The following is a 72089-nucleotide window of genomic DNA, read 5'->3' as shown; positions in this document are numbered from 1 at the left end:
CGGCCTATGGTGGGGCGAGGGTTTCTTGGACTGCGCCTCTATACATTTTGGGAGCGAACTTTGCTGAGCAGATGCCCCAGGATGAAGATTGGATGCCCCTCAATGGTAATCCGCATCCAGTTCCCGGTGTTCCTTTCCCGGATTTGCCCCCGTTTAATCTTCCTGTCTACCCCGCCTTGGGGTGGAATGCAGTCCCTCCTCCGCCGCCAGAGCCTGTGATCATTGAAGTGGCCGAGGACAATTGGGGGAATGGCCAAGACAATGTTGAGCCTGAACCTGTTCAAGATCAAGAGTCAGTGGTGGTGGATCTCTCCGCCCAGCCAAGCTCCGCTACTGACCAGGATCCACCCGTCATTGTGGTGGAGGATGATCTATCTGAAACAATTATGCTGCCTGTGGTCAATGAAGATACAGCGAACAATTGGGCAATTGTGGTGTATCATCCTCCTACTGTCGCGAAGGAGATTGCTCTACCTGTGATTCCTTTTGGGCCTCCTTTGCCCCGGAGATGATTTGGAGGAGGTCTTTTGAGAACCTTTTGCAAGCTCCTGTAGCATTCTCTGCACCCAGGCCAGTGATGCTGCAACCTTTGTCACCTGTTGTTCTATCTAAGAGGAGCTGGGATTTGGCTTTCAGCGATTCGGACCTGCCACGCCTTACATGGAGGGAAGAGGAGCCAGCTCGGCCAGTTGCCAGGGCGCTTTTTTCTGATCCTATTGCTGTGCAACCTGTGCAGGTGCCCTCTTCTGCTGCGGTCAAAACTCGCAAGCCACGGAAGACTCTGGCACCAACTCCAATTGTTCACACCACAGTTCGACGCTGCACCAGAAGCTCGGCTCAGCGGGATGGTTTCAAGCCCACATTCCAAGAGCTCGCACTTCAGCCCAAGAGGAAGAAGCCCAAGGCCAAGCCTTTCACGGCCCAGATGTATGAAGAGCCTGCTTCTGATGGAATTCCTCCTGCAACCCCTGTCAGTAGACTCCAAGAAGTTGGACGTGAGCTTCAGATTGATGCTGCTCTGCTAACTGTGGATGCACTTATGGTGGACCCACCTGCTGTAGCTTCGCCTAAACATGATGATTAGTGTGTCCCTGGCATATTGGGTTTTGCAAGCCCTTAATTTTGCTTTTTCTCTATTTTTAGGCAATTTCCTGCTTCTGGAACTTTGGTGCTTGGTGATGTTGGGACAGACTAAACTGTCTTCTTTTAAAAATGTGGTATTGTGTGCCATGTGGTTTCTGGCCTTTAACTTTTGCTATAATGAGTAATAGCTGTAGAAACTGGAATGTTCTTTGTTGGAATGTAAGAGGCCTGAATTCTGAAGCTAGACAGAGAGCTGTTAGGCAGAAAATTGAGGAGAGCCAATGTTCAATAGCTTGTCTGCAAGAAACAAAATGTACTTCTTTTGACTCGCGGATAATCAAATCTTTCTGCCCTAAAAGATTTGACTCTTTTGTCTGTTCTCCTTCAATTGGAGCTTCTGGTGGAATTATTGTTGTCTGGAATTCTGCAGTTTTTAGTGGCACTATAATTGAAGTGCAGCAGTTTGCTGTGGTGGTTCAGTTTACTTCCAGGCAAAATAATGAAACTTGGACTCTTGTGGCTATTTATGGTCCTTGTCAGGGTGTAGCCAGGGACAACTTTGTTAATTGGTTACACAACCTGGCTATACCTGTTAATGAGCACTGGTTGCTACTTGGTGATTTTAATTTCCTCCGATCTGTGGATAACAGAAACTTATCGGGTGGGGACATAAATGACATGTTCATTTTTAATGAGATTATCGGTCACCTGGGCCTCCTTGAACTTCCAATCAAAGGCAGATCCTACACATGGTCCAATATGCAGGATACCCCACTTCTTGAGCAGCTAGACTAGTTTTTTACCTCTGTAGATTGGATTTCTGATTACCCCATGACTGAAGTTCTGCCCCTGGCTAGGACTGCATCGGATCATGTGCCTTGTCTAGTGTCCATCAAAACTTCCATTCCAAAATCAAACATCTTTAGGTTTGAAAACTATTGGCTTGAACTGGAAGGTTTCATGAATTGTGTTGAATCCTCTTGGAAGCAGCCCTCTCGGAAGACACACATAACTGCTAAAATTGCGGACAAATTTAGGTGTTTGAGAATGTGTCTTAAGAGATGGCAAATGAATATTTCCAAATTGAGGCTATTGATTAGAAAATGCAATCATGTCATTTTCCTTTTGGATGAATTAGAGGAGTGGAGGCCTCTTGTTATTCAAGAGAACAACTTTAGAAGAATTGTCAAAACACATTCGGAAAAGCTTCTGCACTTACAGTTTCTGTACTGGAAGAAGCGATGCTCTATCAGATACTTTAAGGTGGGGGGAGAAAACACTAAATTTTTCCATGCTATGGCCACTGAGAGGCATAGGAGAAACTCCATAGCTAGTCTAAGACTACCTAATGGAACTGTAGTCTCTGATCACTCCCAAAAGGCTGGACTTATCTGGAACTGTTATAAGAATAGAATGGGCACCTCTAGAGGGATTGTGATGGATTTTGACTTATCTTCGCTTATCTCACCAGTGTCTGGCCTTGAGGTGCTCACTAGGCCTTTTGAAAAGGAGGAAATGGATAATGTGGTCAAGCATATGCGTGTGGATAAGGCACCTGGTCCGGATGGATTTAATGGCTTGTTTTTTAAGAAATGCTGGCACCTTATCTCTGGGGATTTTTATGAGTTAGCCCAGGCCTTTCATGAGGGAAAGGCTGTCTTAGATAACATCAATAGTTCTTTTATTACTCTTGTGCCCAAAAAACTTTCTCCTGAGGAAGTGGGAGACTTCAGACCTATCTCTCTCACTAGTATGGGGCTTAAATTTTTGTCCAAAATGGCTGCAAATAGACTTCAAGCAATGATCATGCAGTGCATCCATAAGAACCAATATGGTTTCATCAAAACCAGAACAATACAGGACTGCCTGGGTTGGACTTTCGAGTACTTGCATCAATGCCACCAGTCCAAGAGGCCAATAGTAATCCTTAAATTGGATTTTGAAAAGGCATTTGACTCCATTGAGCATGAAGCTATCTTTCAAATTCTCAGGTATAAGGGCTTTAATGATAAGTGGATTCTTTGGATGAAACAGCTCCTTACCACTGGTACTTCTTTTGTTCTGCTCAACGGAGTCCCTGGGAAGAAGTTTGTTTGTAAGAAAGGAGTTAGACAGGGTGACCCTATATCTCCCCTGCTATTTGTCATAGCTGCTGACCTGCTACAAACAGTAATTAATGATATGTACAAGAGGGGAATTCTGCATTTAGCTATTCCCTGCCATGATACAGACTACCCTGTGATCCAGTATGCTGATGATACTTTGATCATCCTCCCTGCAGACAGGGTCCAACTCCTGGCTCTGAAGGATATGCTACAGGTGTTCTCTCAGTCCACTGGTCTGGATGTCAACTATCAAAAGTCTTTCATTATTCCAATCAATGTTGACTCTGTTGTAATGAGGGATTTAGCAACTGCTTTTGATTGCAAAATTGGTACAATGCCATTTACTTATCTGGGATTACCTGTGGGGACCACCAGACCCAAAATGTTAGATTTCATGCCACTGGTTGACTGTATGGAGAGAAGAATGACTGCCAGTTCTTCTTTCCTTAACCAAGGAGAAAGGCTACAGTTCCTAAACTCGGCGCTATCCTCTTTACCAATTTTCTTTATGGGTAGTCTTGCTCTCCCAGCTGGTATTCTGAAGCAGTTGGAAAGAATTCAAAGGCAGTGCTTGTGGAGAAAGCATAGAGATGAGCCAGCTCCATCTCTGGCGGCTTGGGAACTCATATGTAGGCCAAAAAGCAAAGGAGGTCTTGGTATTCTTAATCTGGGGGTTCAGAATGTGGCTCTCCTTCTCAAGCATGCCAGCAATTTCCTGAACAAACGACAAATTCCTTGGGTATCTCTAGTTTGGGACTCATATTATTTTGAGAGAATGCCCCAGGGAACAAATGACTGTGGCTCCTTCTGGTGGAGAGATATTTGCAAAGTCATGCAGCATTTTAGGGACTGCTCCTGGGTATAGATCAATGAAGGGGACACTGCTCTCTTTTGGTCTGATAATTGGAACCTTGGCTCTAAGACATCTAGTTTGCAGGCACGATTCCCAAGGCTTTTCTCTTTTGCCAAGGACCCCTGGGTCTCAATTAAAGAAATTTTCAACACCCAGGATCTGCACCAATTTTTTCACCTTCCCTTATCGGCTCAAGCCTTTGATGAGTTAAATCTGATAAAGGTTTTAATGAACTCACACAGAAGGGACCCCAGCTTGAAGGATTGTTGGTTCTGGCAGGGCTCCTCCAAGTTTTACAAACCCAAGATGTTTTACTCACACTCCTTTCAGTTTGAGTCCTTCAATCCTTTGCTCTGCTGGATATGGAAATCCTCCTGTACTCTCAAGATCAAGGTCTTTGCTTGGTTGCTTATTATTGACAGGTTAAACACCAAGGATATAGTTGAAAGGAGGCACTGGCACATGGAGGATGGAGTCCACTGTAGGCTATGCCCTTTGCAGGCTAGGGAAACAAGAGATCACTTATTCTTCAATTGCAATTTTAGTGTAAGGGTCTGGAATTATCTGAAGATTGATTGGTCTGCTGGCACATCCATGATTGAGCTGGTTACTCAGGCAAGGAGAGGTTTTGCTAGGCCTTTCTTTTCTGAAGTGGTATTCATTGCTTGCTGGCATATTTGGCTCATCAGAAATGCCAAAGTGTTCAGAAATGAGAGGGCCAGTTTCAATAAATGGAGGTTTGCTTTTCGGCAGGATATTAGCCTCATGCAGCACAGGATCAGAGCTGCTTACAAGGATGACCTGCTCAAATGGATCTCTTACCTCCCACCCTAAGCTAGTTTGGTAGGTCTTTCTCTTTTCTTTTTGTTCCTTGTAACCTGGTTACTCCTTGTAATCAACTCCTTGTATCTGTTATTTTCTCAATAAAGTTTTGATCTGCTGTGGGGGTTTTGCCCCACAGTTCATAGTCAAAAAAAAATTCATGAAACATCGCAAAAAAAGGAGAGGCAGTGGTGAGCCTATACAGTGTGCTATGGTACGTCACTCCTCCATTGCAATCATTGTGACATGTTATTTGTATGCCGGTTCTATTAGCCAATTTCTTAGGGACAGTTATTACGAGTTATCCTAAGAAAATAAGCACCTGTGAATATAAGCTCCATGTAATAAGCCAACCAGTTCTTTTCATTGCGTTTTTAGCTTATCTTTGGTATGATCAGTGGAAAGTCTAGATTGCATTATATTTTTTCATCTTGCTGCCCATATGGAAATTAATTTGACTTGCAAACATCACAAATTGAACCCAGTGCAGTAATTAATATGATAGGAAAAGAGACCATCACTATTTGCTCAAAATGCAAATACAAAGATACCATCTACTTGGCACAATCTACTTTGGTCAATGTTTTCCATAGATATCCCATTGCCTAATTTAAACGAAGAACGCATGACCCACATTTAAATGAAGAGCCATTATTTATTGAAATTCGATGGTCCAAGTGGCTGGTTATTATCGTATAGCAGCACCACCTGAAAGCATCATATAGCAGCAGCAACAACTCATAGCAACTCATCATACAGCAGCAGCAGTCTGTAATTCATCATATACCAGCAGCAGCTCATAGCAATTCATCATATAGCAGCAGCAGCAGCTCATAGCAATTCATCATATAGCAGCAGCAGGAGCAGCTCATAGCAATTCATCATATAGCAGCAGGAGGAGCAGCTTGTAGCAACTCATCATATATCAGCAGCAACTCATAGCAATTCATCATATAGCAGCAGCAGCTCATAGCAACTCATCATACAGCAGCAGCAGCTCATAGCAATTCATCATATAGCAGCAGCAGGCTCATAGCAATGCATCATATAGCAGCAGCAGAAGCAGCTCATAGCAATTTATCGTATAGTGGATCAGAATGAAAATTTGGCAAAAAATCAGAGGAGATTCTCACCTTGTTGGATGAGCTCATCCTTCAACAGCACCTCAAGGCCATGGCCTGGGAGGAGGGGTGTGGCATCAGCCGTAGTTGTGCAGCACCCGCCGGAGTAGTGCGTTGGACGAACCACATTGGAGCAGCTGCTGAAGACCATGAGAATGAGGGGCGGCGCCAGAGGAAGGAGCAGCCAAGGAGATTTGCCCCTACCCGCCGGCCATGTAGCCTAGCTGGACATAGCATCGTCGAGGACCAGGCCAGATGGGACCAGTGGTGACGGCTCGCTGGAGGAACCCTAGTGCTGCAGGCTGGGGATCAAGGTAGAGGGAAAGGGGAGAGGAGATGCAAGCGGGCAGGGAAATGAATGCTTGCATGTTTGTTTTTACTTGAGGGTCAGGTGTGACACGGGCGTCAGCAGTTGCATTTTGAGTGTAATATAGGCAGACAACAGAGTCATTTCACTATTCCCCTTCCCTTCAATTTTTAGTTAGGTTCTACCCGAAACACCCCCCTCCAAAGCGAAATTAGTTAAGCCCAAGCCCATAACTTAAAAATGACTTCTTTACATCTTTTATGGCTTATTTTGACAATATGCTCTAAAAAGGCGGAATCGAACTATCTCTTAACCTGCAATTCAATTGTGCGTGCAATGATGAATCACTCCTGCCTGCTATCTGTACATTTAGGCATCATCATACATGGCATAACCTAATACATGTGCATTCCATTGTAGAATCTGGAATATGCAATGTTTATGTTAGTTCATACGTTGCACATGATGTTTAAATGCCCCTTAAATCTGATCAGTCAAGTGATGGTCTTTAAGCCTCCTTCTTTGCTTCTTTTCTTGATATGTAAGATTTGCTCACACATCTGTTCAATTGCTTGTTTGCATCAGCCAGCCATACTAGGACTGTTTGCTTTGATTACTTGTTGTTCTTGACCTAAGACTCTAATAGAGCTTGTCAACGATTTAAACACTAAGGGCTGCTGTAGTGGGGCCTTGTCTAAATCATAGGTGACATAAAGGTTTGGCTGTACACTACAGTATGCTCTCCAAGAGTACCTGGAGATCCAGTTCAAAGGTATGCCTAGTTTTTACATAGTGCAGACATAGTAAATGCTCATTTCATTGTGTGCAAGTGCAAGAGATGCGGCATGTTTCATTATGTGGTGTTGTTTTGTTATAATCTCATCCTTTTGTGTTCACAGACTAGAAAGTATGCATATTTATCTTTCAAGGAGACGAGTAACTAGTTTGTGTCACCTTGTAGAGGGGGTGCAACGAAGATAAGATTGAGGATTTCCAAGTACAAGATGTTAGGAAGGAGCCTTGCAAGAGAAGTAGGAGTTGCGTTGAGCCTCTTCAACCTGCTAAGGTAAGTCACTGTATGCAACTCAACAGTTCAATTCCTTGTTTGTTTCAGGCATAGTTAATTTTCTCTTTTCAATTGCTTTATTTGTCCTCAGTTAATGAGATGCCCAAATAATCATACCCAATGTTCGGTACTTGTATCACTATTAGTTGACATAATTAAAGGCCTTACCATTTAATTACTCTGTCAATGTGTGCCTGGAGCTTTGAAGTCTATTAACCAACTATTATTGCATGAGGCTCACAATCTAGTTTATACTACGCTAATGATTGCATAATTTTTCCTGCTGTAGTATGTTTGTATGAAACCCTCTGCTCTTCATTATGCTCCCTAAGACTTTAATTGAGGCACAGAATGGCCAACTGCTTGCTTACTTATACGCAACGTGTTGTCTAAATTTGTAACTTGTCTGTGTTTTCGATTGGGCCCCAACATCATGCTCCTCTGGTGAGCTATGTAGGCTGCACAGACTATCTTTTTTATAATTTTTAAAATATCACCTGCTTATGCTTCATGATGTGTAACATTTTTTTGAAAGTGACGTGTAACATTATTGTTAGTCCTGTTTTGCCATGTAGTACAAAATAGTGTCTTGTTCGCTTCACTGTTGTAACTATATTTTTGCCCTAGTCATGTGTACTTACAGAAACATTTCAGGATGAAGTGACATCAACACAAAGATCTGCGAGGAGAGCGGCATGGCCGTTACCGAATGATTATGGATTGGAATTGGAATGTGCTGATGTTCTCGAGCATCAACTAGAGGTGGCAAGACAACGTGTACATGATTGTCAACGTATGATCAACAAGTTGAGACTGGACATGCAGGTATTAGATGCAGGAGTCAAAAAAATGACACAAGACATTGAGGTAACCATGAAGGAATTGGAGATTTTGCAGACTGAAATTTTTGCTATCTGAATCCGGCCAATCCTATTTTCTGAAGAGATTATAGTTCAAATGGAGTTAAGTTGATGCGTGTCCATGATGTATGAGCTGTATGTGCCCAGTGTATGTAATTTGTTGTTTGTGTATGCTTTATTATCACCTGTGCCGAACCATAATGCCCAGTGGGTATAACCGGCTGTAATTTCTTTATTGTATAGTGTAGGATTATTCTACCTTTCTATGCCTCGATCTCTTTGTTGTAATAGTGTATGCTTTTTAGAGGTGATAGTATTGAGTAGGATAATTCTTTGAATATGCTATATCGTTCAAACGGAGGCCAACTCGCCCGACCATGGCCCTTCACGGGCCGTCGGATCCATGGGCCTTCTACGTCTTGTAGGATCCATGGGCCTTCTACGTCACGTAGGATCCATGGGCCTTCTACGTCTCGTAGGATCCATGGGCCTTCTACGTCTCATAGGATCCATGGGCCTTCTACGTCTCGTAGGATCCATGGGCCTTGTACATCTCGTAGGATCCATGGGCCCCGACTCATTTATGGGTCTTGTACGGGCCTTTAATGGGCCGTAGACGGGCCTTTAATGGAAATCGTACATTTTATGGGCTGACCATAACAGGCCGATAATAGGCCGTATTTGGTGATGCTATGAAAATGGCCCAACAGACTAACGGTCCACAAATGGGCCGACTGTAACGACGGGCTGAATTTGGCCCATGATACGTCTCCAACGTATCTATAATTTTTGATTGCTCCATGCTATATTATCTACTGTTTTGCCTATTTCAGTGTTTCGGAGAAACCGAATATCAAACGGAGTCCAAACGGAATGAAACCTTTGGGAACGTGATTTTCTCACCGAACATGATCCAGGAGACTTGGACCCTACTCCAAGAAATAAAAGAGGCTGTCACAAGGGTGGGGGGCGCGCCCCCCTGCCTCGTGGGCCCCTCGGAGCTCCACCGACATACTCCTTCCTCCTATATATACCTACGTACCCCCAAACGATTAGAACAGGAGCCAAAAACCTAATTCCACCGCCGCAACTTTCTGTATCCACGAGATGCCATCTTGGGGCCTGTTCCGGAGCTTCACCGGAGAGGGCCGTCATCACGGAGGGCTTCTACATCATCATAGCCCCTCCGATGAAGTGTGAGTAGTTTACCTCAGACCTTCGGGTCCATAGTTATTAGCTAGATGGCTTCTTCTCTCTTTTTGGATCTCAATACAATGTTCTCGATGTAATCTTCTTTTTGCGGTGTGTTTGTTGAGACCGGTGAATTGTGGGTTTACAATCAAGTCTATCTATGAATAATATTTGAATCTTCTCTAAATTCTTTTATGTATGATTGGTTCTCTTTGCAAGTCTCTTCGAATTATCAGTTTGGTTTGGCCTACTAGATTGGTTTTTCTTGCAATGGGAGAAGTGCTTAGCTTTGGGTTCAATCTTGCGGTGTCCTTTTCCAGTGAGAGAAGGGGCAGCAAGGCACGTATTGCATCGTTGCCATCGAGGATAACAAGATGGGGTTTATATCATATTGCTTGAATTTATCCCTCTACATCATGTCATCTTGCTTAAGGCGTTACTCTGTTTTTAACTTAATACTCTAGATGCATGCTGGATAGCGGTCGATGAGTGGAGTAATAGTAGTAGGTGCAGGCAGGAGTCGGTCTACTTGTCTCAGACGTGATGCCTACATCATGATCATACCTACATATTCTCATAACTATGCTCAATTCTGTCAATTGCTCAACAATAATTTGTTCACCCACCGTAGAATACTTATGCTCTTGAGAGAAGCCACTAGTGAACCCTATGGCCCCCGGGTCTATTCTCATCATATCAATCTCTATCACTTTATTATTGCTTTGCTTTTTACTTTTCCTTTTACTTTTCACTTTGCACCTCTATATCAAAAATACCAAAAATATTATCTATCATCTCTATCATATCTCACTCTCGTAAGTGACCTTGAAGGGATTGACAACCCCTAATCACGTTGGTTGCGAGGAGCTATCGTTTTGTGCAGGTACGAGGAACTTGCGTGTAGCCTCCTACTGGATTGATACCTTAGTTCTCAAAAACTGAGGGAAATACTTATGCTACTTTGCTGCATCATCCTCTCCTCTTCAGGGAAAACCAACGCAGTGCTCAAGAGGTAGCAAGAAGAATTTCTGGCGCCGTTGCTGGGGAGTCTGCACAAATGTCAACATACCAAGTACCCATCACAATCCCTATCTCTCGCATTACATTAGTTTCCATTTGCCTCTCGTTTTCCTCTCCCCCACTTCACCCTTGCCGTTTTATTTGCCCTCTCTTTCCCAATCTCCTTCTCCTTTTCCGTTTGCCTTCTTCTCGCTTGCCTTGTCGTCATGGCCAGTCTTATTTCTTCTCTGTTATCTCCCGGGAATGAAGTCCTAAATTTTAAACAAAGGGAGGGAGAAAATCTGAAAGACGCTTGGTATAGAATTTGCAATGCTCAAAATAGATCTACCAGGAAGCAATCTACTTCAGTTCTTCTTCACAATTTTTATGTAGTTGCTAGTCCTTGGTATAGATATATCCTTGGTACCATTACCGGGGGGAATTTCTTGGGTAGCCATACTTTTGATTCTTATAACGCTTTGATAGATCTATTTGGCTCACCACCTCTTTTGGTTAATGGAACTATGTTAACTTTGGAGCATGTTATGCAAAGGCTTGAAATTATTGAAAACAAAGTTGCTACCATTGAATCAATTGAAAATCTAGATAAAAAGATCCATAATCAAATTACCCAATATGGATCTAAGGTAGGAATAACTTTGAAAAATATTAAGGAGAAAGAACCCATGGTTAATGAGAAAATAAATCTAGATTCCACTAGAATCGATAAACTTGAGGGTATCATTGCCAACTTGGGAACCGCTTTTTCTTCCGTAAAAAATACTCCAAGTCCTCCTACTAGAATTGCCAAGCTTATGTATGTTCCTAAGAATAAGGGTGAATCATCTAGTAAGGAAACTGCGGATCTTAAATCTATAAGTATTCATCCCAAACTTTTTGCTCTCATTAAGGAACCATTTGCTACAACTGAATTTTTCGATCTTGTGCCTAAAAGTGTGATAATTACTAAGAAATATAGATGCCTCATTGAAGAATTGCCTACCAAAGATGGTAATACCTAGATCTATCCTCACTTTTATGCCTAGCTAGGGGTGTTAAACGATAGCGCTTGTTGGGAGGCAACCCAATTTTATTTTTAGTTTTTTCTGTTTTTCTTCTGTTTAGGAATAAATGACCCATCTAACTTCTGTTTGGATGTGGTTTTGTGTTTTAATTTGTGTTTGTGCCAAGTTAGACCTATAGGATCTTCTTGGATGATAGTTATTTGATCTTGCTGTAATTTCCAGAAACTTTGCGCTCAGTGACCGAATTGTTAAAAATCATCAGAACGTGATAAAATACTGATTCCAATTTCTTATGATCAATAAACAAATTGTCTAGGTCTTCCTATTTTAGTCGATTTTTTGGGTTCCAGATGTTTGCGTTAGTTACAGATTACTACAGACTGTTCTGTTTTTGACAGATTCTGTTTTTCGTGTGTTGCTTGCTTATTTTGATGAATCTATGGCTAGTAAAATAGTTTATAATCCATAGAGAAGGTGGAATACAGTAGGTTTAACACCAATATAAATAAATAATGAGTTCATTACAGTACCTTGAAGTGGTCTTTTGTTTTCTTTCTCTAACGGAGCTCAGGAGATTTCTATTGAGTTTTGTGTTGTGAAGTTTTCAAGTTTTGGGTGAAATCTTTTGATGGATTATGGAACAAGGAGTGGCAAAAGCCTAAGATTGGGGATGCCCATGGCACCCCCAAGATAATCCAAGGACACTAAAAAGTCAAAGCTTGGGGATGCCCCGGAAGGCATCCCCTCTTTCGTCTACTTCCATCGGTAATTTTACTTGGAGCTATATTTTTATTCACCACATGATATGTGTTTTGCTTGGAGCATCTTGTATTATTTGTGTCTTTGTTTGTTAGTGTGCCACAATCATCCTTGCTGTACACACCTTTTGAGAGAGCCATACATGAATTAGAATTTGATAGAATACTCTATGTGCTTCACTTATACCTTTTGAGTTATGTAGTTTCGCTCTATGTGCTTCACTTAGATCTTTTTAGAGCACGGTGGTGGACTTGTTTTAAAGAAACTATTGATCTCTCATGCTCCACTTAGATTATTTTGAGAGTCTTTAATAGCATGGTAATTTGCTTAATAATAACAATATGCTTGGTATTCAAGATTTGTGAAACTTTCTTTTGAGTGCGTTGAATGCTAAGAAAAGTTTGATGCTTGATAATTGTTTTGAGATATGGAGGTGATAATATCAAAGTTGTGCTTGTTGAGTAGTTGTGAATTTGATAAATGCTTGTGTTGAAGTTAGCATGTCCCGTAGCATGCACATATGGTAAATGTTATGTAACAAGTTTGAAACATGAGGTGTTATTTGATTGTCCTCCTTATGAGTGGCGGTCGGGGACGAGCGATGGTCTTTTCCTACCAATATATCCCCCTAGGAGCATGCGCGTAGTACTTTGGTTTCTGATGGCTTGTAGATTTTTGCAATAAGTATGTGAGTTCTTTATGACTAATGTTGAGTCCATGGATTATACGCACTCTCACCCTTCCATCATTGCTAGCCTCTTCGGCATCGTGCATTGCCCTTTCTCACATTGAGAGTTGGTGATATGATACGCTCTTTCACACATAAACCTCCTTATATCTTCCTCAAAACAGCCACCATACCTACCTATTATGGCATTTCCATAGCCATTCTGAGATATATTGCCATGCAACTTTCCACCATACCGCTCTTCATGACACATTCATCATTGTCATATTGCTTTAGCATGATCATGTAGTTGACATAGTATTTGTGGCAAAGCCAGCATTCATAATTCTTTCATACATGTCACTCTTGGTTCATTGCATATCCCGGTACACCGCCGGAGGCATTCATATAGAGTCATTGACGGTGTCCTGGACTAGGGGGTACTCACCACGTCATCTCCCGATCTTTTAGATTGGGCCGAGGACCCCCATGGCCGTATACTCATGGGCCAGTTCGGACAGCTGCCGCATACATGGAAGATTCTACAAGACTTGGTGATCAAGACAAGGACTCCTCCCCACCGGCGTATTCGGCTAGGACTCTTGTTATCCTAGGCCTCTGGTGCATTATATAAACTGAGGCCAGACTAGTCGATAGAGGATATACAACAATCATACCATAGGCTAGCTTCTAGGGTTTAGCCTCTCTAATCTCGTGGTAGATCTACTCTTGTACTACCCATATCATCAATATTAATCAAGCGGGATGTAGGGTTTTACCTCCATCGAGAGGGCCCGAACCTGGGTAAAACTTTGTGTCCCTTGCCTCCTGTTACCATCCGGCCTAGACGCACAGTTCGGGACCCCCTACTCGAGATCTGCCGGTTTTGACACTGACATTGGTGCTTTCATTGAGAGTTCCGCTGTGTGATCGACAAAAGGGTCGATGGCTCGCCTGCAGATCAACTGCGACTTCGGTGTCTTCATCACCAGTTCGACTGGTCACCTTGGTTCGACCAAGAATTGCGCCCCGTGTTCGGATCACTATGTTCGGACGAGCGCCTTCATCAAGCATCAACTCCGATCTCTATCAAGATCGCGGAGGAATCATCTATGGAGCTCGGGGGCTCAACGTCAACATTGCCCTTAAGCGACCGTGCTGTTTTTTTTGGATAGCGAACTCGTATCTGCCGCCACCACCTCCTCGAGTATCGCTTTGACGATCGCTTTGGTGTAATTGTGAGGAATTGAGTCTATAACAATCCTGGAAAATTTCGTCGAGTTCCAATGGAGGAATCTCTGGCAATCCACGATATACCGGAGCCCTGTCAAATCTGGATGGGAATTTGGATGAGTTTAGGGCGTGGCGTCCAGCTTCTAGCCCGGACGTCCTTTTGAAGATCCAACCGTTGATCGGCTGCAGAATTCCTATATCTACCACCTCTCAAAATTTCAGCTTGATCCGACCGTCCAAACTCTAGGAACCTTCCGATTAGTGCCTCACTTTTCGGATCTGTTTTCTGCGCGAAAACGAATCCGACCCGAGTTCATCTTTTTTATGAACAGGATTTCGGACATCCCTTTTGAAGGAAGTTTTGTATAGGGTATTGTGTTTTGTTCCCGAACACATCCCACTAACTTTAAGATCTTTTGAACATGATCTTCAACATCATGCTGGTGTCAAACCAGTCCGGCAATATTACTCCACGGTTGCCGACTTGCGCTAGACACGTCGTCGCTTTAGCCGAGCTCAACCTCTTCGGATCATCATCTCGGCAAGCCGAACAAGAGTCCGGCATCGCGAAGGATAAATCATCATCAACATCGCCGCCCCACGGATTACACGGAGCGGGCATACCGGCATTGCCGACGGTCGCTTCATCAAGCCGGCATCGACCACGTCACGACCTGCATCGACAGGGCCGCACTATTGCTTCTTCAAGCCGGTGTCCATCACGCCGACCTACTTCGACTCATCGGCTGACGTCGAGGATTCCACATCTCGGCTGGACCGGGGGCTTCACCATCTCTTCATCAACCTACTCCGGACACTTCGGCGTCACTAGACGACTAGCTCCGTCACGTTAGCTGGGCCGAGGGCTTTGCCTTGGCGAGTCAACCTTTACCAGCATTGCCATGCCGTCGTTTTATCGCCCATCAGGCAATGGGTGTGCGGAGCGAGTCCCAATTTTGGGAATCACCTTCCTTCGGATTGCTACAACAAGTAAACCAGGTGCTATTAATCCCAGTATTTTTTACTTGTTTGGGTTCATTTTTCCCAAGGAATTATTACTCTCGTTTGTCCATGATATGTACACAGGTCTATCAAATGGTGACCGCATTAACGAAGGTCGCGTGGTGGTTCGATCAGTTTCTGTACATAGTCCGGCGAACGCCGCATCCGGAGCTCGGACCGACCTATGAATTCAGGCTTTGCCACGCCTTACTACATCACGCCGACGCCCTGCATCGACATTGACTTCAGCGCCAGGCCATATTTCTTCTATTCCTCACTTTGCATAAATTATTTACTACGCAACATTTTTTTTAATTATCATTATTACTATTATCTCCGGTTTGCACTATTTTTTGTGCACAGGAAAATGATCCGGGGACTTCGGCGTCACTCTGTCGGTCTACATTGACCGTGCTATGTCACCACTTCAGCATGTCGATCCCTCCGCTCCGCCACCTCGGGACCAGCTTGGGGGATGGAACCTTGCCCCGCATCAAGCTCAGACCGCTTCATCAATACCGAACACATTAACCAGCTAAGTCGCTTTCACGCTCAAAGCTTTAATTTCTAACTGGTGTTCGGTTCGACCAAGCATTATACTTGTTTTGGAAAAAAGTTGCTTGTAAAAATTTCCTTGTCCAAACTTTGTTTGTGACGCATAAATTCAAATACCCAATTCATTTGGGGGCTTCCTTCATGAAGCTTTTCCACTTGCATATGATTATATTTGTACGGCTTCGTTCCTTGTTCCTGTATTACGCCACAATATGCACCATATTGACTTAAGCGATTTGCAAGCTGGGTTGCCTCACTCCTGTGTTTACCCCTACGTTCCCGATTGTTCGGCTAGGGAGTAAAGGGAGCACCTCTGCGATTGTCACGATCGGGTCGCCCGAGCCGGACCTCATACTGGGTGAAGCCGAAAGCTAGCGCTCTTATAGTTTTCAATGATGGTCGGCACACAACGGAACTCATGAGTACAAAAAATCTATTGCACAAGTCTCATAATAGCAATGAGCACCGAATAAAGGTATCGGTGGGGGTACTATTTTCTTCGAAGATGCTTCTTACACTTCACGGTAATATAGCATAAGTTCCCTGAGCGCGCTTTGTCTGTTACAGCCTTATGGCCTGATTGCCTGGTTATCGGAAACACCGTCGATATTCTCGACCGATGGAGTACATAACACTTTTCGGTCCTTGACCGAAGAGGGAGAAGCTGACGGTCGGTTAAGACGCGTTTAAAGTTCGATTGAACATAGATATGATATAAGTACTTCGGTACATGCAATCATTCTTCTACCCAAGTCACTTGGGGGCTCTTAAGTTTATTTGAGCCATTTTATAATAAGTGTTCTTCTTCTTAGTCATTGCAAAGTTTTATTATTATTATTATTTATCACTCCTTTTTTTCGACACGAGTGTGCGGTCACTAGCCGGGGAGCCTAATTTCTCTCTCGAAGCCGCTAGAGTTTAGTTTGCTAAACTAGCCTGATGAGAAGTACTCCGCCCTCGGGATAGGAGGTTGAAGCCGTAGGCTAACCCGCTCGAAGTCTTGAGATAGGATGTATCATGTTAAAGCACGACAGAAGCACTTCTTTTTTCTAAGACCAACTTTCGGATTGGCACCGAACACTTGATATTGTTCGGACGTCATGTTTTTCCTGACGTTTCTTGGTTTTCCAAGCTTTTTGGCACTTTTAAACTATTTGTGCTTTTCCAGCATTAGTCTCGCAGTCCAATGCCGGACACCTTTAGGGATTCGGCAAAAACATTCTCAGATATTGCTATACATGCATCGGTTTCGAATTGTGTCTTCGGTCAATAGTTGGGTTGCCCGGCTCCTGCACTTGCTTCCTACGTTCCATTTTGTTCGGCTAGGCGTGCAAAGGGAGAACCACTGCGATTGTGCTTCTAGCTCACATGGTTAAGCACCTCAGTGGAGAAAGCCGAAAAATGACTTTCACAAAAAGCGTAAACTGGTCAGCGATCCGATGACTATGATAAATGATGGGTCGTTCATAACATTGGCCGGAGTGTTTACGGCTTGACCCCGACTGTCACCGAACACTACCAGGGGCTATTAACTGGCCTCCCAAACTAAATCCTCAATATTTTGCTCTTACATTAGAGCTGAGGTTTAATGATCATGCTTAGCATGACAACCCAAAGAAAGGAACCGATAGCGGGACTATTTTCTTTGGAAGACATTTCTTCTGTTAAACAGTAATATAACTCTCTGCGCACCTTTGTTTATAAAACCGTATGGCCAGATTGCCTTGTTTGTTGTAAATCTTTGCCCTCATAAAGGCTTTATAAAGTAGGACAAACACTCCTCGGCTACTGGCCGAGGAGGTGGAAGTCGATGGTCGGTCAACAAAGTTTTGTAGAATGCAGATCCGAGCATTAATGACGTAAATTACTTGGATACATAGAGTCATTACACATAATTTCTGATTTTACGATGGATATTGATCCTTAATTCGTCCACCCATGCCCGCATTAAGGCTCGGGGGCTACTGGGCTTCGGGCTTATTATTTACAAATATTAAAGGGGCGCATTGATCCCCTGATTTGGTGTTACCACCTGACTAGTGTCTCGGGGGCTACTGCATTGCTTGTCCAATGCAGAAAATTTTATGTGCAATATAGTTTCCGAGGAGATTTTGATCCTTAGGTTGGTCGGCCGCACCCAACCTAAGTCTCAAGGACTCAGCACGCCGCTTTTAGTGTCCCGAAGTATTCTGCCAAGCATGGACTTGATCCTCAGGCCGATTTTGCAAATCAACCTGAGTCTCAGCGGCTACTGGGATCAGCGGTCTTACGTCATCCTTCAGGTGCATCTCGGGTTTTAGACCGATACACACCTTGAGGGCTACTGTCTATATATCTCGGTAGAGAATAAATTGCACCAATAAAAAATATTGACAAAAAATTGGCCCACAGTCGGGGTGGTGCATCACCTCGGAAGCAGTCCGGCATAAAGCTCGGGCGCTAGTGGCTGGCTCCATAGAGGGCATTTCCAGCATTAAGCTCGGCTAAACTCCTTCAACTCTTTTGGACCAAGATGATCTATGACATCTTGGATATAGTCCGGCGTTGGAGCTTAGACACAGTCCGGCGTTGGAGCTTGGACACAGTCCGGCGTTGGAGCTCGGATACATTTCAGCGTTAGAGCTCGGAAGCAGTCCGGCATTGGTGCTCGGCTGCAAAAGATACCTCGAATGCAGTCTGGCGCTAGAGCTCGGACGCAAGAGGACACTGCCTACCGGGAACAACTTCAAACCCGAGGTATGGCATAAAAATAACAAGGCATTGATAAAGGCTGGAAACTTAAAGGGCTTCTCGGATACCCGACGTGTAAACTCATCAGATGAATTTCGGCGATCCTCAAGATCGAAGGTGGGAAGATTTGTTGAACTAGTTTCCAAGACCGACAACCGAATATGAAGAACAGTTCGGAAGAATTGGGGAGCGTCTCTAACTTGAAGACCGTTCAGGGGGCTACTGACGGTGTCCTGGACTAGGGGGTACTCACCACGTCATCTCCCAATCTGTTAGATTGGGCCGAGGACCCCCATGGCCGTATACTCATGGGCCAGTTCGGACAGCTGCCGCATACATGGAAGATTCTACAAGACTTGGTGATCAAGACAAGGACTCCTCCCCACCGGCGTATTCGGCTAGGACTCTTGTTATCCTAGGCCCCTGGTGCATTATATAAACCGAGGCCAGGCTAGTCGATAGAGGATATACAATAATCATACCATAGGCTAGCTTCTAGGGTTTAGCCTCTCTGATCTCGTGGTAGATCTACTCTTGTACTACCCATATCATCAATATTAATCAAGCAGGACGTAGGGTTTTACCTCCATCGAGAGGTCCCGAACCTGGGTAAAACTTCATGTCCCTTGCCTCCTGTTACCATCCGGCCTGGACGCACAGTTCAGGACCCCCTACCCGAGATCCACCGGTTTTGACACCGACAGTCATACTTTGTTTTAGTATCGAGTTGTAATAATTGAGTTGTAAATAAATAGAAGTGTGATGATCATCATTCAATAGAGCATTGTCCCAAAAAAAGAAAAAGAGAAAGACCAAAGAAAAAAAAGAAGACCCAAAATATAATAATAGAAAGGGGCAATGCTACTATCCTTTTTTTCCACACTTGTGCTTCAAAGTAGCACCATAATCTTCATGATAGAGACTCTCATGTTTTGTCATTTTCATATACTAGTGGGAATCTTTCATTATAGAACTTGGCTTGTATATTCCAACAATGGGCCTCCTCAAGTGCCCTAGGTCTTCGTGAGCCAGCAAGTTGGATGCACACCCACTTAGTTTCTTATGTTGAGCTTTCATACATTTATAGCTCTAGTGCATCCGTTGCATGGCAATCCCTACTCCTTGCATTAACATCAATCGATGGGCATCTCCATAGCCTATTGATTAGCCTCGTTAATGTGAGACTTTCTCCTTTTTTGTCTTCTCCACATAACCCCCATCATCATATTCTATTCCACCCATAGTGCTATATCCATGGCTCACGCTCATATATTGTGTGAAGGTTTATGAGTTTGAGATTATTAAAGTATGAAACAATTGCTTGGCTTGTCATTGGGGTTGTGCATGATGAGAACATTCTTGTGTGACAAAAATGGAGCATGACTAAACTATATGATTTTGTAGGGATAAACTTTCTTTGGCCATGTTATTTTGAGAAGACATAATTGCTTAGTTAGTATGCTTGAAGTATTATTATTTTTATGTCAATATGAACTTTTGTCTTGAATCTTTCGAATCTGAATATTCATACCACAATTAAGAAGATTTGCATTGGAATTATGCCAAGTAGCATTCCGCTTCAAAAATTCTCTTTTTATCATTTACCTACTCAAGGACGAGCAGGAATTAAGCTTGGGGATGCCTGAAACGTCTCCAACGTATCTATAATTTTTGATTGCTCCATGCTATATTATCTACTGTTTTGGACTATATTGGGCTTTATTTTCCACTTTTATATTATTTTTGGGACTAACCTATTAACTGGAGGCCCAGCCCAGAATTGCTGTTTTTTGCCTATTTCAGTGTTTCGGAGAAACAACATATCAAACGGAGTCCAAACAGAATGAAACCTTCGGGAACGTGATTTTCTCACCGAACGTGATCCAGGAGACTTGGACCCTACTCCAAGAAGTAAAAGAGGCGGTCACAAGGGTGGGGGGCGCGCCCCCCTGCCTCGTGGGCCCCTCGGAGCTCCACCGACATACTCCTTCCTCCTATATATACCTACGTACCCCCAAACAATTAGAACAGGAGCCAAAAACCTAATTCCACCACTGCAACTTTCTGTATCCACGAGATCCCATCTTGGGGCCTGTTCCGGAGCTTCGCCGGAGAGGGCCGTCATCACTGAGGGCTTCTACATCATCATAGCCCCTCCGATGAAGTGTGAGTAGTTTACCTCAGACCTTCGGGTCCATAGTTATTAGCTAGATGGCTTCTTCTCTCTTTTTGGATCTCAATACAATGTTCTCCCCCTCTCTCGTGGAGATCTATTCGATGTAATCTTCTTTTTGCTGTGTGTTTGTTGAGACCGATGAATTGTGGGTTTATGATCAAGTCTATATATGAATAATATTTGAATCTTCTCTGAATTCTTTTATGTATGATTGGATATCTTTGCAAGTCTCTTTGAATTATCAGTTTGGTTTGGCCTACTAGATTGGTTTTTCTTGCAATGGGAGAAGTGCTTAGCTCTGGGTTCGATCTTGCGGTGTCCTTTCCCAGTGACAGAAGGGGCAGCAAGGCACGTATTGCATAGTTGCCATCAAGGATAACAAGATGGGGTTTATATCATATTGCATGAATTTATCCCTCTACATCATGTCATCTTGCTTAAGGTATTACTCTGTTTTTAACTTAATACTCTAGATGCATGCTGGATAGCGGTCGATGAGTGGAGTAATAGTAGTAGGTGCAGGCAGGAGTCGGTCTACTTGTCTCGGACGTGATGCCTACATACATGATCATACCTAGATATTCTCATAACTATGCTCAATTCTGTCAATTGCTCAACAGTAATTTGTTCACCCACCGTAGAATACTTATGCTCTTGAGAGAAGCCACTAGTGAACCCTATGGCCCCCGGGTCTATTCTCATCATATCAATCTCTATCACTTTATTATTGCTTTGCTTTTTTACTTTTCCTTTTACTTTTCACTTTGCACCTCTATATCAAAAATACCAAAAATATTATCTATCATCTCTATCAGATCTCACTCTCGTAAGTGACCGTGAAGGGATTGACAACCCCTAATCGCGTTGGTTGCGAGGAGCTATCGTTTTGTGCAGGTACGAGGGACTTGCATGTAGCCTTCTACTGGATTGATACCTTGGTTATCAAAAACTGAGGGAAACACTTACGCTACTTTGCTGCATCATCCTCTCCTCTTCGGGGAAAACCAACGCAGTGCTCAAGAGGTAGCAGCCCACAAGCAGAAAACGACAGTAACGGGCCATAACTAACTGAATGCTGCAAATGAGCCCAAGAATAAATGGGCCCTCAGAAGGCCAAAAGTTAACTTGGGCTAGAAATGGCCCAACGGAATACCGGGCCGTTAATGGGTATAAAGTGATACACTGTTCATTACGGGCTAGTTTCACCACGGGCCGTTAATGGGTTTAAAGTAATACACTGTTCATTACGGGCCAGTTTCAGCACGGGCCGCTAATGGGTCAAGAGTTACAAAGGGCCTCATATGGGCCGAAATACGTCATGGGCTATACATGGGCGAGAAGTGAAAACAGGCTGGAATCATATTGGATGGCCCAGATGACGCTACTGGGCCTAATTCGGATAGGGCGTAACATGCCTTGGGTTAGCGGGCTGTAAATGGGCTATATGCGAACAGGCCGTTAACAAGCTTTCCATGGGCCGACCCGCCAGCTTTTGACCAAGTCAAACGGGCCGGCCTTTTCACAGGAATGGGCCTCTGTTGGGCCGGGCCACGTGTCGACGTATCATAGGCGCCTATCTGACCCACTAACGAGCTGACATGTGTTTTGTCCGGCCAATAAGAATTTTACACGTGGAAATTTCCAATTGGTCGGGGCTGTTAATGGGTTATCGGATCCAAAACCCGACCCGATAGCTTAACGGCGTTCCGTTACGGTGGATGCCATGTGTCGGTCACCCTTGACGAAAGCACTACTGTGACGCGCGATTTATCGTCATGGAAGTGGACACTTCCGTGATGATAATTTTGGTAATGTCATGGAACACTTCTACGACAGCACTGATATGACTATCTTGATTCTGTCATAAATTTGTCATGGATGTACATGCATGACAAAAAACGCGACCTACTGTGACAAACATGTATCATCATGGAAGTGTATTTTTTTGTAGTGCAGGTTTGTGCGTGTCGAGCATCTTCATGATGATGGTGTCTTTGTCGTACTTGAGCTCGTAGTAGATGTTGTTCATTGGCGTCGTGCACATGATGCTTCGAGGTGACTTGCCCTTCATGACAATTTTTATCACGAATGTGATGTTCACCATGTAGATGTAGACGTGGATGAATTGCGCTTGCATCGTGTGGGTGCTCCGAAGATGATCGACTTGCTAGCCACCACTGTGAAGATGACGAAGGGGAGGTAGACTTGACCAAGGCCAGAATCTCCTCCATCCTTGCATCATTCTCCTCCTTTTGTGCGGAAAGCTTGTTGTAGAAGTAGTCTCTTGTACGTGCTTCGGAGTGTCGTATGTCGATGGTGAGGTTGTCGATGCGCTCTCGCAATCTTGATTGTGCGCCTTGTATTTGTCGTTGTAGATCGAAGATGGATGTTTTGGTGATGTAGTTGTTCGCGCCGTCATTGTTGTCGAAGACCGGAGATGAAATGCCTTGCCTATACATCACAAGACTCGAGCAAATATGAGTGGAAGAAAGCAGAGAACTATACCAAATGTACCTTGACCAATGTTGAGAATGGATCAATGATCACTCAATGATGTAACAAGGAAATAGCACAACTAGTTCCGATTCTCGTCAAGTTCTCACACCTACACAAATAATGTTGGGGAACGTAGTGTTTCAAAAAAGTTACCTACGATCACGCAAGATCTATCTAGGAGATGCATAGCAATAAGCGGGGAGAGTGTGTCCACATACCCTCATAGACCGAAAGCGGAAGCGTTTAGTAACGCGGTTGATGCAGTCGAACGTCTTCGTGATCCAACCGACCCAAGCACCGAACGTATGACACCTCCGTGTTTAGCACACGTTCAACACGATGACGTCCCTCGAGCTCTTCATCCAGTTGAGGACGAGGGAGAGTTCCATCAGCACGACGGTGTGGCGACAGTGATGATGATGTTACCGGCGTAGGGCTTCGCCTAAGCACTACGACGATATGACCGAGGTGTTAACAGTGGAGGGGCGCCAAACACGTCTAGGAACAATTGATGTGTGTTCTAGGGGTGCCCTCCCCACGTATATAAAGTAGGGAGAGGGAGGGAGGTAGACTAGGGCGCGTCCAAGTAGGAGGAATCCTACTTGGGCCCCTAGTCCAATTCGGCCCCCCTTACCATATTTGGACAAGGGGGAAAGGAAGGAGGGGGGAGGGGAAGGAAGTAGGATTCCTACTTCATACTTTCCTTTTCCTCCTCTCCTTTCCCTTTCTCCCCACGTGGCTGGCCTTGTGTTCCCTTACTTGGCCCATTAAGCCCATATCTTTGTCGGGGGTTGCCCGGAACCCCTTCTAGTGACTCGGTATCACTCGGAACACTTCCCGTGTCCAAATACCATCGTCCTATATATATGAATATTTACCTCTCGACCATTTCGAGACTCCTCGTCATGTCCGTGATCTCATCCGGGACTCCGAACAAACTTCGGTCATCAAATCACATAACTCATAATACAAATCGTCATCGAATGTTAAGCGTGCAGACCCTATGGGTTCGAGAACTATGTAGACATGACCGAGACACATCTCCGGTCAATAACCAATAGCGGAACCTGGATTCTCATATTGGCTCCTACATATTCTACGAAGATCTTTACCGTTCAAACCGCACAACAACATGCGTTGTTTCCTTTGTCATCAGTGTGCTACTTGTCCGAGATTCAATCACTGGTATCATCATACCTAGTTCAATATCATTACCGGCAAGTCTCTTTACTCGTTTCGTAGTGCATCATCAAGTGACTAACCCATTAGTCACATTGCTTGCAAGGCTTATAGTGATGTGCATTACCGAGAGGGCCCAGAGATACCTCTCCGATACACGGAGTGGCAAATCCTAATCTCGATCTATGCCAACCCAACAAACACCTTCAGAGACATCTATAGATCATATTTATAATCACCCAGTTACGTTGTGACATTTGATAGCACACAAGGTGTTCCTCTAGTATTCGGGAGTTGCATAATCTCATAGTCAGAGGAACATGTATAAGTCATGATGAAAGCAATAGCAATAAAACTAAACGATCATTATGCTAAGCTAACAGATGGGTCTTGTCCATCACATCATTCTCTAATGATGTGATCCTGTTCATCAAATGACAACACATGTCTATGGTCAGGAAACATAACCATGTTTGATTAACGAGCTAGTCAACTAGAGGCATACTTGGGACACTCTGTTTTGTCTATGTATTCACACATGTACTAAGTTTCAGGTTAATACAATTCTAGCATGAATAATAAACATTTATCATGACATAAGGAAATAGAAATAACAACTTTATTATTGCCTCTAGGGCATATTTCCTTCAGTCTCCCACTTGCACTAGAGTCAATAATCTAGTTCACATCGCCATGTGATTTAACACCAATAGTTCACATCACCATGTGATTAGTTCACATCGCCATGTGACTAATACCCAAAGGGTTTTACTAGAGTCAATAATCTAGTTCACATCTCTATGTGATTAACACCCAAAGAGTACTAAGGTGTGATCATATTTTGCTTGTGAGAGAAGATTAGTTAATGGGTCTGTCACATTCAAAGCCATATGTATTTTGCAAATTTTCTATGTCTACAATGCTCTGCATGGAGCTACTCTAGCTAATTGCTCCCACTTTCAATATGTATCCAGATTGAGACTCAGAGTCATCCGGATCGGTGTAAAAGCTTGCATCAGCGTAACTCTTTACAACGAACTCTTTATCACCTCCATAACCAAGAAATGTCTCCTTAGTCTTCTAAGGATAATTTTGACTGCTGTCAAGTGATCCACTCCTGGATCAATATCGTACCCCCTTGCCAAACTCATGGCAAGGTACACAATAGGTTTAGTACACATCATAGCATACTTTATAGAACCTACGACTGAGGCATAGGGAATGACTTTCATTCTCTTTCTATTTTCTGTCGTGGTCGTGTTTTGAGTCTTACTCAACTTTACACCTTCCAATATAGGCAAGAACTCCTTCTTTGACTGTTCCATTTTGAACTACTTCAAAATCTTGTCAAGGTATGTACTCATGGAAAAATCTTATCAAGCGTCTTGATCTATCTCTATAGATCTTGATGCCCAATATGTAAGCAGCTTCATTGAGGTCTTTCTTTGAAAAAACTCCTTTCAAACACTCCTTTATGCTTTCTAGAAAATTCTACATCATTTCCGATCAACAATATGTCATTCACATATACTTATCAGAAAGGCTGTAGTGCTCCCACTCGCTTTCTTGTAAATACAGGCTTCACCACAAGTCTATATAAAACAATATGCTTTGATCAACTTATTAAAGCGTATATTCCAACTCCGAGATGCTTGCACCAGTCCATAGATGGATCGCTAGAGCTTGCACGTTTTGTTAGCACCTTTAGGATTGACAAAACCTTCTGGTTGTATCATATACAACTCTTCTTTAATAAATCCACTAAGGAATGCAGTTTTGATATCCATTTGTCAGATTTCATAAAATGTGGCAATTGCTATCATGATTCGGACAGACTTTAGGCATCGATACGAGTGAGAAAATCTCATCGTAGTCAACATCTTGAATTTGTCAAAAACCCTTTTCGACAAGTCGAGCTTTGTAGATAGTAACACTACTATCAGGGTCCGTCTTCCTCTTGAAGATCCATTTATTCTCAATGGCTTGCCGATCATATGTCAAGTCCACCAAAGTCCAAACTTTGTTCTCGTACATGGATTCTACCTCAGATTTCATGGCCTCAAGCCATCTGTCGGAATCTGGGCTCATCATCGCTTCCTCATAGTTCGTAGGTTCATCATGATCTAGTAACACGACTTCCAAAACAGGATTACCGTACCACTCTGGTGCGGATCGTACTCTGGTTGACCTACGAGGTTCGGTAGTAACTTGACCTAAAGTTTCATGATCATCATCACTAACTTCCTCACTAATTGGTGTAGGCATCACTGGAACTGATTTCTGTGATGAGCTAATTTCCAATTTGAGAGAAATTACAATTACCTCATCAAGTTCTACTTTCCTCCCACTCACTTCTTTCAAGAGAAACTCCTTCTCTAGAAAGGATCCACTCTTAGCAACAAAGATCTTGCCTTCGAATCTGTGATAGAAGGTGTACCCAACAGTTTCTTTTGGGTATCCTATGAAGACGCACTTCTCCAATTTGGGTTTGAGCTTATCAGGTTGAAACTTTTTCATATAAGCATCGCAACCCCAAACTTTAAGAAACGACAGCTTAGGTTTCTTGCTAAACCACAGTTCATACGGTGTCGTCTCAACGGATTTAGATGGTGCCCTATTTAACGTGAATGCAGCTGTCTCTAATGCATAACCCCAAAATGATAGTGGTAAATCGATAAGAGACATCATAGATCACACCATATCTAATATAAGTGCGGTTATGACATTCGGACACACCATTACGCTGTGGTGTTCCAGGTGGCGTGAGTTGCAAAACTATTCCACATTGTTTCAAATGAAGGCAAACTGTAACTCAAATATTCGCCTTTGCGATTAGATCATAGAAACATTACTTTCTTGTTACGATGATTCTCAACTTCACTCTGAAATTCTTTGAACTTTTCAAATGTTTCAGACTTGTGTTTCGTTAAGTAGATATACCCATATCTGCTCAAATCATCTGTGAAGGTCAGAAAATAACGATACCCACCACGAGCCTCAACACTCATTGGATCGTATACATCGGTATGTATTGTTTCCAATAAGTCAGTGGTTCGCTCCATTGTTTAGGAGAACGGAGTTTCAGTCATCTTGTCCATGAGTCATGGTTCGCAAGTATCAAATGATTCATAATCAAGTTGTTGGGGAACATAGTAATTTCAAAAAATTTCCTACGCACACGCAATATCATGGTGATGCATAACAACGAGAGGGGAGAGTGTTGTCCACGTACCCTCGTAGACCGAAAGCGGAAGCATTAGCACAATGCGGTTTATGTAGTCGTACGTCTTCACATCCGACCGATCAAGTACCCAACGTACGGCACCTCCGAGTTCAGCACACGTTCAGCCCGATGACGTCCCTCGAACTCCGATCCAGCTGAGTTTTGAGGGAGAGTTTCGTCAGCACGACGGCGTGGTGACGATGTTGATGTTCTACCGGCACAGAGCTTCGCCTAAGCACCGCTACAGTATTATCGAGGTGGACTATTGAAATGCTTGGTATGTGTGGGATCTGACCCTCTAGTTGTTTATCTTTAGTAGCCTCTCTTACCGGGAAATGTCTCCTAGTGTTACCGCTGAGCCATGGTAGCTTGCTACTGCTCTGGAACACTTAGGCTGGCCGGCATGTGTCCTTCTTCGTTCCTGTGTCTGTCCCTTCGGGGAAATGTCACGCTTTGAGTACCGGAGTCCTGTTAGCCCGCTACAGCCCGGTTTACCGGAGTCCTGCTAGCCCAGTGCTACAGCCCGGACCCACTTGCTGATGACCGACACGTTCGAAGCTGGGTCATGGATGCCTGTCCCTGTAGGTCTGTGCCACTTTGGGTTTACGACTAGTCATGTCAGCCCGGGCTCTTTATCATATGGATGCTAGCGACACTATCATATACGTGAGCCAAAAGGCGCAAACGGTCCCGGGAAAAGGTAAGACGACACCCGTGGGAATACCGTGCGTGAGGCCGCAAAGTGATATGAGGTGTTACCAGCTAGATCGATGTGACATCGAGTCGGGGTCCTGACAGCGTTGGCATCAGAGCCGGACTGCCTGTAGGTTCTCCAAGCCAAACTGGTCGATGTTGAGTCTAGAAATTCTTAGTTATATGTAGGGGAATTGTTTGTGGGTTGGAACGTAAGGCTCTTTTTACTCCTTATACCTTATGACTTTCTGATCTGAGTCAGTCCATTCTTCCACCGGGGGTTAAGGAATTAGGATCTGTTCTCTCTATCAGGATCACGAGTTACTAATCAGTAGTACCTTATAAGTTTGATGGTTACCAGCCTAGTTCAGTTCTACTACCACATTATGTTGTTAGAATGGTTTCAGAACTTTGATATGATGATGTTGAGTATGTACGAAATCCTTTGTCAAATGTCTCAAAATCCTTTTGGAGCATTTACAGCTGTTATGCTGCCGAAATTTTGCTAGAAGTTCTAATGCCTTTGCATTATGAATGTGCTTTCAGATGGCCACTCGCGACCTCAATCAAGTGGTTCGCCTGACTCGATGCCTAGATGTACCCGGCCATACTGCTAAGTTGGTCAGGGTAATGACTGAGGCTGGATACCGCTGGTATCCTGAGTACACGGTCGAAGAGCAATTCCGGGACTTCAATCAAAGCCAGTATCTCTGCACTGTCAGGATATTTCCATCTTATCCTGGATCCACCGAGCCTCTTCACTGTTCCTATGGACTCGGGGTTACTATTGAGATGGCTGTGCAGGACGCCGCCTACTCTATGATGACCATTATGCGAGTCAGATCTGGTTTATTTCGGGACTCTGATTTCCGGTATATGCCAGGATCACTTCCGGGAGCACAAGGGTATCTTCAGGCTATCTATGCTGACTCCACTCAGGAGGATTCACGGACTCGCACCACTGCTGAGATGCTCGAGGATAAGGACCGTGAAAATCGGGCCTTAAGGTTAGAGCTCTTCAATACCCGTGCTGACCACTGGGCTACTTTGACTCGGTTCGCACCGGCGGTGCAAGCTGGATATTCAGATATGCGCGATCTCTATCCTGTGAGATCTGCTCTGCCGGACGTGATGGTTTGGCATGATGTAGGAGGCATCACCCCACCTCGCGGTCCCCGTAGGCCACCGTTTGTTGGTCCAAGGCCTCATCCTAGCCCCTATGGTCCACAAGCTCCGCGAGACCGTCTGTTTCCGGATGATCATGTTGAACTTCCAGGCTATGGAGGCGACTTCTACGAGGACTACTATGGATCGGTCTGAGTTAGTGGTAGTATCACTAGTTCGCACTAGCTGTGTCTTCTATCGTCCCGCGTGACTCGTGGGATATGACCTAGTTTGTACTCTTTCCGGAGGTGTAGAAAAATAATGTATAGGAGCTTGGGATGCCTCCGATGAGATGTAATCCTCTTTTCACCATAATAGTACGTTGTTTGGTCTTGTACTAAACCCTGTATGGTGTGTATGACGATGGAATAAAAGAAACAGTTTCTGTATCTACCATGTCATACGGATGATCATCTTGCATTCCGACTTATTCCTTACATTTCGTATCCTATGTTGGAATTTTATCATCCTGACTAAATCATTGTCTTGTTTACCTAGGATGGTCAACACGCGCGCTAACCCTGCTTCTCAAGAGCAGGCCGAAGGCAGTGAAGCCAGGGATGCAAATCTGCCTCATCCTCCTTCACTAGCCGAGGTTATGATGGAAGCTGAGAGAAACAAGCGGGAGACCAATCGTTTGTTGGAGCGTATTGAACAGAATACAACACACCATCAGAGGACTAACGTGGTGTCACTCAGTGATTTTATCAAATTACATCCACCCACGTTCCACCACTCCGTCGAGCCTCTCGACGCTGATGACTGGCTTCGCAGTATCTCTCACAAACTGCGTTCCGCGCTGGTAGCGGAGGCTGACAAGGTCACCTTTGCTGCATATCATCTTGAAGGCCCCGCCAGTCTATGGTGGGAGAATTATGGAGCTATGCGCCCAGCGGGCCATGTCACTACTTGGGCTGAGTTCAGCGAGGCTTTCCGTGAACATCACATTCCGGAGGGTCTCATGGACCGCAAACGTGAAGAATTTTGCAGTTTCACCCAAGGCCGACTTTCTGTGGATGTTTATAGCAGGGAGTTTGGTAATCTCGCCCGATATGCAACTGAGGAAGTTTCTACTGACGCCAAGAAGCAAGCAAGGTTCCGTAAGGGCCTTAGTCCTGAGCTTCGCCGCGACCTCCGTCTGCATGAGTGCACATCCTTTTCGAAACTTGTCAACAAAGCCATCAGTGCTGAAACTGGTCAGACTGACTATGACGCAACACGCAAGCATGGACGTGACATGGGTTCCTCATCCGGTGCTGGTCCTCAGAAGCGCCGCGTGTGGGTACCCAACACCGCCCTGCCACCCAGGTTCACACCGAGGCCATCTTTCCAGGCGCCTCGCCCTGTACAACAGTCTGCTCCAGCCAAGCCCTATGGGGGTCCAACCAACAATGCTCCTCCACGTACCAGTTCCGTGACTTGTTTCAAATGTGGGGAATCTGGTCACTATATGCGTGAGTGTCCCCAGACCAACCCCAACCAGTCTGCTAAAGCTGTTGGCCGTGGCAAGCCGACAGGGAAAGTGTTCCACGCCAAGCCGGTCACCGCTTCACGTGGCCATGTCAACTGTATCTCTGCCGAAGAAGCTCAAGAGGATCCCAACGTCGTTCTCGGTACGCTTCTTGTTAATTGCCACCCGGCATCTGTTCTTTTCGATACAGGAGCCTCTCATTCTTTTATATCTGAAAATTATGCTCGTTTGCATAACGTTGCATTCTGTGACTTGCCATCCACTATGGAAATTTCTACTCCCGGGTCTAGATGGCAGACCTCTAGGGTAAGTTATGGAAATGAGATCCACGTCGACAGACTTGTTTTCCTTGCGTCTTTGATAGCCCTTAAATCTTCAGATATTAATATCATTCTGGGTATGGACTGGATGTCAGCTCATCATGCCCAAATTGATTGCTTCTCTAGGACTGTTCAACTCACCCATCCTTCGGGGAAGATAGTCAATGTCTTGACCCGAATAGCCAAGCGACAATTATATTCTCTTAACGCCAGCCCTTTGCCAGACCTCGAGGACGTTCCGGTAGTCCGTGACTTTCCGGATGTCTTTCCAGAGGAATTGCCAGGTGTTCCACCTGACAGGGATGTTGAGTTCGTAATAGACCTCATTCCAGGAACCGTTCCGATTGCTAGAAGACCTTATAAGATGGCACCACTAGAACTAGCCGAGCTTAAGAAACAACTCGATGAATCCTTGAAAAAGGGTTTCATCCGCCCTAGTTCATCACCGTGGGCTTGCCCCGTTCTATTCGTCAAGAAGAAGGATGGTACGGACCGGATGGTTGTAGATTACCGACCTGTCAATTTGGTCACAATCAAGAACAAATATCCACTTCCCAGGATCAACGATCTGTATGATCAGCTCGCTGGATCCTCAGTCTTCTCCAAGATGGATTTGAGGTTGGGCTACCATCAAATCAAAATCAGAAACGGGGACATTCCTAAAACGGCCTTTGTTACTCGTTATGGCCAATACGAGTACACCGTCATGTCCTTCGGTTTAACCAACGCTCCAGCCACCTTTTCTCGGTTAATGAACTCAATCTTCATGGAGTATTTGGATAAATTCGTCGTAGTTTATCTCGATGATATACTCATCTACTCCAAGAACGAGGAAGAACATGCCGAACATCTAAGGCTAGTGTTGAAGAAACTTCGAGAGCATCGCCTTTATGCCAAATTCTCTAAATGTGAATTCTGGTTGTCAGAAGTGACCTATCTGGGTCATGTAATATCTGGTAAAGGTATTGCTGTTAACCCCGAGCGAGTTCAAGCCGTCCTTAATTGGACTCCACCTGAATCGGTCAAGCAAGTTCGGAGTTTTCTAGGCTTAGCGAGCTATTGTCGTCGCTTTGTCGAGAACTTCTCCAAAGTTGCTAAACCTCTAACAGAACTCCTCAAGAAAGATAAGAAGTTCGAATGGACTCCACAATGTGAGCACAGCTTTCAGGAACTGAAAAGACGCCTGACCTCTGCTCCCGTACTGGTACCGCCAGACTTCTCCAAGGACTTTGTTATCTACTGCGACGCCTCGCGACAAGGACTAGGTTGCATTCTTATGCAAGATCGACACGTAATTGCTTACGCTTCACGGCAATTGCACCCACATGAGGAGAATTATCCTACACATGATCTAGAGCTTGCAGCCGTAGTCTATGCACTTAAGACCTGGCGACATTACCTCCTCGGTAATCGTTGCGAAATATTCACTGATCACCAAAGTCTGAAGTACATTTTCACCCAACCGGATTTGAATCTCAGGCAGAGACGTTGGGTTGAACTGATCACAGACTTCGACTTAGGAATAACCTACACCCCAGGGAAAGCCAACGTCATGGCTGATGCGCTAAGTCGTAAATCTTATTGTAACAACCTGATGTTACAACAAAGTCAACCGCTTCTCCATGAGGAATTTCGGAAGCTTAATCTTCACATTGTACCTCAAGGTTTTCTTGCCACCTGGGTAGCAAAACCTACTCTTACGGATCAAATCATCGCTGCCCAAAAGCGAGATAAGGGAATATCTAAAATCAAAGAGAACATTGCTAGCGGAGGTGCTAGTTGTTTCTCTACAAATGATCATGGTGTTGTGTACTTTGAGAACCGTCTAGTGGTTCCCAAGAACCAGCATCTACGGCAGCTGATCCTTAAGGAGGCTCATGAATCTCCTCTCACCATTCATCCCGGTAGTACTAAAATGTATCAGGACCTACGCCAGAGGTTCTGGTGGACTAGGATGAAGAGAGAAATTGCTCAGTATATTGCAAATTGCGACATCTGTCGTCGTGTAAAAGCAGAGCATCAACGGCCTGCTGGCACCCTTCAACCCTTAGCTATTCCTGAATGGAAATGGGATAAAATTAGTATGGATTTCATTACTGGTTTTCCCAGGACCAAGAGAGGGAATAATGCTATTTTCGTCGTGGTCGATCGTCTTTCCAAGGTAGCCCATTTCCTACCTGTTCGTGAGAGTATAACCGCTAGTCAACTGGCAGACTTATACATCTCCCGAATAGTGTCCCTTCATGGTGTTCCTTTGGAAATTAACTCGGATCGAGGAAGTCTTTTCACCTCTCGATTTTGGGAAAGTTTCCAAAATGCTATGGGAACTCGTCTCTCCTTTAGCACCGCTTTCCACCCGCAGTCGAGTGGTCAAGTGGAACGCGTCAATCAGATTCTAGAAGACATGCTTCGAGCCTCTGTCATCTCATTCGGAATGGACTGGGAGAAGTGCCTTCCATTTGCCGAATTCGCTTACAACAACAGCTATCAATCTAGCTTGGGTAAAGCCCCTTTTGAAGTTCTCTATGGACGACGATGTCGAACACCCCTTAACTGGTCAGAGACCGGGGAAAGACAATTCTTTGGCCCGGACATGATTCAGGAAGCAGAAGAACAAGTTCGCATCGTTCGTGAAAATTTGAAAACAGCCCAATCTCGTCAAAAGAGTCAATATGACCGAAAACATAAGGCTATGACTTTCGAGGTTGACGAGAAGGCTTATCTTCGGGTCACCCCTCTGAAGGGAACCCATCGTTTCGGTATCAAAGGCAAATTGGCTCCTCGTTACATTGGACCTTTTCGCATTCTTGCCAAACGAGGAGAAGTTGCCTACCAGTTGGAACTACCTCCGCACCTCTCCAGAGTTCACGATGTCTTCCACGTTTCTCAACTCAGGCGTTGCTTCTCGGATCCTATCCGTGAAGTGGACCACGAAACGCTTGATCTCCAAGATGATCTTACATATCGAGAGTACCCCATTCGTATCCTCGATCAAGCCGAACGTACCACGCGACGCCATAATATCAAGTTTCTCAAGGTTCAATGGTCGCACCATTCTGAGGATGAAGCAACTTGGGAAAGGGAGGATCGTCTTCGACTCGAGTATCCCGCCTTCTTCCCGGAGGAACCCAAATCTCAGGACGAGATTCTTTTGAGTGGGGGTGAGTTGTCACACCCTAGCTAGTCATGCATTAGAGTGTTGCATCATGTTTACTCTTTCATCAGAAACTTGAAATGGGGATCTGTGAAACCCTCAGAACCATTTTGAAAATGACCCAAATAAAAATTTCTCCAAAAGGGTCCAAGAAAATGCTCATGTTGCTCTCTGAAAATATTGGACAGAGATAAAAATCAAACCAATATTTTTAGTGGCTCATGGACATTTATTTTGGGCATTTGGAATTAATGCATAAATATTTGCATTGGAAATATATTAATTATATATATTAATATATGCCCAAATATTATGCCAATTATAAAAGAGCTCTGGAATAATATAAATAGCTCCTGCAAAAATTGGCATAAGTTAAATAAATGATTTAATATATTATTTAAATCAAAACAAATGTCAGAAATTAAAAAACAGAAAATATATATAACAGGAGGAGCTTACCTGGGCTCCTCCACTGTGCGGCCCAGCCAGCTGGCTGGCCCAGCCAGCAGCTGGCCCAGCCCACCTCCCTCCTCTGTCGTCTTCGTCCCGACAGAGGGAGGGGAGTGTGGCCGGCGCGCGCGCACGCCACCGCGCCACGCCACCTGCTCGCCTGCTTGCCTGCCCTCCCTTCCTCGCTCGATGCCCTGGACGACGCCACGCCTCTCCCCCTGCTCTCTCTCACTCTCCCCCGGCTCTCCTCTCCTCTCCCTCGCTCTCTCTCTCACACGGCCGAACACCACCGTCGCCGCCGTTCGCCACAGCAGCCGTCTCCGGCCACCCCTCGCTCCCTCGACTAGCTCAGAAGCTCCGCCACGACCCCCTCTTCCTCCCCACCGCTCCACAGCTCCCCAGAAGCCCTGCATCGCCGCCACGTCGCCGTTCCCCTCTTCGGGCTCCGACCATCGTCGCCGTCGAATTCGTCGTCTCCAGCGCGTCCCCGAGCCTGCTAACCATCCCTGCAGCTCCGCGGTGAGCCCCCGGATCGTTTCCCCCTTCTCCCCTGGTCTCTTTCGACCTCTAGGCCCTAGCCCCACCTTGGCCGAGAGCTCCACGCCGCCGGCGATGTCGCCGTCGTGGCCACGGTCGCCGTAGCGCCCAACCGAGCACACCATCGTGCTCCACACCTCACTAGGAGCACGTAGCACGCACCAACACCTCCCCTAACGCCCTGCAACGCCGATTCCGACCGCACCCGAACTCCGGCCGCCGCAGCCGAGCTCGCCGCCGTCAACTCCGGCCACCCCGAGCCCAACCACCACCACCAATAGTCGCGGCTTCAACCTCAGCAACACGTAGATGCCTTCCGCCGTCCATTTGGTTGCCGGAATGGCAAAAAGCACTTTCGCCGCCGTCTCGGACCTCGCCGGCGTCATGTCGCCGGTGGGGTTTGACTTGTCCGACCTGGGGTTTGACCCCCCAGGGTCACTGACGCGTGGGCCCTGTCGGCCAGGTGGTTAGATTAGCGCTAACTACTGTTAGTCAACCCCCCCTGACACTGACAGTGGGCCCCAGCGCCACTAATCCCTAATTAGGATTAATTTAATCCTGTTTAACCCCCCCTGTCACTGACGTGTGGGCCCCACATGTCAGGTTTGACCTCAGCCAGCCGCAGTTGACCACTGACGTCATGCTGACGTCATGCTGGCGCAATAATTATATTTCTGGATTTAATTTAAATCAGGAAATTCCAGAATATTATTTAAACTTCAAAAATTCATAACTTTTATTCTGTAACTCCAAATTGGACAAATTATATATGAAAAATGATCAGAAAAATCCAATCTATCCATCTGTACTATTTTCATGCATGATCAAACAAGTTAAATTGATGTTTCAAGCAGAACAAGGAAAAGCACTTTAAAAGGCCATATTTGAATTTGAAATTTGAATCTTTGATTCAAATTTGTTCAAACCCTTCTGGATTTAGTTGCATTAGCCCAACTCACTCATATTGCCATGTTTCATGCATGCATCATATTGTTGCACATTGTTTGGTGATGCTTGTGTATCGATGTCCTCTGCGACAGGTTCTGCCTCTGAGGAGTACCGTGATTACCCTAACGAAGAACCGTATCCGTGCATCGAACCATCAGGCAAGCAACCAACCATTTGATCATATCGATACAATCCTATGTTCTCGCTCCTGCTCTCTTTTACTGCATTAAGACAACGCGATTCAAAACTGCTGTGTGCTACGGTAGTTGAACCCATTTCCTCTGCATGACCTGTCATTGCCACAGTAACTAGATGAAACCCACTAGCATGTGTAGGAGTTGATTGAGCCCTATGTATGTGTTGTTCCTACCTTGCTATGCCTTCTATGCTTAGAGTCGTGTCAGGTCTGGTTCATCTGGGTGATGGGCTAGAGTGAAATGATTATGTCGGTAATGAGAGTGGTGTGGTGAACACGATTTGGTAAAGGTATCGATGAGAGGCCATGTAGGAGTACATGGTGGGTTGTTTCATTGAAGCCGACCTTAAGCACTGAGATCTGTATATGTGATTTAAGATACAGCTACTACCATGCATTGGGCCCTGAAATATGACCCCGCTCGACTTCTTATTCACCCTAGCTCTCTGTCCAGGAGTTGCAAGTAGTTTCTGGTGTTTGTAGCCTACTGGAGGCCGTTGACAGCGCTGACCGTAGGGGTGGGCTGTGATGCGGTAGGTACGTGGCCGGGTGTACTGAATACCCGTTAGGTATCTCGGGAACCCTGTTCACATCGTTCGGGGCCGTATGGGAAACCTCGGCCGGACTCCCTGCGGATGGAACCTGAATAGGCGATAAACCTGGACTAGAGGCTTAAGTGTTTAGGTAGGTCGTGGTCTACACCCACGTCGGCTTTCGCTTGAAGTCTGCCGAGCACATGTCGTGTGCAGACGCTAAGTGGTGGAAACATGTATGAGGAAGTACACCCCTGCAGGGTTAACATGATCTATTCGAATAGCCGCGTCCGCGGTAAAGGACTACTTGGTTGCCTATACAGTTCATAGACAAGTAAATGGAAACTACTAAAAGCCTCAAGATAAGTGTGAGTGCCGAGGATGGCTCTTCCGTAGGAAGACGGAGGTGGATCCTCGGTAGTGTATTGAAGTGGTGAGTAGTGGACTCGTGTGCGCAAAACCATTTCAAGTTGGAGTATCGTAGGATAGCCTAGCCAAGAGTCAAAGCTGGCTTGCTGCAATAACTCCACCAACCCTTCTTGATACTGTGCATGTATGTAGGATCTGATGTAAGTCTTGCTGAGTACCTTTGTACTCATGTTGCTATAATCTACATTTTTACAGAAGACGCTGCAACCCCTTCTGATGGGTTCTATGTAGACGTTGACATCAACGAGTAGGCTAAAGACCCAGGTGGTGACCCTGAGCTTGTGATGGACCACGTAGTATAGCTAGGCTTTCCAAGCCTCTTTTATTTTACTAGTTGTCTGTACTTAGACAAGTTACTTCCGCTGCTGGCTTGTATGACTGTATGACTTGTATGTTGGGTCGTGAGACCCGTACCTTTGTGTATGTTATGTATGGCTCCCTGAGCCTTAAATAAAGTACTTGTGTCATAGAGTCATGTTGTGATGCTTCGTTGTATTTGCACATATCAAGCATATTGTGTGTATGATTGAAATGCTTGGTATGTGTGGGATCTGACTATCTAGTTGTTTATCTTTAGTAGCCTCTCTTACTGGGAAATGTCTCCTAGTGTTACCGCTGAGCCATGGTAGCTTGCTACTGCTCTGGAACACTTAGGCTGGCCGGCATGTGTCCTTCTTCGTTCCTGTGTCTGTCCCTTCGGGGAAATGTCACGCTTTGAGTACCGGAGTCCTGTTAGCCCGCTACAGCCCGGTTTACCGGAGTCCTGCTAGCCCAGTGCTACAGCCCGGACCCACTTGCTGATGACCGACACGTTCGAAGCTGGGTCATGGATGCCTGTCCCTGTAAGTCTGTGCCACTTTGGGTTTACGACTAGTCATGTCAGCCCGGGCTCTTTATCATATGGATGCTAGCGACACTATCATATACGTGAGCCAAAAGGCGCAAACGGTCCCGGGAAAAAGTAAGACGACACCGTGGGAATACCGTGCGTGAGGCCGCAAAGTGATATGAGGTGTTACCAGCTAGATCGATGTGACATCGAGTCGGGGTCCTGACAACTATGGTGGAGGGGGGCACCACACACGGCTAAGAGATCAATGATCAATTATTGTGTCTCTAGGGTGCCCCCTGCCCCCGTATATATAGGAGCAAGGGGGGGGGTGCGGCCGGCCATAGGGAGAGGCGCGCCAGGAGGAGTCCTACTCCCACCGGGAGTAGGACTCCCCCCCCTTTCCTAGTTGGAATAGGACATGGGAGGGGAAAGGAGTGGAGGAGAAGAAGGAAAGGGGGGCGCCGCCCCCCTCTCCTTGTCCTATTCGGACTGGGGGGAGGGGCGCGCGGCCCAGCCCTAGCCACCTCTTCTCTCTTCCACCTAGGCCCATTAAGGCCCATTAGGTTCCCGGGGGGTTCCTGTAACCTCCCGGTACTCCGGTAAAATCCCGATTTCACCCGGAACACTTCCGATATCCAAACATAGGCTTCGAATATATCAATCTTCATGTATCGACCATTTTGAGACTCCTTGTTATGTCCGTGATCACATCCGGGACTCCGAACAACCTTCGGTACATCAAAACATATAAACTCATAATAAAACTGTCATTGTAACATTAAGCATGCGGACCCTACGGGTTCGAGAACTATGTAGACATGACCGATACACGTCTCCGGTCAATAACCAATAGCGGAACCTGGATGCTCATATTGGCTCCCACATATTCTACGAAGATCTTTATCGGTCAAACCGCATAACAACATACGTTGTTCCCTTTGTCATCGGTATGTTACTTGCCCGAGATTCGATCGTCGGTAGCTCAATACCTAGTTCAATCTCGTTACCGGCAAGTCTCTTTACTCGTTCCGTAATACATCATCCTGCAACTAACTCATTAGTTGCAATGCTTGCAAGGCTTAAGTGATGTGCATTACCGAGAGGGCCCAGAGATACCTCTCCGACAATCGGAGTGACAAATCCTAATCTCGAAATACGCCAACCCAACAAGTACCTTCGGAGACACCTATAGAGCACCTTTATAATCACCCAGTTACGTTGTGACATTTGGTAGCACACAAAGTGTTCCTCCGGTAAATGGGAGTTGCATAATCTCATAGTCATAGGAACATGTATAAGTCATGAAGAAAACAATAGCAACATACTAAACGATCGTGTGCTAAGCTAACAGAATGGGTCATGTCAATCACATCATTCTCCTAATGATGTGATCCCATTAAGCAAATGACAACCCATGTCAATGGTTAGGAAACTTAACCATATTTGATCAACGAGCTAGTCAAGTAGAGGCATACTAGTGACACTCTGTTTGTCTATGTATTCACACATGTATTATGTTTCCGGTTAATACAATTCTAGCATGAATAATAAACATTTATCATGATATAAGGAAATAAATAATAACTTTATTATTGCCTCTAGGGCATATTTCCTTCAGTCTCCCACTTGCACTAGAGTCAATAATCTAGATTACACAGTAATGATTCTAACACCCATGGAGCCTTGGTGCTGATCATGTTTTGCTTGTGGAAGAGGCTTAGTCAACGGGTCTGCAACATTCAAATCCGTATGTATCTTGCAAATTTCTATGTCTCCCACCTGGACTAAATCCCAGATGGAATTGAAGTGTCTCTTGATGTGCTTGGTTCTCTTGTGAAATCTAGATTCCTTCGCCAAGGCAATTGCTCCAGTATTGTCACAAAAGATTTTCATTGGATCCGATGCATTAGGTATGACACCTAGATCGGATATGAACTCCTTCATCCAGACTCCTTCATTCGCTGCTTCCGAGGCAGCTATGTATTCCGCTTCACACGTAGATCCCGCCACGACGCTCTGTTTAGAACTGCACCAACTGACAGCTCCACCGTTTAATGTAAACACGTATCCGTTTTGCGATTTAGAATCGTCCGGATCAGTGTCAAAGCTTGCATCAACATAACCGTTTACGATGAGCTCTTTGTCACCTCCATATACGAGAAACATATCCTTAGTCCTTTTCAGGTACTTCAGGATGTTCTTGACCGCTGTCCAGTGATCCACTCCTGGATTACTTTGTTACCTCCCTGCTAGACTTATAGCAAGGCACACATCAGGTCTGGTACACAGCATTGCATACATGATAGAGCCTATGGCTGAAGCATAGGGAACATCTTTCATTTTCTCTCTATCTTCTGCAGTGGTCGGGCATTGAGTCTTACTCAACTTCACACCTTGTAACACAGGCAAGAACCCTTTCTTTGCTTGATCCATTTTGAACTTCTTCAAAACTTTGTCAAGGTATGTGCTTTGTGAAGGTCCAATTAAGCGTCTCGATCTATCTCTATAGATCTTGATGCCCAATATGTAAGCAGCTTCACCGAGGTCTTTCATTGAAAAACTCTTATTCAAGTATCCCTTTATGCTATCCAGAAATTCTATATCATTTCCAATCAGTAATATGTCATCCACATATAATATCAGAAATGCTACAGAGATCCCACTCACTTTCTTGTAAATACAGGCTTCTCCAAAAGTCTGTACAAAACCAAATGCTTTGATCACACTATCAAAGTGATTATTCCAACTCCGAGAGGCTTGCACCAGTCCATAAATGGATCGTTGGAGCTTGCACACTTTGTTAGCTCCTTTTGGATCGACAAAACCTTCCGGTTGCATCATATACAACTCTTCTTCCAAAAATCCATTAAGGAATGCAGTTTTGACATCCATCTGCCAAATTTCATAATCATAAAATGCGGCAATCGCTAACATGATTCGGACAGACTTAAGCATCGCTACGGGTGAGAAAGTCTCATCATAGTCAATCCCTTGAACTTGTCGAAAACCTTTCGCAACAAGTCGAGCTTTGTAGACAGTAACATTACCATCAACGTCAGTCTTCTTCTTGAAGATCCATTTATTCTCAATTGCTTGCCGATCATCGGGCAAGTCAACCAGAGTCCACACTTTGTTCTCATACATGGATCCCATCTCAGATTTCATGGCCTCAAACCATTTTGTGGAATCTGGGCTCACCATCGCTTCTTCATAGTTCGTAGGTTCATCATGATCCAGTAGCATGACTTCCAGAACAGGATTACCGTACCACTCTGGTGCGGATCTTACTTTGGTTGATCTACGAGGTTCAGTAACAACTTGATCTGAAGTTCCATGATCATCATCATTAACTTCCTCACTAATTGGTGTAGATGTCATAGAAATCGGTTTCTGTGATGAACTACTTTCCAATAAGGGAGCAGGCACAGTTACCTCATCAAGTTCTACTTTCCTCCCACTCACTTCTTTCGAGAGAAACTCCTTCTCTAGAAAGGATCCATTCTTAGCAACGAATGTTTTGCCTTTGGATCTGTGATAGAAGGTGTACCAACAGTCTCCTTTGGGTATCCTATGAAGACACATTTCTCCGATTTGGGTTCGAGCTTATCAGGTTGAAGCTTTTTCACATAAGCATCACAGCCCCAAACTTTCAGAAATGACAACTTTGGTTTCTTGCCAAACCACAGTTCATAAGGCATCATCTCAAGGGATTTCGATGGTGCCCTATTTAACGTGAATGTGGCCGTCTCTAAAGCATAACCGTAAAACGTTAGCGGTAAATCAGTAAGAGACATCATAGATCGCACCATATCTAGTAAGGTACGATTACAGCGTTCGGACACACCATTACGCTGTGGTGTTCCGGGTGGCGTGAGTTGCAAAACTATTCCGCATTGTTTCAAATGTAGACCAAACTCGTAACTCAAATATTCTCCTCCATGATCAGATCATAGAAACTTTATTTTCTTGTTATGATGATTTTCAACTTCACTCTGAAACTCTTTGAACTTTTCAAATGTTTCAGACTTATGCTTCATTAAGTAGATATACCCATATCTGCTTAAATCATCTGTGAAGGCGAGAAAATAACGATATCCGCCACGAGCCTCAACATTCATTGGACCACATACATCTGTATGTATGATTTCCAACAAATATGTTGCTCTCTCCATAGTACCGGAGAACGGTGTTTTGGTCATCTTGCCCATGAGGCACGGTTCGCAAGTTCCAAAAGTCCATCAGTATGGAGTTTCTTCATGCGCTTTACACCGATATGACCTAAACGGCAGTGCCACAAATAAGTTGCACTATCATTATCAACTCTGCATCTTTTGGCTTCAACATTATGAATATGTGTATCACTACTATCGAGATTCATCAAAAATAGACCACTCTTCAAGGGTGCATGTCTGTCGGTGTCAAAACCGGCGGATCTCGGGTAGGGGGTCTCGAACTGTGCGTCTAGGCGAATGGTAACAGGAGACAAGGGACACGATGTTTTTACCCAGGTTCGGGCCCTCTTGATGGAGGTAAAACCCTACTCCTGCTTGATTAATATTGATGATATGCGTAGTACAAGAGTTGATCTACCATGAGATCGGAGAGGCTAAACCCTAGAAGCTAGCCTATGGTATGATTGTTGTTGTTGTGTCCTACGGACTAAACCCTCTGGTTTGTATAGACACCGGAGGGGGCTAGGGTTACACAGAGTCGGTTACAAGGAAGGAGATCTACATATCCGTATTGCCAAGCTTGCCTTCCACGCCAAGGAGAGTCCCATCCGGACACGGGACAAAGATTATAGTCTGGCTGTCCAGATACCCCCTAATCCAGGACTCCCTCGGTAGCCCCTGAACCAGGCTTCAATGACGACGAGTCCGGCGCGCAGATTGTCTTCGGCATTGCAAGGCGGGTTCCTCCTCCGAATACTTCATAGAAGATTTTGAACACGAGGATCGTGTCCGGCTCTGCAAAACAAGTTTCCACATACCACCATAGAGAGAGTAATATTTTCACAAATCCAATCTGCTGACGTATTCTGTAGCGTGACATCACACCACAGCCAAGCCTTTATTCGAATCATTTTTTACTGTCCCACCTCCGAATGTTTCACGAGGCGGTTTCCTTGGCACGTCTTGTCGAAGCAGAGACCGTGTCCCCTTATCGTGGGATTCTCATCAATATGGACGTGGGTAACCCAACCGCGCCATTGATTACGGTGCTTGGGTCATAAGCGAGTTTTACTAGGCTGGTGGGGATGCATAGTTTCGTCCGCCCATATAAGGGGATAAGGATTCACCTCTTCCATCCACGCCTTCTTCCTCCTTTGCTCATCCATTTTCGCACACCCGAGCTCCAGCGCCCAAGTATGCATTTTCCTCCTCAACCTTCTCCAACCATGTCCAGAGCGGGAGGCAGATGGATGGTTTCCTCCGTCATGGAGGAACACATCAAGAAGCTGAGGGGAGCCGGATACCTGCCCGACGACATCGCGCACCGGCTCCCAGATGCGGGGCAGCTCATCCCCACCCCCAGGCCCCACGAGAGGGTAGTGTTCCTTACCCATTTCCTCCGCGGACTGGGATTCCCTCTCCACTCATTCGTCCGGGGGCTCATGTTCTACTATGGCCTGGATTTCCACGATCTGAACCCGAACTTAATCCTCAACATCTTGGTGTTTATCATCGTGTTCGAGGCCTTCCTCCGCATCAATCCCCACTTCGGCTTATGGCTGAAGACCTTCAATGTAAAACCGAAGGTAGTGAGCGGCCGGCAGGCGGAGTGCGGAGGCGCCATGGTGGGCAAGATGCCCAACGTCACATGGCTCGAGGGCTCCTACGTGGAGACCATAAAGGGGTGGCAATCGAGGTGGTTCTACATCACCGAGCGGCGTGACCCCAAATGGGCAGCGGCCCCCGAGTTCTAATCCGGAATCCCCACGCGGCTCACCTCCTGGCAAGAGAAGGGCCTGTCCTGGGGTAGTTCAGGAGAGCTGACCGGACTCCAAATCTGTATCCAAAACATGGTGAGCAAGAAGCTCAAACTTGTCAACATATTCCAGGTCATGCTCATCCGCCGGATCCTCCCATGTCAACAACGGGCGTTCAACTTGTGGGAGTTCGACCCGGCCCAGCACCAAACTCTAAGCGAGCTTTTCGACACAACACACGAGGATGCCTGGAAGGTGCTATTCAAGGGCGCCGAGGTTCCCCCTCCCCTTACCGAGGATCGTGGATTCAGCGCGAAGCGCCAAGCCAGCGTGGTAAGCTGTTTTGCCTCTTATAGGGTATTCATTCTTCATAGTTTAGCTATGTGTGGGATTTAAGCTTCCACGCCTTTGACAGGATTGGGTGGAGACATCGGGGCAGATTGATTGTCCGGCCCCTCTGCCCGAAGGCCCAACAGACGCTCGCTTAGCGGAGCTGCTGGTTCCGGAACCTTACATGGTGCCGAAGAAGAAGGTCAAGAAGAAAGCCACGGAACCCGAAAGAGTTCCCGGTGCCCGGTAGTATCATACTCATCATCTGATGAATCCGAGGCGCACTCCTCCCACGAAGATGAGGAGGAGAAAAAAATAAGCTTCCTCCCCTCCAGCGGGGGGGGGGGGGGGGAAGGCCACCCCAACTGGGGAGGCCGGAGGGTCCAAGAAGGGAAGGGCTCTCCCTCCGGACTACTCCGCCACCGCCATCGACAGCGAAGACGAGTGGCCACCCTGGGCCAAGCCCCTGGCGAGATCGTAAGTATTCGGACACCAGAGTAACTTGTGGCACCGTTTAATTGCACAGCTTCTCCTAACGCCGGACACAGTTATGCAGCCCGTCCCGGGCCCGTATCGAAGTATCTTCGTCGAGCGGTTCCGTGGACCCGTCGGCCATGAGCAGCGGAGGATCACTTCCGACTGCCTCCTCCCCTCGCCCTGCGGACAACGCCGAGGTGTTGTCTCAAAGGGCACCAAGCCGAGGGGAGGTAGCCCTGGAGGCGCCATGAGGCGACCTTCCGGACTACAGGCGCAAAGGGAGCAAGGCTCCCAAGGGCTCCAAGTTCGGCCCCGGGCCGAACACTGCACCGGAACCTCCAGTGGTTCCAGACTCCGGCAGGCGGCCCCCCACTAAGAGGGGCAAGCCTACCGTGCCCGTGACCTCCGTCCAATCGGAGGCACCGGATAATTTGCTGGAGGTGCTTAATGGCGCCTCCATCGATGAGGAGCACCGTACTATTATGAGTGCGGTGATCCAGAAGGTTCAGTCCGCCAAGAGTGGACTGACTGAAGCCTGTGCCAGCCTTCTAACAGGCTTTGAGGTATGTATTTAAAATATATGAAAATATTACCGCATAGACAGTAGCCCCTGATGCTCTGTTCGGTGTTCACAAAGAAAAGCCGAATTGAGGATCTAAGAATATCTGCATGAGTCTAACATAAGTATGTCGATATGGGTATGCAGGCTGCGCTGATGACCTCTGCCGCACTGACTGCGGAGGTCGATTCTTTGAAGCAGAGCCTCCAGCGGTCCGAGGAAGAGCTCGGCCTTGCCAAGAAGCAGCTCAAGGAGAAAGAAGGTAAGTAATACCTTGTGTAAGTATATAAAAAAGATGTTGGTTGCAAAAAATGACAGGATCATCGTGGCTATGGCAGGGGCCGCGACCGAGGTGGCGACCCTGAAGCAAGCACTATCCGAGGCCCAAAACAAAGCAGCCACGGAGCGCACCAAGCGAGGGAAACAGGAGGCGTGGGTGGAGGAGGTGCAGCAAGAGCTCCAGGCTCTCGTGAAAAAACACGAGAGTTTGGAGCTTGACTCGAAGATGCGAGAGTCTGAGCTTGCCTCAGCCCTCGAGAGCGCCAAGCATGCCAAGGCCGAAGCCCAAAAGGCCCTCCATGAAATTGAGGAGATGAAGAACATAGCTGCGGGTAAGGTATTCATTATGCAAAGCAAGCATGTGAAAGTAAATTACTTGTTACTTACCCGAGTCCGGAGCTCTCCAGGAGCATTCGCAGATTTGCCACGCAGTGTGTCAGATGCCGCAAAGCACTACTGAGCCGAGGAGGGGAGCTCGACGGAGAAGGTGTTCTAGTCTCAGTATACTAAGGCTGAACATCCGGTGCCCCTAAGCGACCAGCTGAAGTAGTTGGTCGAGCTCCATAAGGCGACCGAACAGACCATGAAGGGTCTGATAGTCCGGCTGTGGCCTGGAGAGGCCATGCCAGGGAGCTACTTCGGGCTGGTGAAGTGGCTTGCGGATGCCCGCCCTTGGCTTGAGGTCATCAAGTGCTCCGTCTGCATCGAGGGTGCCTGCAGGGCGCTTGCCCGTGTTAAAGTACACTGGGGCAAGATGGACGCTGAGAAGCTGGTGAAGGATGGGCCACCGCAGGGGAAGGAGCATCGCCGCCCTGAATGTACTATGAGGGCGTCCTGAAGGGTGCCCGCCTTGTGGCGGATGAATACTCAAAAGATGTAATTTTTGAGTGAACTCGCATTTGTGGTCATGTACGCTGAAAACTTGTTCATATGCGCTACGCAACGCTTGTTTGAATTTAAAATAGTACCTTCTGTGCAGATGTTTATTAAATCTGAGAGATGGCGAGTCATCGGCTTCTGCCCCCAAGCCACGAGTGCTGTGGTGTTCGGGATAAACCTGAGCACCCTTTTTCCCATTCTTGGGTTCTCCGAGGGAGGTGCTCAGCACAACGAACAAGGCAATCGGACTATAATGCTTTATCACTCTCACTTAGCCATAGAATTCTATAATTTTAAATTTTGGTGAAGCCCCTAGTATTCGGAAGACCGAGTTCGGGGCGCTATCCACGCCTAAGCCAGACAAAGCCGATGTAACACCCCGGATATAACTTTCCCAATTTGTACTCCAACCCTTGCCGTTTCCGGCGTTAAGTTATATTTATTTCTCGGGTTCGGGTCTTTGTCTCGACTAGAAGATCTTTTGTCATTGTAGGACCTTGACTTGAAGCTTCTATCTTTGCTTCTACTCTTGTAGAACTTGTTGAAGTTCTTCACCATTAAGCTCAATTCTTCATTGAAGTCTTGTTTCTTACTTGATGATGTAGGGGCTTCACATGAGGCTTTATAGGCACCACTTGATTTGTTGTGAAGTTCCTCTTTATCCTTAAGTGACATCTCATGAGCAACAATTCTTCCAATCACTTCCGTTGGCTTGAGATCTTTGTAATTGGGCATCATTTGGATCAATGTGCACAAGGTATCATATTTTCCATCCAAGGCTCTTAGAATCTTCTTGATGATGAATCTATCGGTCATCTCTTCACTTCCTAAGCCGGCAATCTCATTTGTGATGAGAGCAAGCCTAGAGTACATTTCGGCGACACCTTCACCATCCTTCATCTTGAACTTGTCAAGTTGGCTTTGAAGCACATCCAACTTGGATTCCTTGACAGAGTCGGTACCTTCGTGCATATCAATCAAAGTGTCCCAAATTTCCTTTGCATTCTCAAGGCGGCTGATTTTGTTGAATTCTTTGGGGCACAATCCGTTGAAGACAATATCACAAGCTTGAGCATTGTATTGCAACATCTTCAACTCATCCGCGGTAGCTTCACGGTTCGGTTCTCTCCCATCAAAGAAGTCACCTTGCAAACCAAACACACAATAGCCCAAACGCGGGGTTATGTCCAAGAATATGCATTTTCATTTTATGCTTCCAACTAGCAAAATTAGTACCATCAAAGTAAGGACCTCTACGGTGATAATTTCCCTCGCTAGACGCCATACTCTCCTAGGTTGTGAAACGAAGGCTATGACCACCAAAAGCTATGGAGATCAAGCAAATGGAGACCAAAGCTTTGATACCACTTGTAGGATCGAAGTATGTCTAGAGGGGGCTGATTAGACTACTTGACCAAATAAAAACTTAACCTTTTCCCAATTTTAGTTCTTGGCAGATTTTAGCTATTGTTGGACAAGTCAAGCAATCATCACACAATTCAAGCAAGCATGCAAAGAGTATATTGGCAGCGGAAAGTAAAGCATGCAACTTGCAAGAATGTAAAGGGAAGGCTTTGGAGGATTCAAACGCAATTGGAGACACGGATGTTTTTCCCGTGGTTCGGATAGGTGGTGCTATCCTACATCCACGTTGATGGAGACTTCAACCCACGAAGGGTAACGGTTGCGCGAGTCCACACAGGGCTCCACCCACGAAGGGTCCACGAAGAAGCAACCACCCACAAAGGGTCCACGAAGAAGCAACCTTGTCTATCCCACCATGGCCATCGCCCACACAGGACTTGCCTCACTAGCGGTAGATCTTCACGAAGTAGGCGATCTCCTTGCCCTTACAAACTCCTTGGTTCAATTCCACAATCTTGTCGGAGGCTCCCAAGTGACACCTAGCCAATCTAGGAGACACCACTCTCCAAGAAGTAACAAATGGTGTGTAGGTAATGAACTCCTTGCTCTTGTGCTTCAAATGATAGTCTCCCCAACACTCAACTCTCTCTCATAGGATTTGGATTTGGTGGAAAGAGGGTTTGAGTGGAAAGCAACTTGGGAAGGCTAGAGATCAAGATTCATATGGTAGGAATGGAATGTCTTGGTCTCAACACATGAGTAGGTGGTTCTCTCTCAGAACATATGAGTTGGAATGGTGTGTGTGTTCTGATGGCTCTCTCACTGAATGAGAAGGAGGTGGAGGGGTATTTATAGCCTCCACACAAAATCCAACTGTTACACAGTTTTCCAATCTCGGTGGGACCGAATCAATAAGCTCGGTTAGACCGAAAATGTAAACCTAGTGACCGTTAGTGATTTTCGGTGGGACTGACATGCAACTCGATAGGACCGATATGGTTAGGGTTTGGGCATAACGTAATCTCGGTGAGACCGATTACACTAACTCGGTGAGTCCGAATTTGGTAATTAGCTAATCAAAGAGTTGGTCAGGCAAACTCGGTGGGACCGATTCGCTCTTTCGGTGAGACCGAGTGGAACTCGGTGAGACCGAAAAGTTACAAAGGGGAAACATTGAGTTTACATTGCAATCTCGGTGGGACCGATTCGCTCTTTCGGTGGGACCGAAAAGTTACGAAAGGGAAACAGAGAGTTTGCAACCCCATCTCGGTGAGACCGAGATCCCTATCGGTAGGACCGAATTGCTAGGGCTTGGCAGTGGCTAATGACAAGTGAAACTCGGTGGCGCCGGATAGGAAAAATCGGTAGGACCGAGTTTGGCTTAGGGTTTAGGTCATATGTGGATATGGGAAAGTAGTCGAGGGTTTTGGAGCATATCACTAAGCACATGAAGCAAGAGGCTCATTAAGCAACACCTCATCTCTCCTTGATAGTATTGGCTTTTCCTAAAGACTCAATGTGATCTTGGATCACTAAAATATAAAATGAAGAGTCTTGAGCTTTTGAGCTTGAGCCAATCCTTTGTCCTTAGAATTTCGAGGGTTCCACTTTCACATCCATGCCATGCCAATCATTGAGCTTTCCTGAAATAATCATCTTGGAATAGCATTAGCTCAATGAGCTATATGTTATTATGAATTACCAAAACCACCTAGGGATAGTTGCACTTTCAGCGAGATCGCTCAATTCGTGAATGAATGTGATGTCTGCAGAAGAGTGAAGGCAGAACACCAAAGGCCAGCAGGTCTCCTCCAACCTCTTGCCATTCCAGAATGGAAGTTTGACCACATTGAAATGGACTTCGTGACTGGGTTTCCAAAGTCCAAGCGTGGCAATGATGCTATATTCGTTGTCATCGACAAACTCACCAAAGTGGCTCACTTTCTGCCTATCAAAGAGTCGATCACTGCAGCTCAATTGGCGGAACTCTATACCTCTCGAATTGTCTCTCTACACGGTATCCCTCAAGTGATATCTTCAGACCGTGGCAGCATCTTTACCTCCAAGTTTTGGGATTCTTTTCAGAAGGCCATGGGCACGAACATCCGCTTCAGCACAGCTTTCAATCCTCAAACAAGCGGTCAAGTCGAGCGTGTCAACCAGATTCTTGAAGATATGCTCAGGGCTTGTGTGATCTCCTTCGGCATGAAGTGGGAGGATTGTCTTCCTTATGCTGAATTATCCTACAACAACAGTTTTCAAGCAAGTTCGGGCAAGGCCCCTTTTGAAATTCTGTATGGCAGGAAGTGCCGTACCCCTCTCAACTGGTCTGAAACCGGTGAATCAGCTTTTGGGTAATGACTTAATCACAGAAGCAGAAGAAATGTGCAAAGTCATTCGTGATAACCTCAAAGCAGCCCAATCCCGTCAGAAGAGCTACTATGATAGTAAGCACCGTGATTTGGCTTTCGAGATCGGAGATCATGTTTACCTCCGTGTCTCTCCTATGAAAGGTACTTGTCGCTTCGGTATCAAAGGGAAGCTTGCCCCTAGATACGTGGGTCCTTTCAAGATTGTCAGCAAGAGAGGCGACCTCGCCTATCAACTCGAGCTTCCTTCAAACTTTGCAAATGTTCATGACGTGTTCGATGTCTCTCAGCTTCGAAAGTGCTTCAAGACTCCTGACCGCACCGTCAACTTCGAGGACATTGAGCTCCAAGAAGATCTCTCTTATCGTGAGCACCCAGTTGCTATTCTTGAAGAGACTGAACGCAAGACTCGCAACAATTCAATCAAATTTCTCAAAGTCAAGTGGTCACACCATTCCGACCGTGAAGCTACCTGGGAACGCGAGGATCACCTCTGTTCTGAGTACCCGGTGTTCTTTCAGTCCTAGATCTCGGGACGAGATCCTTTCGTAGTGGTGGAGTGTTGTAACACCCCGGATATAACTTTCCCAATTTGTACTCCAACCCTTGCCGTTTCCCGTGTTAAGTTATATTTATTTCTCGGGTTCGGGTCTTTGTCTCCGTGTGTTGTTTTCATTGTCATGCATCTCATATCATGCCATCATGTGCATTGCATTTGCATACGCGTTCATCTCATGCATTCGAGCATTTTCCCCGTTGTCCATTTTGCATTCCAGCACTTCGTTCTCCTCCGGTGGTCATTTCTACCTTTCTTTCGTGTGTGGGGATTAAACATTTCCGTAATTGACCGAGACTTGCCAAGCGGCCTTGGTTTACTACCGGTAGACTGCCTGTCAAGTTTCGTATCATTCGGACTTCGTTTGGTACCCCAACGGTTAACCGTGGGACCGAAAAGGCCTCGTGTGTATTGCAGCCCAACACCCCTCCAATTTGGCCCAAAACCCACCAAACTCTTCTCCATGTCCTAGAGCATTCGATCACGATCGCGTGGCCGAAAACCGCACCTCATTTGGACTCTCCTAGCTCCACTTATGCCTATAAATAGACCCCCCGAATTTCGGATCTCTCCCTCTCCCCGAAACCCTAATTTCATCTCCGCGCGCCAGACACGTCCGCCCGGCGCCGGACACGTCCGTCGCCGCCACGTGGCAACCGGCCACCTCCCACCGCCACGGGCCCGAAGGCCCAAGGCCGGCCCCCGATGCCGCCACCGCGGGCCGCGCCCCACGCCGCCGTCCTCCGCCGCCTCCCGCCGTCCTCCGCCGCCGCCGCCTCGCCGGGCCGCCGCCGCCGCCACCGCGGGCCGCCGCTGCCACCGCCCCGCCGCCCGCTCCTCTCCAGCGACCGGAGCCCGAATCCGGCCGCCCCCTCCAACTCCGGCCGTCTACAGCTCCGGCGAGCTCGGATCCAGCCGTGCCTCGTTTTCCGTGTAGATCTGAGATATTTTGGATCGGTTGACTTTCGCCTCCCGAAACCCTAATTTTATGCAAACTTTGACCTGTGATATCTCCGCATCCGTAGCTCCGATTTGGGCATATAGCATATCAAAATGTTCATCTCAGAGAGTACATCATTTCATTCCATTGCATCATTTTCATTTGAGCTCGCCTTGATGCCCGAAATGCTGTTAGAAGGAGGCTTCGTGAGTTAATTGTCAGATCTGCTAGTTCATCTTGGACTTTTGTCATTTTTGCCATGATTATTGTGTGCATGATATGCCTGTGAGTCCTTCATATGTTTTGTTAAGCATCTTGTTATCTTTCCAGAGGTCCAACCCATGCATTTTTGTGATGTGCGTGGTGACTTGTGCAAGCTTGCAAAGTGAGGCACCCGGTAATTCTGTTTTCAGGGACTTAGTAATTTCACTAAGTCCTGGGATTGTTTAGTTCATGATGCCATATGTTCATGTTGTTTCCTAGTGATCCGTGCCTCTTTTGAGGATGATCAGTAAGGGAGTTTTGTTAATCTTGTAGTGCTCTATCCATCCATGTCTTTGTTTGCAATTATGGAGCACCCTAGCTTGAGTCAATCGAGCTCTACTTTTGCTTCATTGTGAACCTGGGCAGATCGTCAACTTGTTTGCGATTTTGTCGATGTTATTGTAGTTGATCCGTGCATGCAATGCCATTGTTCTTGCCATGTCTAGCTTGTATTTTGTGCCTTATTTATGGGTGTATACTTGTCTTGCCATGACTTGCACCGTGGTGAGTGCATCGAGCTTGTAAACATGCCTTCGTGAGTTAAGTTTCAGCATGTCCCAGTTTTCACTAAGTCTGAAAACTAATTATGTTTTTGCTATGTTCGTGTGCTTGTTACTATATTTTGTGATCCCTTTTGGCTAAAGGTCACTAAGGGACTTTTGTTAAGCTTGTTGAGTAGCTCCATGCCATGTCTTTCTTTGACATGTTCAGGTCCTGTAGCATGTTGTTTTGATGCTCCGAAGAGGGCTATATGATCTGAAATTCCAGACAAGTGTTAATTTCACCAAGTCTGAGATCTGTTTTACCATTTGCGTTTTTGCCATGCTTGTTTGAACCTGTTAATGGATGATTTGGACATAGCTCAGTGCTAGACTTTTGTTAAGCATCTTGTGTGCATACCTGCCATGTATTTTGTTGTCATGTTTGGGTGTTGTAGCATGTTCATTTCATTGCATTTAGATGCCTACTTGCTGTAAATCGCAGACCGGTGTCATTTTTGAATCGCTTGCCATTTCCAAACCGTAACTCCGATTCCGGCGTTCTTTATATCATTTTCAAGCGATTTCATCTCATCTTTCCAGTGGTACACTTGGTTTCCAAGTTGAGGCCAGGTTCATGTATTTCCTGTCATATCTTGCATTTTGCATCCCACATAGCATATCATCATTGCATCATATCGCTTGATCCTTGCACGTGGTTGATTGTATCCTTGTTGCTTGTTTGTCTTGTTTGGGTAGAGCCGGGAGACGAGTTCCCTAATGAGGAGCCCGTTGAGTTTGCTTTTGAGGATCCAGTCAACTCTGACAATTGTGCAGGCAAGATGATCATACCCTCGAAATCACTACTATCTTTGCTATGCTAGTTTGCTTGCTCTTTTGCTATGCCATTGCTACGATGCCTACCACTTGCTTGCAAGCCTCCCAAATTGCCATGTCAAACCTCTAACCCACCATTGTCCTAGCAAACCATTGATTGGCTATGTTACCGCTTTGCTCAGCCCCTCTTATAGCGTTGCTAGTTGCAGGTGAAGATTGGAGGCCGTTCCTTCTTGGAACATCTTTTATTTAATTGTTGGGATATCATTATATTGCTATGTTATCTTAAATGCATCTATATACTTGGTAAAGGGTGGAAGGCTCGGCCTCTCGCCTAGTGTTTTGTTCCACTCTTGCCGCCCTAGTTTCCGTCATATCGGTGTTATGTTCCCGGATTTTGCGTTCCTTATGCGGTTGGGTTATAATGGGAACCCCTTGATAGTTCGCCTTGATTAAAGCTTTTCCAGCAATGCCCAACCTTGGTTTTACCATTCGCCACGTAGCCTCTTTTTCCCTTGGGTTACCGGAGCCCAAGGGTCATCTTATTTTAACCCCCCCCCCCCCCCCGGGCCAGTGCTCCCTCTGAGTGTTGGTCCGAACTGAGCTGCCTGCGGGGCCACCTTGGGGAAACTTGAGGGTTGGTTTTACTCGTAGCTAGTCTCATCTGAGTGTGCCCTGAGAATGAGATATGTGCAGCTTCTATCGGGATTTGTCGGCACATTCGGGCGGTGTTACTGGTCTTGTTTTAACCTGTCGAGATGTCTTGTTGTACCGGGATACCGAGTCTGATCGGAATGTCTCGGGTGGAGGTCTATTCCTTCGTTGACCGTGAGAGCTTGTCATGGGCTAAGTTGGGACTCCCCTGCAGGGATTGAACTTTCGAAATCCGTGCCCGCGGTTATGGGCAGATAGGGATCTGTTAATGTCCGGTTGTAGATAACTTGAACCTTAACCTAATTAAAATGAATCAACTGAGTGTGTTACCGTGATGGCCTCTTCTCGGCAGAGTCCGGGAAGTGGACACGGTGTTGGAGTAATGTTTGCGCAGGTTGTTCTCTAGCTTCTCACTCGTGCTTTGCCTCCTCTTCTCGCTCTCTTTTGCGAATAAGTTAGCCACCACACTTGCTAGTCGCTTGCTGCAGCTCCACTCATATTTTACCTTGCCATACCTATAAGCTTGAATAGTTTTGATCGCGAGGGTGTGAGATTGCTGAGTCCCTGTGGCTCACAGATTAGTATTACACCAGATGCAGGGCCTGATGATTCCGCTCCAGGAGACGCGTATGAGCTCAAGTGGGAGTTCGACGAAGACTCTCAACGATATTACGTTTCCTTTCCCGATGATCAGTAGTGGTGCCCAGTTGGGGGTGATTGGGACCATTGTCGCATGTTGGGTTCTCTTTTATTTTGGCGCCATAGTCGGGCCATGAGTGTTTGGATGATGTAATGTTATTTATGTACTTGATTGACGTGGCGAGTGTAAGCCAACTATGTTATCTCCCCTTTATTATTTATATTACATGGTATGTTTGTGAAGATTGCCTGACTTGCGACATATGCCTTCAATGCGATTATGTCTCTAAGTCGTGCCTCGACACGTGGGAGCTATAGTCGCATCGAGGGTGTTACAAGTTGGTATCAGAGCCTTCCCCGACCTTAGGATCCCGATTGCCTGATCGTTTTTAGCAGCCGAGTTGTGTCTAGAAAAACGTTTTGATTCATTTAGGAATTATATATCGAAGAGCTTAGGAATTCTTTTTACTTCCCAGTCTCCTCATCGCTCTGGTAAGGCATCCTGACGTAGAGTTTTGACTCTTCTCTTCTCCAATTTCACTAAAAAAATTTAGGATCACGCGGGTATCTTGGAATCGTTCCGATGGTTTTATGATGAGAACATTGTCTTGGTGCCTCGTGTCAGGGGTTTAGTGGAAGTGTCCCGAGGAGTTGAGCTCTGAGGTGTTGTCATCATAATTTTATCGTTGCAGTTATGGAATACCTGAGTTTAGTACGCCAACATCGAAAATCTCGTTTATGCAGTTCGTTGGTGAGATAACCTCGACGCCACCCAGTACTGGGGCGGGAGTTCGGGAGTATCGCCATAACTTGTATAATGGATGCTTTTCGAAGGTTGAGGTAGATGGTTTCCGAAGTTTTTCTTGGTTATGTGTTGAAGGATGGATACAGCTGGATGTAGGATTTGCTAGTTTGGGTGAGATATTATGCTTCCCCTGTATCCCCAACACCTGATTGCATAACCGGAAAGGTTCGGGAGTTTCATAGGTGGGAATTCTAGTAGCTCTAGTTTTCCTTCCACGGATATTGGTTTGAGATTGAGATTTCTTACCGATTATTTGTTCTTGATCCGTACCTTGTTGATTTATTTCTCTACCTTAACTCTATGTGGCTTCTCAATTTATGGATATGTGACCATTTCAAGAGGAATGCATTCGTTCACTTTGTTCGGATGTGAAGACTATATGTTGCAATTTTCATTCCGTTGGATTCAGCTTCAATATTTATCTATCAATGTGCTAATGGTGGTCACCCTCTTCAGGATGGCTCCTTCAACGTGCACGACTCCGAATCCTGATCCGCCACCTCCTCCACCTCCTCCAGAGGCATGGCAAGCTGTGATGGCCGCAACCAATGCAAACACACAGCTGATCATGCAAATTCTTCAAGAGCACAATCAAGGCAGTCACGGGAATCAAGGCAGCAATCAGAGTCACTTTGCTACACTCAACCAGTTCCTTGCTAGCGGGCCAAAGACTTTCAGCAATTGTGTTGAGGCAACTGATGCTAACGATTGGCTTGTGGATCTGTGTAAGCATTTCGAGTGCAGTAACATCAGGCCTGAGGACTTTGTCAAGTTCGCTTCCTTCCAACTCAAAGATCAAGCTGCAGAATGGTTCCAGTAGTACAAGGACTCCAGAGGTGGACGTGTTATCACTTGGGATGATTTCCGTCGAGATTTCCGAGCTCATCATATTCCATAGAGCGTGGTTGAAAGCAAGCGTGAGGAATTCCGCAATCTGAAGCAAGGCTCTTTGTCTGTCTATGACTACAACAAGTTGTTCCAGAAGCTTGCCCGCTTTGCCAAGCAGGACGTGCCTGATGAGAAGAGCATGATATATCAGTTCAGGGGTGGTCTCAGAGAAGATATCCAGCTCGCTCTTGTTCTCTTTGAGCCCTTGAGGTACGATGAGTTCTACAACATGGCACTGAAGCAAGAGGCTGCTCAGTTGAGGTGTGCTGCTTCCAAGAAGTGAGTCAGAGATGCTACTCCTTCTTCCTCTACTCAAATGGCAAAGCAGTAGAAGTTTTGGCTTCCTCCTCCTCCGTTCCGTCAGCCGTATCAGCAGAAGAGCAAAGGTGGCAGTGGTTCTTCCCACCCACCCAACCCTGGCTTTCAGAACAAGACTTCATCTCAAGCTCCAAGATCGAGTGCTCCGTATCACCGTTCGCTTTCAGAGGTCACGTGCAACAAGTGCCAACAGAAGGGTCACTATGCCAACAAGTGTCTCAACCAGAGGCGTCTTCCTCCTCCTCCTCCTGTCAGATCGGCAAGTACAGCTATGGTCAAGCATAACCCCAAGCATGCCAAGGTCAATTTGATGAATGCAACTCAGGCAGAGGACTCGTCAGATGTGATCATGGGTAACCTTCCTGTTAATGATATTCCCGCAAAAGTACTTTTTGACTCTGGTGCATCGCATTCCTTCATGTCATTCCCATTTGCATCGGAGAACAATTTTAGTACGAAGGCTTTACCTAGAGCTATGCAAGTCATCTCTCCAGCTAAGCGTCCGAGTTCTAGTTTGATGGTTTCGGATATTTCTATCTTGATGGGTGATTTCAAGTTTCTGGCTTCTCCAATGGTTCTTGGTAACTCGGATATTGATCTTATTCTTGGGATGGATTGGCTTTCTAAGCACAAGGCTCAGCTTGATTGTGCAGCCAGGCAGATTCAATTGACTCATTCGTCTGAGGATGTAATTGTCTTTGCCGCGGGGGCGGCGGCCCGGCGAGGCGGCGACGGCAGCCGGGCGAGGCGGCAGCGGCGGAGGACGGCGGGAGGCGGCGGAGGACGGTGGCGTGGGGCGCGGCGGAGGACGGCGGCGTGGGGCGCGGCCCGCGGTGGTGGCGTCGGGGGCCGGCCTTGGGCCTTCGGGCCCGTGGCGGTGGGAGGTGTTCTTTTTGTGAAGAAGAAGGATGGAACGGACCGACTTTGTGTTGATTACCGTCCAGTGAACAAGAAGACCATCAAGAACAAATACCCACTTCCCAACATCAATGAGTTGTTCGAACAACTCAAAGGTGCCCAAGTATTCTCCAAGCTTGATCTCCGTATGGGTTATCACCAGATTCGCATTCGTGAAGAAGATATTCCCAAGACAGCATTCAGAACAAGCTTTGGTTCATATGAATACATTGTCATGTCTTTTGGCCTCGCCAACGCTCCTCCGACGTTCTCTCGCATGATGAACTTCATCTTCAACGCCTACACCAATGACTTCGTTTTGGTCTATCTCAATGACATTCTGGTTTTCTCGAAGAACAAGGAAGATCATGCCAAGCACTTGCGTTTGGTTCTTGATAAGCTCAGGGAACATCGGTTCTACGCCAAGTTCTCCAAGTGTGAATTTTGGCTCGATGAGGTTCTTTATCTTGGTCATATCATCTCTGCCAAGGGCATTGCCGTGAATCCTGAGAAGGTGTCTGCAATTGTGAATTGGGAACCTCCTCAGAACGTGAAGCAACTCCGCAGTTTTCTCGGTCTCGCAAGCTATTGCCGAAGATTCGTTGAAAACTTTTCTAAGATTGCGAAGCCTCTCTCTAATCTTCTTCAGAAGCACGTCAAGTACGTTTGGTCTCCGAAGTGTGATATTGCTTTCAACACTTTGAAAGAGAAGTTGATCATTGCTCCAGTTCTGACTCCACCTGATGAATCCAAGCCGTACGAGGTCTTTTGTGATGCCTCTCTCCAAGGTCTTGGCGCAGTATTGATGCAAGAGAAGAAAGTTGTTGCTTATACATCTCGCCAGTTGAAGCCTAATGAGAAGAACTACCCCACTCATGATCTCGAGTTGGCGGCAGTTGTGCATGCTCTTTTGACTTGGAGACATCTTCTATTGGGAAGAAAAGTGGACATTTTCACTGATCACAAGAGTCTCAAGTACATCTTCACTCAGCCTAATCTCAACCTCAGGCAAACTCGATGGGCCGAAATGATTCAAGAGTATAATCCGAGTATTGAGTACACTCCAGGTAAGGCTAATGTGATTGCTGACGCTTTGAGCAGGAAAGCTTACTGCAACAGTCTGATTCTTAAGCCTTATCAACCCGAGCTTTGTGAAGCTTTCCGCAAACTTAATCTGCAAGTTGTTCCTCAAGGTTTCCTTGCCAACCTTCAAGTCTCTCCTACCTTAGAAGACCAGATTCACCAAGCTCAGCTTCTTGATGCTATGGTGAAAAAGGTGAAGATTGGGATTGCCAAGAGTCAGTCCAAGTACAAGTGCTACCGCCTTGATGACAAGGACACTCTTTTCTTCGAGGATCGTATTGTTGTGCCCAAAGGTGACCTCCGTAAAGTGATCATGAACGAGGCTCACAATTCTCTCCTCTCCATCCACCCTGGGAGCACGAAGATGTATCAGGACCTTAAGCAAGCTTATTGGTGGACTCGAATGAAGCGCGAGTGTAGGATCGAAGTATGTCTAGAGGGGGGGGGGTGATTAGACTACTTGACCAAATAAAAACTTAACCTTTTCCCAATTCTAGTTCTTGGCAGATTTTAGCTATTGTAGGACAAGTCAAGCAATCATCACACAATTCAAGCAAGCATGCAAAGAGTATATTGGCAGCGGAAAGTAAAGCATGCAACTTGCAAGAATGTAAAGGGAAGGGTTTGGAGGGTTCAAACGCAATTGGAGACACGGATGTTTTTCCCGTGGTTCGGATAGGTGGTGCTATCCTACATCCACGTTGATGGAGACTTCAACCCACGAAGGGTAACGGTTGCACGAGTCCACACAGGGCTCCACCCAAGGGTAACGGTTGCGCGAGTCCACACAGGGCTCCACCCACGAAGGGTCCACGAAGAAGCAACCACCCACAAAGGGTCCACGAAGAAGCAACCTTGTCTATCCCACCATGGCCATCGCCCACACAGGACTTGCCTCACTAGCGGTAGATCTCCACGAAGTAGGCGATCTCCTTGCCCTTACAAACTCCTTGGTTCAACTCCACAATCTTGTCGGAGGCTCCCAAGTGACACCTAGCCAATCTAGGAGACACCACTCTCCAAGAAGTAACAAATGGTGTGTAGGTAATGAACTCCTTGCTCTTGTGCTTCAAATGATAGTCTCCCCAACACTCAACTCTCTCTCATAGGATTTGGATTTGGTGGAAAGAGGGTTTGAGTGGAAAGCAACTTGGGAAGGCTAGAGATCAAGATTCATATGGTAGGAATGGAATGTCTTGGTCTCAACACATGAGTAGGTGGTTCTCTCTCAGAACATACGAGTTGGAATGGTGTGTGCGTTCTGATGGCTCTCTCACTGAATGAGAAGGAGGTGGAGGGGTATTTATAGCCTCCACACAAAATCCAACTGTTACATAGTTTTCCAATCTCGGTGGGACCGAATCAATAAGCTCGGTCGGACCAAAAATGTAAACCTAGTGACCATTAGTGATTTTCGGTGGGACTGACATGCAACTCGGTAGGACCGATATGGTTAGGGTTTGGGCATAACATAATCTCGGTGAGACCGATTACACAAACTCGGTGAGACCGAATTTGGTAATTAGCTAACCATAGAGTTGGTCAGGCAAACTCGGTGGGACCGATTTGCTCTTTCGGTGAGACTGAGTGGAACTCGGTGAGACCGAAAAGTTACAAAGGGGAAACACTGAGTTTACATTGCAATCTCGGTGGGACCGATTCGCTCTTTCGATGGGACCGAAAAGTTACGAAAGGGAAACAGAGAGTTTGCAACCCCATCTCGGTGAGACCGAGATCCCTATCGGTAGGACCGAATTGCTAGGGTTTGGCAGTGGCTAATGACAAGTGAAACTCGGTGGCGCCGAATATGAAAAATCGGTAGGACCGAGTTTGGCTTAGGGTTTAGGTCATATGTGGATATGGGAAAGTAGTCGAGGGTTTTGGAGCATATCACTAAGCACATGAAGCAAGAGGCTCATTAAGCAACACCTCATCCCTCCTTGATAGTATTGGCTTTTCCTAAAGACTCAATGTGATCTTGGATCAGTAAAATATAAAATGAAGAGTCTTGATCTTTTGAGCTTGAGCCAATCCTTTGTCCTTAGCATTTCGAGGGTTCCACTTTCACATCCATGCCATGCCAATCATTGAGCTTTCCTGAAATAATCATCTTGGAATAGCATTAGCTCAATGAGCTATATATTATTATGAATTACCAAAACCACCTAGGGATAGTTGCACTTTCAGCGAGATCGCTCAATTCATGAATGAATGTGATGTCTGCAGAAGAGTGAAGGCAGAACACCAAAGGCCAGCAGGTCTCCTCCAACCTCTTGCCATTCCAGAATGGAAGTTTGACCACATTGAAATGGACTTCGTGACTGGGTTTCCAAAGTCCAAGCGTGGCAATGATGCTATATTCGTTGTCATCGACAAACTCACCAAAGTGGCTCACTTTCTGCCTATCAAAGAGTTGATCACTGCAGCTCAATTGGCGGAACTCTATACCTCTCGAATTGTCTCTCTGCACGGTATCCCTCAAGTGATATCTTCAGACCGTGGCAGCATCTTTACCTCCAAGTTTTGGGATTCTTTTCAGAAGGCCATGGGCACGAACATCCGCTTCAGCACAACGTTCCATCCTCAGACAAGCGGTCAAGTCGAGCGTGTCAACCAGATTCTTGAAGATATGCTCAGGGCTTGTGTGATCTCCTTCGGCATGAAGTGGGAGGATTGTCTTCCTTATGCTGAATTCTCCTACAACAACAGTTTTCAAGCAAGTTCGGGCAAGGCCCCTTTTGAAATTCTGTATGGCAGGAAGTGTCGTACCCCTCTCAACTGGTCTGAAACCGGTGAACGTCAGCTTTTGGGTAATGACTTAATCACAGAAGCAGAAGAAATGTGCAAAGTCATTCGTGATAACCTCAAAGCAGCCCAATCCCGTCAGAAGAGCTACTATGATAGTAAGCACCGTGATTTGGCTTTCGAGATTGGAGATCATGTTTACCTCCGTGTCTCTCCTATGAAAGGTACTTGTCGCTTCGGTATCAAAGGGAAGCTTGCCCCTAGATACGTGGGACCTTTCAAGATTGTCAGCAAGAGAGGCGACCTCGCCTATCAACTCGAGCTTCCTTCAAACTTTGCAAATGTTCATGACGTGTTCCATGTCTCTCAGCTTTGAAAGTGCTTCAAGACTCCTGACCGCACCGTCAACTTCGAGGACATTGAGCTCCAAGAAGATCTCTCTTATCGTGAGCACCCAGTTGCTATTCTTGAAGAGACTGAACGCAAGACTCGCAACAAGTCAATCAAATTTCTCAAAGTCAAGTGGTCACACCATTCCGACCGTGAAGCTACCTGGGAACGTGAGGATCACCTCTGTTCTGAGTACCCGGTGTTCTTTCAGTCCTAGATCTCGGGACGAGATCCTTTCGTAGTGGTGGAGTGTTGTAACACCCCGGATATAACTTTCCCAATTTGTACTCCAACCCTTGCCGTTTCCCGTGTTAAGTTATATTTATTTCTCGGGTTCGGGTCTTTGTCTCCGTGTGTTGTTTTCATTGTCATGCATCTCATATCATGCCATCATGTGCATTGCATTTGCATACGCGTTCATCTCATGCATTCGAGCATTTTCCCCGTTGTCCATTTTGCATTCCAGCGCTTCGTTCTCCTCCGGTGGTCATTTCTACCTTTCTTTCGTGTGTGGGGATTAAACATTTCCGTAATTGACCGAGACTTGCCAAGCGGCCTTGGTTTACTACCGGTAGACTGCCTGTCAAGTTTCGTATCATTCGGACTTCGTTTGGTACCCCAACGGTTAACCGAGGGACCGAAAAGGCCTCGTGTGTATTGCAGCCCAACACCCCTCCAATTTGGCCCAAAAGCCACCAAACTCTGCTCCATGTCCTAGAGCGTTCGATCACGATCGCGTGGCCGAAAATCGCACCTCATTTGGACTCTCCTAGCTCCACTTATGCCTATAAATAGACCCCCCGAATTTCGGATCTCTCCCTCTCCCCGAAACCCTAATTTCATCTCCGCGCGCCGGACACGTCCGCCCGGCGCCGGACACGTCCGTCGCCGCCACGTGGCAACCGGCCACCTCCCACCGCCACGGGCCCGAAGGCCCAAGGCCGGCCCCCGACGCCGCCACCGCGGGCCGCGCCCCACGCCGCCGTCCTCCGCCGCCGCCGCCTCGCCCGGCTGCCGCCGCCGCCACCGCGGGTCGCCGCCCCGCCGCCCGCTCCTCTCCAGCGACCGGAGCCCGAATCCGGCCGCCCCCTCCAACTCCGGCCGTCTACAGCTCCGGCGAGCTCGGATCCAGCCGTGCCTCGTTTTCCGTGTAGATCTGAGATATTTTGGATCGGTTGACTTTCGCCTCCCGAAACCCTAATTTTATGCAAACTTTGACCTGTGATATCTCCGCATCCGTAGCTCCGATTTGGGCATATAGCATATCAAAATGTTCATCTCAGAGAGTACATCATTTCATTCCATTGCATCATTTTCATTTGAGTTCATCTTGATGCCCGAAATGCTGTTAGAAGAGGCTTCTTGAGTTAATTGTCAGATCTGCTAGTTCCATCTTGGACTTTTGTCATTTTTGCCATGATTATTGTGTGCATGATATGCCCTGATGCTCTACATATGTTTTGTTAAGGCATCTTGTTATCTTTCCAGAGGTGCAACCCATGTATTTTTGTGATGTGTGTGGTGACTTGTGCAAGCTTGCAAAGTGAGGCACTGGTAATTCTGTTTTCAGGGACTTAGTAATTTCACTAAGTCCTGGACTGTTTAGTTCATGATGCCATATGTTCATGTTGTTTCCTAGTGATCCGTGCCTCTTTTGAGGATGATCAGTAAGGATGTTTTGTTAATCTTGTAGTGCTCTATCCATCCATGTCTTTGTTTGCAATTATGGAGCACCCTAGCTTGAGTCAATCGAGCTCTACTTTTGCTACTTTGTGAATCTGGGCAGATTGTCAACTTGTTTGCAATTTTGCCGATGATGTTGTAGTTGATCCGTGCATGCTATGCTATTGTTCTTGCCATGTCTAGCTTGAATTTTGTGCTTCTTGATGGGTGTATGCTTGTCTTGCCATGACTTGCACCGTAGTGAGTGCATCGAGCTCGTAAACATGCCTACTTGAGTATATTTCAGCATGTGCCAGTTTTCACTAAGTCTGAAAACTGATTATGTTTTTGCTATGTTCACATGCTTGCAATTGTATTTTCTGATACCCTTTTGGCTCAAGGTCACTAAGGGACTTTTGTTAAGCTCTTTGAGTAGCTCCATGCCATGCTTTACTTTGCCATGTTCAGGTCCTGTAGCATGTAGTTTTGTTGCTCCGAAGAGGCTACCTGATCTGAAATTCCAGACAAGTGTTAATTTCACTAAGTCTGAGATCTGTTTGTCCATTTGCATTTTTGCCATGCTTGTTTGAACCTGTTAATGGATGATTTGAACGTAGCTCAGTGCTAGACTTTTGTTAAGCATCTTGTGTGCATACCTGCCATGTATTTTGTTGTCATGTTTGGGTGTTGTAGCATGTTCATTTCATTGAATTTAGATGCCTACTTGCTGTAAATCGCAGACCGGTGTCATTTTTGAATCGCTTGCCATTTCCAAACCGTAACTCCGATTCCGGCGTTCTTTATATCATTTTCAAGCGATTTCATCTCATCTTTCCAGTGGCACACTTGGTTTCCAAGTTGAGGCCAGGTTCATGTATTTCCTGTCATATCTTGCATTTTGCATCCCACATAGCATATCATCATTGCATCATATCGCTTGATCCTTGCACGTGGTTGATTGTATCCTTGTTGCTTGTTTGTCTTGTTTGGGTAGAGCCGGGAGACGAGTTCCCTAACGAGGAGCCCGTTGAGTTTGCTTTTGAGGATCCAGTCAACTCTGACAACTGTGCAGGCAAGATGATCATACCCTCGAAATCACTACTATCTTTGCTATGCTAGTTTGCTTGCTCTTTTGCTATGCCATTGCTACGATGCCTACCACTTGCTTGCAAGCCTCCCAAATTGCCATGTCAAACCTCTAACCCACCATTGTCCTAGCAAACCATTGATTGGCTATGTTACCGCTTTGCTCAGCCCCTCTTATAGCGTTGCTAGTTGCAGGTGAAGATTGGAGGCCGTTCCTTCTTGGAACATCTTTTATTTAATTGTTGGGATATCATTATATTGCTATGTTATCTTAAATGCATCTATATACTTGGTAAAGGGTGGAAGGCTCGGCCTCTCGCCTAGTGTTTTGTTCCACTCTTGCCGCCCTAGTTTCCGTCATATCGGTGTTATGTTCCCGGATTTTGCGTTCCTTACGCTGTTGGGTTATAATGGGAACCCCTTGATAGTTCGCCTTGATTAAAGCTTTTCCAGCAATGCCCAACCTTGGTTTTACCATTCGCCACCTAGCCTCTTTTTCCCTTGGGTTACCGGAGCCCAAGGGTCATCTTATTTTAACCCCCCCCCCCCCCCCGGGCCAGTGCTCCCTCTGAGTGTTGGTCCGAACTGAGCTGCCTGCGGGGCCACCTCGGGGAAACTTGAGGGTTGGTTTTACTCGTAGCTAGTCTCATCTGAGTGTGCCCTGAGAATGAGATATGTGCAGCTTCTATCGGGATTTGTCGGCACATTCGGGCGGTGTTGCTGGTCTTGTTTTAACCTGTCGAGATGTCTTGTTGTACCGGGATACCGAGTCTGATCGGAATGTCTCGGGTGGAGGTCTATTCCTTCGTTAACCGTGAGAGCTTGTCATGGGCTAAGTTGGGACTCCCCTGCACGGATTGAACTTTCGAAATCCGTGCCCGCGGTTATGGGCAGATAGGGATCTGTTAATGTCCGGTTGTAGATAACTTGAACCTTAACCTAATTAAAATGAATCAACTGAGTGTGTTACCGTGATGGCCTCTTCTCGGCGGAGTCCGGGAAGTGGACACGGTGTTGGAGTAATGTTTGCGCAGGTTGTTCTCTAGCTTCTCGCTCGTGCTTTGCCTCCTCTTCTCGCTCTCTTTTGCGAATAAGTTAGCCACCACACTTGCTAGTCGCTTGCTGCAGCTCCACTCATATTTTACCTTGCCATACCTATAAGCTTGAATAGTCTTGATCGCGAGGGTGCGAGATTGCTGAGTCCCTGTGGCTCACAGATTACTATTACACCAGATGCAGGGCCTGATGATTCCGCTCCAGGAGACGCGTATGAGCTCAAGTGGGAGTTCGACAAAGACTCTCAACGATATTACGTTTCCTTTCCCGATGATCAGTAGTGGTGCCCAGTTGGGGGTGATTGGGACCATTATCGCATGTTGGGTTCTCTTTTATTTTGGCGCCATAGTCGGGCCATGAGTGTTTGGATGATGTAATGTTATTTATGTACTTGATTGACGTGGCGAGTGTAAGCCAACTATGTTATCTCCCCTTTATTATTTATATTACATGGGATGTTTGTGAAGATTGCCTGACTTGCGACATATGCCTTCAATGCGATTATGTCTCTAAGTCGTGCCTCGACACGTGGGAGCTATAGTCGCATCGAGGGTGTTACAAGTTGGTATCAGAGCCTTCCCCGACCTTAGGATCCCGATTGCCTGATCGTTTTTAGCAGCCGAGTTGTGTCTAGAAAAACGTTTTGATTCATTTAGGAATTATATATCGAAGAGCTTAGGAATTCTTTTTACTTCCCAGTCTCCTCATCGCTCTGGTAAGGCATCCTGACGTAGAGTTTTGACTCTTCTCTTCTCAAATTTCACTAAAAAAATTTAGGATCACGCGGGTATCTTGGAATCGTTCCGATGGTTTTATGATGAGAACATTGTCTTGGTGCCTCCTGTCAGGGGTTTAGTGGAAGTGTCCCGAGGAGTTGAGCTCTGAGGTGTTGTCATCATAATTTTATCGTTGCAGTTATGGAATACCTGAGTTTAGTACGCCAACATCGAAAATCTCTTTTATGCAGTTCGTTGGTGAGATAACCTCGACGCCACCCAGTACTGGGGCGGGAGTTCGGGAGTATCGCCATAACTTGTATAATGGATGCTTTTCGAAGGTTGAGGTAGATGGTTTCCGAAGTTTTTCTTGGTTATGTGTTGAAGGATGGATACAGCTGGATGTAGGATTTGCTAGTTTGGGTGAGATATTATGCTTCCCCTGTATCCCCAACACCTGATTGCATAACCGGAAAGGTTCGGGAGTTTCATAGGTGGGAATTCTAGTAGCTCTAGTTTTCCTTCCACGGATATTGGTTTGAGATTGAGATTTCTTACCAATTATTCGTTCTTGATCCGTACCATGTTGATTTATTTCTCTACCTTAACTCTATGTGGCTTCTCAATTTATGGATATGTGACCATTTCAAGAGGAATGCATTCGTTCACTTTGTTCGGATGTGAAGACTATATGTTGCAATTTTCATTTCGTTGGATTCAGCTTCAATATTTATCTATCAATGTGCTAATGGTGGTCACCCTCTTCAGGATGGCTCCTTCAACGCGCACGACTCCGAATCCTGATCCGCCACCTCCTCCACCTCCTCCAGAGGCATGGCAAGCTGTGATGGCCGCAAGCAATGCAAACACACAGCTGATCATGCAAATTCTTCAAGAGCGCAATCAAGGCAGTCACGGGAATCAAGGCAGCAATCAGAGTCACTTTGCTACACTCAACTAGTTCCTTGCTAACGGGCCAAAGACTTTCAGCAATTGTGTTGAGGCAACCGATGCTAACGATTGGCTTGTGGATCTGTGTAAGTATTTTGAGTGCAGTAACATCAGGCCTGAGGACTTTGTCAAGTTCGCTTCCTTCCAACTCAAAGATCAAGCTGCAGAATGGTTCCAGCAGTACAAGGACTCCAGAGGTGGACGTGTTATCACTTGGGATGATTTCTGTCGAGATTTCCGAGCTCATCATATTCTGTAGAGCGTGGTTGAAAGCAAGCGTGAGGAATTCCGCAATCTGAAGCAAGGCTCTTTGTCTGTCTATGACTACAACAAGTTGTTCCAAAAGCTTGCTCGCTTTGCCAAGCAGGACGTGCCTGATGAGAAGAGCATGATATATCAGTTCAGGGGTGGTCTCAGAGAAGATATCCAGCTCGCTCTTGTTCTCTTTGAGCCCTTGAGGTACGATGAGTTCTACAACATGGCACTGAAGCAAGAGGCTGCTCAGTTGAGGTGTGCTGCTTCCAAGAAGCGAGTCAGAGATGCTACTCCTTCTTCCTCTACTCAAATGGCCAAGTAGTAGAAGTTTTGGCTTCCTCCTCCTCCGTTCCGTCAGCCGTATCAGCATAAGAGCAAAGGTGGCAGTGGTTCTTCCCACCCACCCAACCCTGGCTTTCAGAACAAGACTTCATCTCAAGCTCCAAGATCGAGTGCTCCGTATCACCGTCCGCTTTCAGAGGTCACGTGCAACAAGTGCCAACAGAAGGGTCACTATGCCAACAAGTGTCTCAACCAGAGGCGTCTTCCTCCTCCTCCTCCTGTCAGATCGGCAAGTACAGCTGTGGTCAAGCATAACCCCAAGCATGCCAAGGTCAATTTGATGAATGCAGCTCAGGCAGAGGACTCGTCAGATGTGATCATGGGTAACCTTCCTGTTAATGATATTCCCGCAAAAGTACTTTTTGACTCTGGTGCATCACATTCCTTCATGTCATTCCCATTTGCATCGGAGAACAATTTTAGTACGAAGGCTTTACCTAGAGCTATGCAAGTCATCTCTCCACCTAAGCGTCCGAGTTCTAGTTTGATGGTTTCGGATATTTCTATCTTGATGGGTGATTTCAAGTTTCTGGCTTCTCCAATGGTTCTTGGTAACTCGGATATTGATCTTATTCTTGGGATGGATTGGCTTTCTAAGCACAAGGCTCAGCTTGATTGTGCAGCCAGGCAGATTCAATTGACTCATTCGTCTGAGGATGTAATTGTCTTTGCCGCGGGGGCGGCGGCCCGGCGAGGCGGCGACGGCAGCCGGGCGAGGCGGCGGCGGCGGAGGACGGCGGGAGGCGGCGGAGGACGGCGGCGTGGGGCGCGGCGGAGGACGGCGGCGTGGGGCGCGGCCTGCGGTGGTGGCGTCGGGGGCCGGCCTTGGGCCTTCGGGCCCGTGGCGGTGGGAGGTGTTCTTTTTGTGAAGAAGAAGGATGGAACGGACCGACTTTGTGTTGATTACCGTCCAGTGAACAAGAAGACCATCAAGAACAAATACCCACTTCCCAACATCAATGAGCTGTTCGAACAACTCAAAGGTGCCCAAGTATTCTCCAAGCTTGATCTTCGTATGGGTTATCACCAGATTCGCATTCGTGAAGAAGATATTCCCAAGACAGCATTCAGAACAAGCTTTGGTTCATATGAATACACTGTCATGTCTTTTGGCCTCGCCAACGCTCCTCTGACGTTCTCTCGCATGATGAACTTCATCTTCAACGCCTACACCAATGACTTCGTTTTGGTCTATCTCGACGACATTCTGGTTTTCTCGAAGAACAAGGAAGATCATGCCAAGCACTTGCGTTTGGTTCTTGATAAGCTCAGGGAACATCAGTTCTACGCCAAGTTCTCCAAGTGTGAATTTTGGCTCGATGAGGTTCTTTATCTTGGTCATATCATCTCTGCCAAGGGTATTGCCGTGAATCCTGAGAAGGTGTCTGCAATTGTGAATTGGGAACCTCCTCAGAAAGTGAAGCAACTCCGCAGTTTTCTCGGTCTCGCAAGCTATTGCCGAAGATTCATTGAAAACTTTTCTAAGATTGCGAAGCCTCTCTCTAATCTTCTTCCGAATCACGTCAAGTACGTTTGGTCTCCGAAGTGTGATATTGCTTTCAACACTTTGAAAGAGAAGTTGATCACTGCTCCAGTTCTGACTCCACCTGATGAATCCAAGCCGTACGAGGTCTTTTGTGATGCCTCTCTCCAAGGTCTTGGCGCAGTATTGATGCAAGAGAAGAAAGTTGTTGCTTATACATCTCGCCAGTTGAAGCCTAATGAGAAGAACTACCCCACTCATGATCTCGAGTTGGCGGCAGTTGTGCATGCTCTTTTGACTTGGAGACATCTTCTATTGGGAAGAAAAGTGGACATTTTCACTGATCACAAGAGTCTCAAGTACATCTTCACTCAGCCTAATCTCAACCTCAGGCAAACTCGATGGGTCGAAATGATTCAAGAGTATAATCCGAGTATTGAGTACACTCCAGGTAAGGCTAATGTGATTGCTGACGCTTTGAGCAGGAAAGCTTACTGCAACAGTCTGATTCTTAAGCCTTATCAACCCGAGCTTTGTGAAGCTTTCCGCAAACTTAATCTGCAAGTTGTTCCTCAAGGTTTCCTTGCCAACCTTCAAGTCTCTCCTACCTTAGAAGACCAGATTCACCAAGCTCAGCTTCTTGATGCTATGGTGAAAAAGGTGAAGATTGGGATTGCCAAGAGTCAGTCCAAGTACAAGTGCTACCGCCTTGATGACAAGGACACTCTTTTCTTCGAGGATCGTATTGTTGTGCCCAAAGGTGACCTCCGTAAAGTGATCATGAACGAGGCTCACAATTCTCTCCTCTCCATCCACCCTGGGAGCACGAAGATGTATCAGGACCTTAAGAAAACTTATTGGTGGACTCGAATGAAGCGCGAGTGTAGGATCGAAAGTATGTCTAGAGGGGGGGGTGATTAGACTACTTGACCAAATAAAAACTTAACCTTTTCCCAATTTTAGTTCTTGGCAGATTTTAGCTATTTAGGACAAGTCAAGCAATCATCACACAATTAAGCAAGCATGCAAAGAGTATATTGGCAGCGGAAAGTAAAGCATGCAACTTGCAAGAATGTAAAGGGAAGGGTTTGGAGAATTCAAACGCAATTGGAGACACGGATGTTTTTCCCGTGGTTCGGATAGGTGGTGCTATCCTACATCCACGTTGATGGAGACTTCAACCCACGAAGGGTAACGGTTGCGCGAGTCCACACAGGGCTCCACCCAAGGGTAACGGTTGCGCGAGTCCACACAGGGCTCCACCCACGAAGGGTCCACGAAGAAGCAACCACCCACAAAGGGTCCACGAAGAAGCAACCTTGTCTATCCCACCATGGCCATCGCCCACACAGGACTTGCCTCACTAGCGGTAGATCTTCACGAAGTAGGCGATCTCCTTGCCCTTACAAACTCCTTGGTTCAACTCCACAATCTTGTCGGAGGCTCCCAAGTGACACCTAGCCAATCTAGGAGACACCACTCTCCAAGAAGTAACAAATGGTGTGTAGGTAATGAACTCCTTGCTCTTGTGCTTCAAATGATAGTCTCCCCAACACTCAACTCTCTCTCATAGGATTTGGATTTGGTGGAAAGAAGGTTTGAGTGGAAAGCAACTTGGGAAGGCTAGAGATCAAGATTCATATGGTAGGAATGGAATGTCTTGGTCTCAACACATGAGTAGGTGGTTCTCTCTCAGAACATATGAGTTGGAATGGTGTGTGTGTTCTGATGGCTCTCTCACTGAATGAGAAGGAGGTGGAGGGGTATATATAGCCTCCACACAAAATCCAACCGTTACACAGTTTTCCAATCTCGGTGGGACCGAATCAATAAGCTCGGTCGGACCGAAAATGTAAACCTAGTGACCGTTAGTGATTTTCGGTGGGACTGACATGCAACTCGGTAGGACCGATATGGTTAGGGTTTGGGCATAACGTAATCTCGGTGAGACCGATTACACAAACTCGGTGAGACCGAATTTGGTAATTAGCTAACCAGAGAGTTGGTCAGGCAAACTCGGTGGGACCGATTTGCTCTTTCGGTGAGACCGAGTGGAACTCGGTGAGACCGAAAAGTTACAAAGGGGAAACACTGAGTTTACATTGCAATCTCGGTGGGACCGATTCGCTCTTTCGGTGGGACCGAAAAGTTACGAAAGGGAAACAGAGAGTTTGCAACCCCATCTCGGTGAGACCGAGATCCCTATCGGTAGGACCGAATTGCTAGGGTTTGGCAGTGGCTAATGACAAGTGAAACTCGGTGGCGCCGGATAGGAAGAATCGGTAGGACCGAGTTTGGCTTAGGGTTTAGGTCATATGTGGATATGGGAAAGTAGTTGAGGGTTTTGGAGCATATCACTAAGCACATGAAGCAAGAGGCTCATTAAGCAACACCTCATCCCTCCTTAATAGTATTGGCTTTTCCTAAAGACTCAATGTGATCTTGGATCACTAAAATATAAAATGAAGAGTCTTGAGCTTTTGAGCTTGAGCCAATCCTTTGTCCTTAGCATTTTGAGGGTTCCACTTTCACATCCATGCCATGCCAATCATTGAGCTTTCCTGAAATAATCATCTTGGAATAGCATTAGCTCAATGAGCTATATGTTGTTATGAATTACCAAAACCACCTAGGGATAGTTGCACTTTCAATCTCCCCCTTTTTGGTAATTGATGAC

This window comes from Triticum aestivum, chromosome 2A, assembly GCF_018294505.1.
Source record: "Triticum aestivum cultivar Chinese Spring chromosome 2A, IWGSC CS RefSeq v2.1, whole genome shotgun sequence".
Classification (NCBI taxonomy): Eukaryota; Viridiplantae; Streptophyta; class Magnoliopsida; order Poales; family Poaceae; genus Triticum; species Triticum aestivum.
This window is presented reverse-complemented; position numbering follows the sequence as displayed.